General features: G+C 46.8%; 1 protein-coding gene across 3 annotated transcripts; it reads left to right on the forward strand.

Moving 5' to 3' along the window:
- The first annotated feature begins 8,473 nt into the window (after positions 1 to 8,473).
- Psen2 (presenilin 2) lies at positions 8,474 to 41,567 on the forward strand. Of its 3 annotated transcripts, none has more exons than XM_048436488.3 (11): positions 8,474 to 8,569; positions 18,924 to 19,083; positions 20,938 to 21,152; positions 22,259 to 22,400; positions 32,963 to 33,030; positions 33,660 to 33,880; positions 35,106 to 35,204; positions 38,616 to 38,699; positions 39,027 to 39,125; positions 39,618 to 39,736; positions 40,833 to 41,567. In XM_048436488.3, exons 2-11 carry the CDS (start codon positions 18,943 to 18,945, stop codon positions 40,986 to 40,988), a joined length of 1,344 nt encoding a protein of 447 aa, XP_048292445.3. In that variant the 5' UTR covers positions 8,474 to 8,569; positions 18,924 to 18,942; the 3' UTR covers positions 40,989 to 41,567. The 3 variants fall into 3 exon arrangements, with proteins under 3 accessions (XP_048292445.3, XP_048292449.3, XP_087762213.1); XM_048436492.3 differs by lacking the exon at positions 40,833 to 41,567 and adding an exon at positions 40,106 to 40,818; XM_087906087.1 differs by lacking the exon at positions 8,474 to 8,569 and adding an exon at positions 15,424 to 15,510.
- The last annotated feature ends 30,066 nt before the right edge of the window (positions 41,568 to 71,633 follow it).

Consider the following 71,633-nt stretch of genomic DNA (forward strand, 5'->3'; position numbering starts at 1 on the left):
GTTAGGAGTTGGGACTTTCATCCCTGGCCCATCCAGAGAGAGGGAGGAACTGGAGACAGAGTTAATCAATGAGGCCTATGGGATGAAGCGTTCATGAAAACCTAGTCTGCCTTCAGAAGCCCTGACTAGTGGCTGGGTAGGACACATCTTAGTGTGTGAGAGGCCATTGAATCCTTGGCACTAGGAGAAAAAAAATTCTTAACCTGTATAATCCAGAGAGTTTCCAGACTGGTAAAAGCATTCATGTGTCAGAAACAGGGTACAGTGGCAGAGACCCTTGGGCCCAGGACCATGGCAGGCCTCGCCCTCTGCCTACCCTCACCTGGATGCTACTCTCTACCCCTTGTTGTCCTCTTTGTATTAAGCCAAGAAGCAATGTAGAGTTCCCTCTGCATCCCACAAACTGTTTCTCACCAGTTTCCAAACCCTAAGAGACCAGGAGAAACCCTCCCCCCCGCAATTTGTACTCAAGAGGTGAAAATATTAGAGATTTGAAATTGTCTCTGAAGGAGGGGGTAGGTCTCAGGGGACCAAGCCCTAAATTTGTGGAATCTGTACTAACTCTGGGGAGTAGAGTCAGAATTGAATCTGAGTGTAGAACATCACAGTTGTTGGTGTCTAGATGGTCAGATAATTGGTTGTTGGTGCCAAAGGGTTCTGAGTAGAAGTGAGGCCTCAGGAGAGGAAGTTTGGTCACTGAGGACACCCTTGAGGGAGACGCTGGAATACCCACCCCTTCCTCTCTTTGCTGCCAGGCCACTATGAGTGAGTAGCACAGGCTTCCTCTGTCACATGTTTTGGCCACCATGTTCTGTCTCACCACAGGCTCAAGGACAAGTTACTATGGGTTCAAATTTCGGAAACCATGAACCTAAATAAAACTGTCCTCTTTTTGTGGCTAATCATCACAGGCCTTTCTCACAGCCCCTGAAAGCTGGTTAGCACACGTGGAAAGTATGGAGAGCCGTAAACCACACAAGCAAAAAGTGTCCATGCTATTCTCAGTTTGTTTTAAGAAAGCAAGCCATTTGTCAGTCCAGATAATTTGAGAACTCCTGGTTTAAATGATTAAAATGACAAGAGCAGACTCCTTAAAAGAACACAGCCATCTTCCCCAAGGAGATAAGAACATCCAGTTGTGTGGAGAAAATGATGGGAATGCAGCTGGGGGGTGGTGGTGCACGCCTTTAATCCCAGCACTTGGGAGGCAGAGGCAGGTGGATCTCTGTGAGTTCGAGGCCAGCCTGGTCTATAAGAGCTAGTTCCAGGACAGGCTCCAAAAGCTACAGAGAAACCCTGTCTCGAAAAACCAAAAAAAAAAAAAAAAAAAGAAACAAAAACAAACAAACAAAAAAAACCATGGGGATGCTGTAGTAACTGTCACCATGTGAACTGACTATACTCTTTCAGGCAATGGTGCCAAAGCCAAGAGTTACTGGCAAAGCCCTATCTAAGACTTAGACAAGTTTCTCTAAAATAGAATTGATTTTATCTGTCTACCATCTATTTATATGTATATTTAATATACAAATATGCATACACATACATACATGTGTATATACACATGTGCACATGCATGCACACACACACAATTACAGGCAGTACTAAGTAGACTGACCTATAGAATCAGAGGCTGAGTAATACAATAGTTGTCTGCAGGCTGGAAAGCCAAGGAAACCAGCAGTTGTTAGACTGGAAGGCTTAGAACAGTGGTTCTCAACTTGTGGATCTTGACCCCTTCGGGGTCACATATCAGATACCCCACATAAGAGATATTTACATTACAATTCATAACAGTAGCAAAATTACAGTTTTGAAGTAGCAACGAAAATAATTTTATAGCTGGGGGTCACCACAACGTGAGGAAAGGGTCACAGCATGAAGGCTGAAAACCACTGCCTTAGAACAAGGGAGGACCAATGATGCAGTCCGTCCCAGGACCGGAAAGTCCGTGATGAGAAGCTGGTGCAAGTCCGCCTTCAAAGACTGAAGAGCTGCATTTCCGCAGGCGCTGCAACGGAAGCCATAGCTGTTCCAAGAGCAGGGAGGACGCATACGGATGAGTCTGCCCCCTTCTTCGCCTTTCCGCTCCTTTCAGGGCCCTGTCTTATTGCACAGTGATGCCCTCCTTCAGGGCAGTTCTCTTCCATTCAGTTGTCTGGTCCACATGTCAATCATCTCCCAGAATACCGTAGAAGACACATTTCAGAAGGAGACTTTGCAGATTTCCTACATATCATCACTCAAAGAAGTGATGTGGACAAAGCCAAGATTAGCTACCATACCCTAGCAAGGAAAGACTCGCTTTGGACTGATGCTACCTAGGGATACGGGGCTAATGTCTGTCTCAAGGCCACCCTGGCAGCGTGGCTCTCTTCTCTGGAGCCCGCCTATTCAGTCTATTCTGACAGAATTTGGTTCTGTGTAAATAAAAAGGAAGGACTTTAGGTAATGCAACATCCACTATTCCTAGGGTCCATTTACTTGCCTCTTCTTTGATGTCTCATGAATGTCTTCAGACATTCCTTCCAAATCCCTATTTAATAAAATTCTCAAGGAGAGGCTGAGGCTAGAGGGTCAAGAGTTCAAGACCAGCCTTGGCAACATAATGAGACCCCTACAGAAGTCTCAAAAGAAAAAGAAAATTACCCAAAAGGGGTACTAGAAAAAAACTTACAACAAAAAGATGAACGCATGCCTTTTCTTCTACTTTTTTTGTATTTTATATTTTTCTACAAAGTCTAAACATTTTAAAAAGAAAACAAGTACATAATTTTTAAAGTACCTGCCACCAAAAATATAAATATGTAATTAAACTGTAGCGCAATTTCTAATTGATCTTAATAATAAAAACCCAAAGTCAGATATTAGGGAATGAAAGCTGAAAGATCAGAGAACCACTAGCTCTTACCTCTACGAAATCTTCAGACTGAATGGGGTGTCCTGTCTCTACAAGTCCTCAGACTGAATGCCTTGAGCTCCTGTCTCCTCCCACCTTATATTCTTCTCTGCCCAGCCATGTCCTTTCCTGTTTCCACCTGCCTAGTGCTGGGATTAAAGATGTGGCCCACCACCACCTGGCTCTGTTTCTCTTTGAGACTGGATCAATATTATGTAATCCAGGGTGGCCTTGAACTCACAGAAATCCATCTACCTCTGCCTCCTGCATACCAGGATTAAAGATGTGTGCCACCATTGCCTGGCCCCTATGGCTAACTAGTGGCTTAGCTCTGCACTCTGATCTCCAGGTAAGCTTTATTCGTTATAAACAAAATATCACCACATTAAATGTTTTATAAAAGTCCAACAAAAAAAGCACTGACCAGAACCACAGGATGATAAATGTTAACTCTTTAGCCCAGATACCACTAGACAAAGCCACACTGCAAGAGCAGGTAACTGCCAAGGCTTATGGGCCTTGTTGTTGTTTGTTGCTTACATTCATTCTGCATCTGCTATAGTCTGAGTGTTTTTGTTCCTTCAAAGTTGTGCTGAAATCAGAACCCCCAAATTTACGGATGAAGAGGTGGAGACTTTGGGTGGTGATCAGGTCACAGGAACACAAGTTGTCGAAGGCTGCTTGTTCATTCCCTGCTGCCCAGACCCAAAATAATCACACAGAAACTATATTGATTACAATACTGCTTAGGCTTCTTATTAACTAATGCTTACATTTTAAATGAACCCATTCCTATTATTTTGTGTTTTACCACAAGGCTCATGGTTTACTGGTAAGGTTCTGGGTTTATCTGTCTCCTTTGGCTGCTACATGGCATCTCCCTGACTCTGCCTTCTTTTCTTGTCTATCTCTGCTTGGAATTCCCACCTTGCTCTATTCTGCCTGCCATAGGCCCAAAGAAGATTCTTTATTCATTAACCAATAAAAAAAGCAACACATATACAGAACTTCCCACACCATTTCCCCTTTTCTATATGAATAAAAAGGAAGGCTTTAACTTTAACATAGTAAAATTACATATACAAAACATTTATCAAGTAGGAATTATAGTTATAATATTTAGTCCATTTACATTTGTAAAATTAAGGAAAATACTCTATCATCTATCCTATCTTTATGAGTCTAAATTTTTATAGTTAATTTATCTTTTATCATAACTAAGGAAAACTATAACTATCTATCTTCAACTCTTCAAAGACTTCAGAAGAGTATAATATTACCTAAGTAAATAGGAAGTGCATTGTAAGCAACTCCCAAAGTTCTAGAAATGACAGAAACATCTTGCTGCTTGGACAGACATCCAAAGTTCTTCTGTAATGTTGAGGTATCCATCTTCAGCCTACAGGCCCATAGTATCCATGAAGTAAGAAATTTGAGGATCTGTTCTGCCTTGTAATGGCAAAGTTTATCAGTTGCTTTCTCTGTGTCCTGCAGAATGTCTGGCAGTTTCTTCTATAAAGTAGAAACCCTGAAGGACCATTCCATCTTCTGGAAAGTTCAGCAGTCATTTTACTGCATGTCCAGTTCATACAGCAAACCATAAAGCAGTCTACACAAGAGCAGTTTCTTGCCCAAAACTAGGAAACTCCACAAGGAGCTTCTTTGATGCCTGTCATACTCTTGAAGTAGATTGGTGTTGCCAGAAGCAGACATGTCTCATTGTCAAGAAAAGTCTAAGTTCTTAAAACATTTTAACTGCTATATTCTGCAGGTCTTTGGAGTGTTGAAGATTATCTGTCTAACTGAAATATATCTCTATATATCTATTTAACATGACTACAACTTGACTATTATTAGTGACTATTCAGATTAATATTATTAATGACTATCTATTAATCTGTAACTTTAATTATCCATTACATTTTAAATGAGCTGCACAAACATAATACTTTAATCAAGAGCAGAAAGACATACAGTATAACAAAATCAAGCTTAATTTTTTATCAATAGACTAAGATCCATACCAATGCAAAGTAATAATTTCTATATCATATCCCCCTCTTCTTTTTTTAAAAAGAAAGAAATTGGCTTTGACCATTAATTACTTATAATCAACCCCCTTTAAATGAAAACAAACATTTTTAAATAATCATTTTGGGAATTTGGGCATAGTTTTCTCCAAACTACTTCCTGTTGATTGGGGGTGCTGTTAACCAGGCCTTTCATGGGGTATCCTGTGTGGTAGGTCCATCTCAGCCAGCAGTCCTGAAGCTGACATGGATGTTGAACCATCTGGGCCATTGCTTCATTGGGTCTTATTTGATCAAACCATATTTGCTCACAAGGAATCCACAGCTTTCTATCCTCTGTAGAAACAAAAGCAGAATCTCTTTTTCAAAACATATCCCTAAGACTCAAATTTTGAGGTCAAGATACCTTTAAGATATATATTTTGGTTTAGTTTAGCAGCCCATACAATGAAATGTCTCTCTGTAATTAGCTCATTCACAGTCAAAAAATGCAAAGAAAACACAACAATATACATAATCCAGACTCTCTGTGTATTTTTCATCTTTATGTGGCTTATTTTTCTTTACTCCTTCAATCTATGACTGTCTATACTCTGTCTCTTTAAAGACTTTGTTTTATTTTTAAATCCATCTACTTGTTTTTATAACTGTCTATATTCCTTTTCCTCTCTTTCCCAAGCCTACCTACATTTATCCAACACTGTGACCCATTCAGAGGTCTTTTTCATCTGAATCTATCTTTCTTGTGTATCTATAATCATTTTCTGACCAGGAGTGCCTTTTCTTTTTCCTAAATGCTAAGCAGGCGTGACTAGAACTAAGGCTGCTTTGCCTTTTGGCCCTGCCCAGTCCAACATGGCAGAGCCAGCTCTGTGAGCCATGCTCTCTACCCCAGCTCCAGGAACACAGCGGGTCTATGTTGCCATTAAGCAACTTGGAGCCCTCTGCTCACAAACCCCATTTAAATGCAGGACCTCCTGAAAGAGCCAGAGTTCACACTACCAGCACAAACCAGGAAGCTACAGTTTTTAAAAGCAGCTGCACAGTTGTTTTTTTTTTTTTCTGCTAATGCTGAGTCAGGAAGCCTTCTCTTAGAGGAGCTGTACCTCTGCTTGCTGCCAGCAAACAGAACCTATCTGGGGGGAAAAAATGTGGCCACCTAGAAGCTGCATTGGGCTCCCATTTTTGGAGGTCCAGAGGCCCTCTTTTTTTTTCTTAAGCATTTTTTAGATTTTATGTGGATCCATGCCCCAGATAGTGGGCACTATTTTGTAGGCAGAGAGACTGCTTGTTTGTTTCCCAGCCACCCAGACCCAAAATAATCACACAGAAACTACTTTAATTAAAACTAAATTTAATTAAAACACTGCTTTGCTTGTTAGCTTAGACTTCTTATTAACTAACTCTTACATATTAAATTAACTCATTTCCTATTATTTCGTATTTTACCACAAAGCTCATGGCTTACTGATAAGGTTCCAGGGCCTCTGTCCCCTTCAGCAGCTGTATGATGTCTCCCTGACTCTGCCTTCTTTTCTCCTCTATCTCTGCTTGGAATTCCTGCCTTGCTCCATTCTGCCCTGCCATAGGCCTAAGTAGCTTCTTTATTCATTAACCAATAAAAGCAACACATGTACAGGACTTCCCACATCATTACAGAAGAGATTAATGTCCCTGTAAAATAAGAGGTAGATTTCAGACCTAGGTTCCCCGATTCTATGCTGTTTGCCAGATAGACATCATGGGGGGGGCACCATATAAGGTGCTACTTATAAACTAGAACACAAGCCCTCGCCAGACAGTAAGACTTCTAAGGTCTTAATCTTGGGCTTCCCAGCCTCCAGAACAGGGAAGAAACTAATTTCTATTGTTATAAGTTAACCTGTCTCTGGTGGTTCATTATAACAGCCTGAACAGTCTGAGACGGTGGCTGTTATGTGTCAATTGTGAGTGTTCAATGGAGCAGCCACTATCAAAGCATCGCTGGGCCCTTTCAAGTATGGCGCGCGTGCTGGAGGTCCAGAAATTCTGGTCACAGCTTCAAAATGACACTGTTGCTGTCATTGATAAGGGCCACCTGTGCTGGGTAGAGCAGAAGGATGATGGGAAGGGTGGGAGGGGCGGGAGAGCGGAGAGTGCTACAGTCTATCATTTCAATGCCAAACAGAGCACAATGAAACACTAACCTCGAGTGGAGAAGGAAGGCCCAGGGAGGAAAACAGTTACTGTTTGTTTAGTGCCTGCACCATCCCTGACCCTTATTCCTCCGTAATCTGTTCACTGTTCCTCCAAAGGCTACCACACTGTTCTTACACAGATGAGGAGACAGGCCCATTTCTGGGTTAGGAACGGCAGCAGACAGGTAGAAGACAGAGATTTCCGATCTAGGATCCACGATTCTATGCTGTCTGCCAGGTAGAACTGGCTTTCTCAATCGTGTTAAAAAAAAATTTAATATCGAGTTATGGCCATGGAGACAGAAATAGGTTGGTGGCTGACAAGTTAGGGGGAGGGGTTGGAAAGAAGCTTCTCAATGTATACAACTGCCTTTTATTTTTTGAGTGATGGACTGCTTTTGCAATCATGCAAGCCAGCTCTGCACAAACCGAATTTACTAAATACCTTGGGTTAAAATGACTATTTTTTCTGTTTTTGAGACAGGGTTTCTCTGTGTAGCTCTGGCTGTCCTGAAACTTGCTCTGTAGACCAGACTGGCCTTGCATGCAGAGATCTGCCTCTGCCTCCCAGGTGATGGGATTAAAGTTGTGTGCCCCCCACTGCCTGGCCATTTTTTTTTTAAGGCAAGATCTAATGTAGCCCAGGCTGGCCTCAAACTTGCTACATAGCTAAGGATGACCTTGAATTCCTAGCGACGGGATTACACACAGAGGCAAGTGTGATACTGAGGATTGAACTCAGGGCTTCCTGCAAGCACTCTGTTGAGCTATATTCCCCAGCATTACAATAACAATTTAATGGTATGTGAATTTCACAGTAATTAAAGGAGAAATAAAGCTACTGAAACACTGACAAGAATGACAAATTGCTAACAATTTCAAATCACTCCATAGTCCCCAGATCCTGTGATCACAACCCCCCACCCACAGATTCTCGGATCTCAATGCAATTTTATCCCCGTTCCCATTTACCCAGAGCTCCCCAAGTCTCTGAAGCACTCTAGAAAATCAATCAGGAGAATGCTCACGATGTCATATTACTCTAGACTTTATTTAGACTTCATTTTAAAGTGCATGCAGCCCGGGGGAGGGGCGGGCGAGGACCTTGAAATTACAAAGCAAATACCCACCCCCTGTTCCCCTGCCACTGCCAGGAACCAAAGGAAGGGAAAGGCACTACCCAACTTCAAATGTCAATGTCGGGATGATGTCGCGGTCTCCTGAAGCACCGCACAGGCCTGGACCTTCTGCACACAGAGTATCTCTTTAAATCCGGGGAGGTGCCAAGTGCACGAGGTGGAGGGGGACGGCCCGCCCAGGGGCGGAGATAGACTAATGGGTGTGGTCCTACTGGGGGCGTGTCCAGGGCGTGAGCAGACCGGGACAGTGGGCGGGGCCGGCGCCAGCCCCGGAGAGGCTCTCCGCCCGCGGCGTATACTCTACCCTGCGCCGCGGCGGAGCAGGTGAGCCGAGGGCTGGGGCTGGGTGCGTGCGGCCCAGTACCTGTCACTAATCGCGGGTAGCCAGCAGCATGCAGATCCCGAATGCAGCGAGGCCCTTCTTGTGCATGCCCCTGACCGCTGCCGTCGCGGCCCCCTCGGGGTACTCGGGTCCGGGCTCCAGGCTGCGGCCCCGGCGGCGATCGGGGCCTCTTTGGCTGGCGCGGGGGCGAGGAGAAGGCGCCGGGGAGGCGGCAGTGCGGCCGGCCCAGAACCTGGGCTAGGAAGGAGCGCAGGAAGCGGCCCTGGGCCTCTGGCCGCATCCGGGTGTCCTCAGCGTCCCTTCCTGCCTCGGAAGCCCGCAGGCAGGGTAGGCGCGGAGCGAGGTGTTAAAGGGCCAGTGCACGTGGGTCTCACAGCTATATTGACCATGCATTTTGGTCCCTGTAACCTAGGACCTGACCTGGCCCACCTTGTCTCTGCTACAGATGTCGAGGGAGTGGGGACTTCTTGTGTGAGGAGCGGGGCACAGGATAGGGCCTGAGGCTTTCTCTGAGGTTGACATTCTGTTACTAGCGGTGTTTGGATGGTTTGTAAGTCTCTTACAGCAGTGGGGGAGACGCCCAGAATCAAGCCTTTGAAGCGGAAGGGGCTCAAAAAGCAAGATCCAGCTGCCACAGAATTTTATTGATGAAGAAACTGCGCCTAGGGCTGAGGATGCAGTTCTATGGTAGAGTGCTTGCCAAGCATGCGTGAGGCGGGGGGGGGGGGGGGGGGGGGGAGGGGGAGGGTGGGGAAGAACAAACTCTCAGAACTAAAAAGTGCAGTTGCCCAAGGTCTCCTGGATAAGATACAGTAGAGCCAGGCTTACAGCCTACTGCTTGGGCCTCTACTCCTGCTGTCCAGACCCAAGTCCTTTACTAGTTAGATGAAATGTCCTAGGATCTCTGCTTAGGTCTTCGTCTTTAAAGGGACGAGCTGTCGGTGAAATAACCATCTGTTTACAGATGGAGGATCCAAATCAGAGCAGATGCAGACCCACTTAACTCAGAATGGACAGCCGTCCCCAGAACCGTCTGCTGGGAACAGAGACTCCGGCATCCAGAATGGCTGTACCTGATGTGTATATATAGCCCTTCTGTGGACACCTGGGCCTCTCAGGCCTTCAGCCAAGAATTCTGGCAGTAATTAAAGGTTCTGCATAAGCTGCCCCAGGTGTGTGAGGCTCAGGTTCCCCTTTGGGAGTAGGTGGCTTTGTGGGAGCAAGGAACAGTATCAGGTCCTGTGTTTTTATTTGGTGAAGGGGCCAGCGTCTTGGCTTCAGGTTCATTCCCTGACTCCCAGGACGGTGGCTAGAATCAGGCTGGCAGGGATAGAGAGGTGGGGTGGCAGAGGTGCAGGATGGCATGGGAGCTGTGCCAGATTTGGAGAACTATATCCTAATATCCAAATATAGACTGTATGCGTTTGTATGTGGAAGTGAATGTTCCTACCTGAGGTGAGACAGACCAGGATGAGGGATGCTGCCAAAGGCTGCTGCTTGCTCTGTCTGATGGCCTGGAGCGAGGGTCTGACTGTATCCTGGCCAGTGGCCTTCTGTGGTTGCCCGCAGGCCTGTAGCACAGTTTGTCATGTGAGTTTCTTGCCAGACTTGGCCTATCTGGATTGTTGGTGTAATAATCATGTGACATGCCCATGTGTTAGGAGGCATTCGTGATAAAAAAAAAACATTTTGTCCAGTGGTTATCACAGTTATTATATAAAAAACTTAATAACGAGTCAAAAAGATGGCTCAGCAGTTATCGCACTGACTATACTCCCAGAGGACCTGTGTTCAATATGGAGGCTCACAGCCATCTCTAACTCCAATTCCAGGCCAGTTTTGGCCTCTTTGGACACCAGGCGTCTGTGTGCTGTGCAAACATACACATGCAGGCAAATACCTACACACATAAAATAGAATTGATTTTTTAAAAGAACTTAAGTAATGTGATAACTCATGCCTGTCATTCCAGTGCACAATCACTGAGGCCAGAAGATTGCTGTGAGTTCAAGGCCAGCCTGAGCTGTGTAGTGAGTGTCAGGCCAGTCTGAGCTACATAGTGAGACACTGTCTCAGAAAGCAAACCAACGAAACACATAGCAACAATGTAAGCCACCAAACAAAGCTAAAGGGACACTGGAACAGTTATCATGACTCTTTAAAAGTCAGGGAGCCTGAGATCTGGGAAATGGCGGGAGGGGGCCCCAGCTGCCCAGCTGTGTGGCTCTGCTGCCTGTCCGGCAGGATCTGGACATTGCTTGCCCGTATTGTGTACCTTTGGAGTTGTACACGGGCTTGCCATGGTTACCTCTGTCTGTGTCTACACTGTTACCTAGAACATTTCTGTGAGGTCTTCATTAACAACTGCCTGAGAACCTGGGAGGAAACAAATTTGTTTTGTATTCTAAGACAGGGTCTCGTGGGGCAGCACTGGTTGGTGCACATTCTGTAGGAAGGCTGTGCTTAAACTGGTGGCAATGGCAATCCCCCTGCCTCAGCTTCTTTCTCCCAGGGCTTTTGATTCTAGATAAGTACCATCACTTCAGTTACCCCACCAAAGAAACCAAAATGCCTGTGATCTCAGCACTTTAAGGTAGAGAGGCAGGAGGATCCAGAGTTTAATGTTATCCTGGCTGTAATAGTGTGATCGCCCATTAGAAAACCAAAGCTGAAACAAAAGGAACAGAGAGATAGAAGAAACCACCAAAACTCTGTGCGTGCGTGCGTGCGTGCGTGTGTAGGTCACATGGGTCATGCTAACAAAAACCTTTGTGGCTGATTTTCAGCTGTTGCTTTGAGGTTAGGCCACTGCTCAGCTGGGACCCCGCAGACAGCAAATGATTGTCATTGTTCCCACCTGTTGTGGGGCTATGGCCAGTGGGGAGTGGTGCTCAGTTCACATGCAGTCTCTCCTCCCCAGGCTTAGGGATGACATCACTGCCACCCAAACACTTGGGGCAAAGAATGATTCCAAGTGAATTCCTCCGGAAAGATGAGGCGCGATGCAGGGAGTGCCTGCTCTGTCCACCGGCTGAGAGAGCAGGTGGCTTGTTTTGTTTGTCCTTCCCTCTTGTGTGAGGAGCAGGACATCCTTTCCTCTTTTGTTTTGTTTTTGGAGACAGGGTATCTCTGTGGAACAGCCCTGGCTGTCCTGGATGTCCTGGAATTTGCTTTTGTAGACCAGACTGGCCTGGAACTCATAGAGATCTGCCTGCCTCTGCCTCTCGAGTGCTGGGGTTAAAGGGCATGCACCACCACCCCCCTGCTTTGTTTGGTTCATCTTTGCAGATGAAGGGAATCTAAAGGCTTCCCACTTTCCTGTGACACCTTAGCCAGAAACGTCCTCATATTTTTAAAAATAAAAGTAAGACATACTTAGTCTAAAAACTTAAGTCATTAAAAAGATACCCCTTTGCCCTCAGCTCAGGAATAAGTACACGGAGCTCTGGAGGCATTTCACAGGTGGGGCCTGGTGGGAAGTCTTCTGATCGTTGGGGGTGTGAGAGTGTGTCACTTTTTACATTCTGGACCTGAGTTGAGTAGTTTTCTGTACCAAAAGCCCAAGGCCACAGGCCCAACTGACCCTGGGTTTTGTTGTCGCGCTGAAGCGAAGTAAACCATTTCTTTTTAAATGTAAATTATATCTCAGGATTGTGTTGGTAACAGAATACTACTAGATTAGATGAGTGTGGCAAGTCCATAGAAATGTCTTGATTTCTTTTGCTAGTCCCATTTGTCTTTTGAACTGACCCAGAAAAGCAGAAACTTATTTCCTTCCCTCACTGCCACGGGTTGGCAGGGCCATCTCTAAGCTCCACAGACCTGCAGGAGTGGGATTTGGGAGCATGCAAGAGACACTTTATTGAGGGCTGTAAGTTGGTACGATCTGAGAGTGGCCCGAGGGGCATTTCTAGATATCTCCTTGTCCATGGCAGACCCATGCCATCTTAATCCACAAGTGAGCTCCCAACGAGCCTGAGGATGTGGGTTGGCTGCCTGGCCTCTGTGTACAGAAACCTGATAGGGTTAGTTGGACAGGGAATGACGTTCTGCAGGCAGTTTGGAGACCTGTAAACAGTTGGTCCTCATCTGACTCCTTTACTCCCTCTTCGCCCCCAGCTACCCTGGCCTTTGGTTCCCTGAACTATGAAAGGGCACCCACTGATGGAGCTTCAGGTACTCAACCCAACTGTAATGTCATCCTATGAACAAGCCCTTCCTTTTGACAAAATGTTCCCATTGTCCAGCTGAGTCTGGATGGAAACAGGGTCTCCCTGGGGCCTGGCCTTATGCATGTTTTTGGTAGTTTCACAGTTTCCTAGCTTCCTAATACAGTACCAGTTGGCTTCCATAATCCCTTCTTAGTGGTCCCTTCTGTCTCCTTGATGGCTGCTTTATTGAACACCCGCTGTGGCAGACTTACAAAGCCTCCTGTTTGCTGTTCACAGAGGAGAAAATACCTCCTGTCACCTTACCTGGTCAGAAGCTGTCCAGAATGTTTGATTCATGGCACATAAGTCTCTAACCACTGGCTGCTGTGTCTTATTTAAAACTAATCTAGTTTTTACTTGAAGCTGATGTGCTAGAGGCTCTCTCCCTGTCCCCCCCCAGCTGCCCCTCTCACAGGCTATTGCCCCCCAACTACCCCTCCCACAGGCTACTGCCCCCCAGCTGCTCCACCCCCAGGCTACTACCCCCTCCCCAGCTACTCCTCCCCCAGGCTACTGCCCCCCCCCCCCAGCTGTCCTCCCCCAGGCTACTTCAGGGAATGAGGAAAATTACCCAGGTACTCAAGAGACAAATAGGTAACGGAATTAAATCCAGAGGTTAAGACAAGGTCACAGGGCCTCACTTGAGGGTCTGGGGTCTGGCATTCAGTCCAGTCCTGCCTGAGATCTCCCAAAGTCTAGGAGAACCAACCATTCAGAAAGTGCCAGGTGGACCAGCCAAATACAGGGTCACATGTGAAGGGATAGAGGTAGGTCTGGGATCTGTAAAATGTCTCAGCGTGTTGCCAGATTGGGGGAAACCCTTCCCTAGTGTAGAGGAAGACGGGGGACTTTTCAGGGGTCATGGGAATTCTGGGAAGTAGCCATGTGACCAAAAAGAAGGTGACCATTTGAAAGCCAGGACTTTGTTCTGCAGGCCCTTTGGGAAGGTGGGAAATCCTAGCCTCTCTGTGGCCCTCCATGGAGTCTCAAGTTCACTTTTGGAGCATGAGTTTCCATTAGGTGCTGGAATTTTCTGTGGTATTTTAGAAGCTCGTTCTCACCAGGGCCACTGAGTTTAAACATTAGGGCAAACCTTTGCTTTTCTCCCGTGAAGCAGGTTGAAAAACTGGGTCACCCGGTTTCCGTGATATTTGCAGGAACCCAGCGGGTTGGGGAACCTCTGTGGGTCAGGATCCCTGAGTTCCGCTAATCAACATTTTGATTCCAGTCAGTGAGTTAGTAAAAGTCTGCAGAGAGTGCCTAATCCCTCCGCCACAGGGCAGGCAGGGCTTCCAGAACAATCTGTCCCCTGCACTCACCCCTCTGTTTTCCTGTGGACACCCCACCCCCAGGGAGGTGGAGCAGGTTTAGTGTGTGCGGGAGCCACGCCCATCTCCACCTGTGCTGAGTCAGGTCCCCTAGGAGCTCTTTGCATCATTCTGATGTGGTTGCAGACCTGGCGGGGTTGTTTATCTGCGCAGTTGAGTGGTGATTTTTTTTTCCCCTCTGAGGATTTCAATCCCATTAGACTTCAGAACTGAGAGGCAGGCCTCGCTGACCCAGCCCTTGGGGATCCTAAAGGGGAGCCAGAGAAACATCTGTTGTCATTCAGGGCTTTGGGGAAAATGTCAGTGGCTTCCTGGATTCTCATCTGTTTCCCCAGGCCAAGCCAGTGATTCAGAAGGAAGAGGAAGCCCTATATGTTAATGCCTCCTATTCCAGTTTACAAATCAGTAGCTTGTTAGTACGGTGGGTGGCACAGGCCTTTACCCCCAGCACTCCAGAACTTCCAGGCTAGCTTGGTTTAGGCTTCTAGTTCCGGCCAACCAAAGCTATATAGTGAGACCTTATCTCGAAAGAAGAAAAGGAGTAGGTTGAAGATGCGACCCATCTTGATTATTAAAAAAAAAAAAAAAAAATGAGAGGAGCTTGAGATGTAACTCCAGTGCTTGCCGAGCATGCAAGTCCTGGGCTCTATCCACAGCAGCACACACTGGACACTGGGTGTAGTGGTGCAGGCCTGCGATCCAAGCCTGGGAGGTGGAGGCAGGAGGATCAGAAGTTCAGGGTCATATATAAGTAAGTGTAAATTCAGATGACCATGAGAACATTTATATCCTGTTAAATTTAACTCCATTCTAGTTGTTGCTAAGTATCATATGAAGTAAATCGTTAGTGGTCCCATAACAGTCCCCACCAGATGGACATGCAGTGGACCCTCTCACAAGCCCAGGAGGCTCTGTCCTTAGTTGCATGGATCCCTGAAGTGGTGATGAATACCAAGTCCTGTGGAAACCGTGTTTTGTTTTCTGAACATACATACTTGTGAGAGTTTAATTAATAAACTGAGCACAGCAAAAGATTAGTAAGAGCAAACCAGCAATGAGAACAATATACTGTAGTGAAAGCTACTTAAAACATATAAATGGATTACTCTGGAATTTTCCTCCTCATGGTTTTGGGCCACAGTTGACCACTGATAACTAACCACAGGAAGGGGAATTGCAGATAAGGGGGTGGGGGAGGGGTGTTCCTATGGCAGAGGAAAAAATGAGAAATTTCAGTCATTTTTACTTTTATGATAGCAAATAACTACAGCACATATTTTTGTATGAATTTATTTTTCTTAGATAAAATACCAAGGAGTAGCATTTCCGGATCAAAAGGTCGGAGTCTTTGCGTAGCTTTGAGGTTTTCCTGTTTTCAGTGCTGTAAGTGTAGTTCACACACACACACACACACACACACACACACCAGCATTGGACACCCGGGTCTTCCAGCCCTCCTTCGGTGTTGTTTGGAGACTGCTAGTCTGAGAGGCGTTTACTCCTTTCATCCTAATTCTGTCTGACCAGCTCCTGTGTTCAGGACAAAGAGTTGTGCAGTTTCAGTCCTCCTTCCTGGAGTCAAGTAGTGCTGGACCTGGGAGTGGGAGGGTACTGGGTGAAAAGGCTCCTTTCCCTCCTGAGCCAGACCCACCCCAGAAAACATGAGTGTACAGAGTCCCCATCACAAAACACGCTGCCCAGACAGGGTTAGAGAGCAGTTTAGGGTTCTGGGATTTTGATTTACAGCTGTGATGGTTAATTGTGAATGGCAGAATCTACAGTCACCTGAGAGACCCGCCTCTGAGCATGCCTGTGGGGAGTTATCTTGATTTTGTCAAATTGGGGTGTGAAGACAAGGCTATTATGGGTGGCACTGTTTCTGAACTGTGTAAGTAGAGAAAAGACCTGGGCAGTAGCATTCCTGCTCTTTGCTCCCAGGCTGCTCAGCGGCTTCAAGCTCCTCCCACCGTAATTTCACCATACTGAGCTGTGAGCCAGGATAGACTGTCTCTTGAGTGATTTTGTCACAGTACCTATCACTACAGCAGAGATAATAGCCTAGCATAGAGACCAGAAACAGAACACCCAGACTTAAGGGGCACTGTGAGTTTCATCACTTTTTTCTGCACCCTCTTCGTGCACATGGAACCCAAGGCCTCAAGCCCACTAAACTCTACCACCGAGGCATACCCCTGATCTAGATGTCTGTGAGCAAGAGAATTCACAGTCCCTGGAAGGGATAGTGAGAAGAAATCCTGGGTCCAGTGGGTATGTCTTTAAGATAGGACAGATAGCCAGCCCTCAAAGAGGACAAAAAGGACAGGGACCTTACAGTATTATAGACCCTACCTGGCTAAGACTTTGCCCTAGATCTCATGGCAAGCTGACCTGTGAAGCTGTGTCCCCTTAAACTGAGTTAGTTCTCTTGACTGTTGGTTCTAAGGCCTGGCCTCTAGGAAGCAGAACTGCACCCCTGAAGCCCTGGGCTCAGCTGAGCTTCCAGAATTCCAGGTATTAGGGCAGTAGACCACATCCACCTAGGATATGCTCTGCTGTATAGCCTAGGTAAAAGGACACTTCCCTTCTAGTATAGGAGATGCCTGGGCTGAATTAAGCTCCCTTCCCACTGGTCCCTTCCCTGGAATGGTCTACCCTGATTCCACCACAAGTCCCTTGGCAGTATTGAGGCAAGATCATGTTATGTTCATATTCTTGAATACTTACCTCTTTCCAGAATGTTCTGCCTCCTTCAGTCTCAGCTCATGCGCCTTTCTGCCCCACATCATGTCCCTCTCAGTCCTCAGGACTCAAGATCGTCCAGTTCTCAGAGTGACACATTGTTTCCTCTGAACCTGGATAGTGTAGGACTCTCAACACCTCCTTCTTTAGCCTGTGGGATTCTGCAACTCTGTTTCCATCCCCAGTGTCTGGGAGAACCAGGGAGGCCGCTTCTGGGAGCTCTGGGCTTCTTCACTTTGCAAATTCTGTGAAGCCAGAGGGCGCCTTTGGAATAGGCCCAATCAGAGAGGTAAACAAAAGCATGCCCTGTATCATCTCTGTAATGGCAGGTTGAGGGGAAGTCCTTTAGAGAATTATCCAGGCCACCCTCAGCCAGGATGGCTGTCTTCAGAATAGCAGCCGCAGACCTCGCCTTCGTGGAAGGACCCCGTCTGTTCATTTGAAGACCACATGAATTCCAAGAGTGACTTCTCTGGAAATAAGTTTTCAGCCGAGATCAGGTCTGTTCCTAGCTTCGTGGCACAGATGTCAACTCCGAGGCGACATTGCTGGTAGTGGCAGTGCCCATTCAGACATGGGCACAGTCACATCCTCCCAGAGGTTGTGCCCGGACCCAAAATGTGGGGACCTGGAGTTACTGGGTCCCATAGGGTGCTGCTATATTAGAATCCATTGAGAACCATGCAGAAGTCGGGGGGGGGGGGGAAGGGTGCTCCCTCTCCCCCAATCGCTCAGTGTGGGTACTTCCAGAGGTCATGTCCCCTTACTGGCTGAGCAGCTCCTGGGACTTGGCTGTCATTTTTGAACTTAAGACTCTAATCTACATATACCCCACACTTGTAAACCTCTAGATGGTGTTCCATTTTCAACCCACAGACACTATGGATTTCTGGATTACATGTAGTCTTCCTTGGTAGCAGCCCATTTCCTCATCTTAGTCCAGCCTGGCCAATATCTTAGGTTCTATCCGCTATACTGTCCCCCATTATAAACGTCTCCTATCAGGCATGTGTATCCAGAGGTTTCTCTCCTGCCTGCCAGTTCCTAAAAAACCACTCAGAGGTTTAATATTACTTATAAATGCTTGGTCAATAGCTCAAGCTTGTTACTAGCTGACTCTTACATTTAAATTAATCCATATTTCTTATCTCTGCTTTGCCACGTGACTCATGGCTTGTTACTTCTTTTTTTGCATGCCCTGCTTCCTTGGCTACTGGCTGGCGACTCCCTCACTCCACCCCTCTTCATCCCAGCATCCTCAGTCTGACTATCCCACCTAACTTTATCCTGCCTTGCTATAGGCCAGTCGGCTTCTTTATTAACCAATGAGAGTAATACATATTCACAGTGTACAGAAGGATTATTCCACAACATGCATGTCTTCCCTTCAGGCTGCCTTCCCCATCAGGCCCTTTCCCCTCATCAGAACATCTTCCCCCATCAGGATACTCCCTCCTGGCCTCTATTCTTCCCCTCACACTTACCAGCTAGATGGATACTTGTCAATACCCAACTTTCCTTGAGATGACATGGACCTCCTTGGTGTGGCCATAGCCTAATCTGCCCATTGTCCCACTAGCAAGAGCTTACCTCCAACATGAGTCTTCTCTAGGAAGCCTGAAAAACTGCCATTGAGGTACAGTCTCTTCATCATCTTGATGATATGTCATTTGTCATATTGGATGATTTCCTTTGTTTGTTTTTATGGGACATGAGTGTTTCCTATTCAAGGCTAAAGCCCCAGAGCCAAGCACAGTAGATTTTCCACAGACGTTTACTGATTGAATAAATGTTGACAGCTCAGAATGACTTGGACTTTTCTGATTGGAGATTTTGCTCCATGTGATAGGAGCCTATTCAAGCCAGACTCAAACAAGGCTGCTGTGACCTGTTGCTGGCTTTTGGAGCTCTTATTCTCAGCTTTTGTTTGACATGTCTGTCTAGGAGCTTGTTAGAGGCAAGACCTGTGCCCGGTGTTCAAGCAACCCAGCCTCCCCCTCCCCCACTGCCTTTGCCTGTCAGGGAACTGGAACAAGGTCCCTGTGCTTGTTTTCCAGGTGTTTCTGAGGCAGGACCATGCTCACATTCATGGCTTCTGACAGTGAGGAAGAGGTGTGCGATGAACGGACATCCTTGATGTCAGCCGAGAGCCCCACGTCACGCTCCTGCCAGGAGGGCAGGCCGGGCCCAGAGGATGGAGAAAACACTGCCCAGTGGGTAGGTCCCACCAGCAATTGTCGGCCTTAAAGCAGAGCCATTGTGGGCAAAGAAAACAAACAAAAAACTGAAACAAAACAGAGCCTATGTCGTTTTAAAAAAATTATTTTATTTTAATTATGCGTATTAATGTATATCTGTGTGGACGTATATGCATGTGAGCTCAGGTATCCATGGAGGCCAGCAGGAAATATATCCTCTGGAGCTGGAGAAATAGTTGTGAGCTTCCTGACCTGGGGCTAGCCACTGAACTCAGGTCTTCTACAAGAGCAATAGGTACTCTTAACAGCTGAGGCATCTTTCCAGCCCCCTCCTGTGGGGGCTCCTTCTATGGGTTACTGCAGTTGGATCTGAGATGTCTCCCTGAGACTTTTGTGCCAAAAACTTGGTCCCCAGTGTGCTGTGCTTGGGAAGCATTAGAACCTTTAAGGAATGGAACCTTGTGGTGAGCTTCGGGTCATCGGAGGGGGGCAAGAGCTTACTTGTGGGGCCCCAGCCGCCTCCTCTCTTTCTGTGTCCTGACTATGAGGTGAACAGCCTGCACCTCTCCATGGCTTCTGCCACAGAATTCTTACCACAAGCCCACAGCAACGGGGCTAATCCACCACAGACTGAGACTTCTAGACCATTTTTTTTAATAAGTTAAATTATCCTAGGTGTTTCTTAGAGAGAGAAAGCTGACTAACCCATGGATGAAACCAGACATTCTTCCATTCAGGAAGAACAAATAAACAAACATAAAAATTGGCCAAAGTGTAAGTTGACTACACAATTACAGTGTATATATATATATATATATACACTGTGCATATAATACACACACACACACACACACACACACACAGTGGGCCAGCGACACGTCCCTCTTCACCTCCCACCCCTCACCTGCCTTTCAAATGCAGGCTGCTGTCTCTAGGTACTATGAATTTCGGTGCTTGGGACAGGCCAATGATACAGAGACATTAAGATGATCGAACAAAAGCTAGTAGAAGGGACAAATTTGAGTAGGTAGCCAGACAGGGTAGCCATGAGCTAAGCTGGCATGAGTTAAGCTTGGCTTTTGTGCTGGGAGAGGCAGCTGCATTGTGAACCTTACTGCTACAACCTTAGGCCTGGACAATGGTAGAATCAGTTAGTCAGCTTGGCCATCTCCCTCCTGGTCTGCAAACTGCTTCCGAGGTTGCCTGGATCGCATTCCATTTTATTCCTTGTAGTCCTTAAAAACCTTTCCATGCCCAGAGGCCTTCTTTTTCCTCCAGCTACCCTTAATCCTTAACCTTGAAATCTGAGCCCATTTCTCCTTGCTCTCAGCAAGCACAGCCTCTGAGCCTCTGTAGATTCTCACCACTCAAGGTCACTACCAACTGGTGCTCCAGTTTTTTCTCTTATCTCCTGGATGCTTGTGCCTTTTAGTTGTTTCCTGTCTGCTAGATTGTTTTCTTCTTGGTCCCAAGTGAACAGCTTGGTTCGAGCGCTCCCTCAGAGAACTGGTACTTAAACCATGTGTTTTGAAGCTCAAAGAAAGTCCTCTCCATGGTGGTTCTTATGGTTAGTCAAGCGAAATATTTGGTCTCAGTTTTCCTTCTACCCATCCTGTCCAGTGTGGCTGTGTTGGTTCTCATTCTTGGGAAGAGCAAGGGATCTTTGGTGTACCCTTCTGTGGCTCTGCAGACTGGCTCTACACCTTCTCCCCCACTGTCCTAAGCTTTTTATATATCCTGAGATCCAAATCGGAGCTCACACTTCTCACGTCCAGAAAGCAACGTTTAGCCTTCTCAGTTCTGCTTCCAGAAGCTCCTGCAGGAACACTCACCACGGGGGCCTCTGTGGCCCTCACTGTGTGGTTTTCTGTAGAGGAGCCAGGACAGCGAGGAGGACTGTGAGGAGGACCCAGACCGCTATGCCTGCAGCGGGGTTCCTGGGAGGCCGTCGGGCCTGGAGGAAGAGCTGACCCTCAAGTATGGAGCGAAGCATGTCATCATGCTGTTTGTGCCTGTCACGCTGTGCATGATCGTCGTGGTGGCCACCATCAAGTCCGTGCGCTTCTACACAGAGAAGAATGGGCAGCTGTGAGTTGGGGGCCGGGTTGGCATTTGGGGGGCTGGGGTGGTGATTGATTTTAGGGGATCATAGGCTCCCTCAGCTCTTTGCTACATGGAGAGCAGTGATGAAGGCTCTGGGCTCACACCCTGATCACTGCCTCCTGTCATGTGACTGCCTGCACACATCTGACCTATGGGCCTCCATTTCCTTGTTTGTTTCGTGGGTTTAATTATGGGGCTACCTGGAGGATTGGAGAATTAAGTGGGCTAATCCATGTGAAAGGTCTCGCAGTGTTCATAGAAGGCTGAGTGGAATCTGGGCAGACAGTGTGGGAGTCCTAAGCTGCAGAATGTTGTTGGGGTTCTCTAGGGGATCAGAACCAATGAATGTGTATTATGGAAAAGGATATATTAGATTGACTTGTACAATAAAATAGTGTAAAGGGATATATTAGATTGGCTTATTCAATAATAGGTAGTCCAGCAATGGCTGTTTGCACATTAAAGAGGCTGAGAACCCCATAGCTGCTTAGACCATAAGGCCATTGAATACTTCAGCATCCCAATCTGTTGCTGAACACCCGGAAGATGCTCAGAGAGCCGCTGGTCTTTAGTCCACACTAGAAGGCTAAGGTTCTGCTGTCTGTGAAGGGTAGCAACAGCAGCAACAGCAGAGTGGATGCACACACTGGCAAGGAGCAGGGAAGGCAGCAGGCAAAGCAGCATGGCTTCCCTCCAACCTCCTTCCACCTGGGCTGCTAATGGAAGGAGCAGCCCAGTGTGGAGGGTTCATATTGGCCAGGAACGCTCTCACAGACCTGCCCAGAGGCATGCTACTTAGTTGATTCTAGATCCACACACATCGACAATCAAACTTCGTCATCCCATGAGGAAGCAGGCAGCGAATCATGTTGGTAGGGACGAGAGCTGAGGGCCTGGAAGTGGAGAGTCAAGCGGAAGAGCCAGGTCTCAATGGGGTACAGTTTGTCCTTTCTGTCATGATGGACCAGTTATCAGAGTGCTACAAGTCACTGACCCTAGAGGCAGAGGCCACCCATACAGAAAACCATGGCCCCACCAGGGCCCAGCCAGTGTTGGGGTTCTAACTGAGGCTCTTCCGGTGACCTCTTCAGCATTTACACACCCTTCACTGAGGACACGCCCTCGGTGGGCCAGCGTCTCCTCAACTCTGTGCTGAACACCCTCATCATGATCAGCGTCATTGTGGTCATGACCATCTTCCTGGTGGTCCTCTACAAGTATCGATGCTACAAGGTGAGGCCTGCACCCTCTACCCTCCCCCTCTGCCCTGCCCTCGCCTACCCCACCCCTGCTGTGATGTGGAAGGAGTTACTACCTTTCTAAAACCCTGCCCAGGTTCCTTCTTTCTGCAGCGCAGGCTGCTCTTCTGTGCTCTCTGATGCTGTGGGAAGATGACCTAGTACGGACTTGGAAACTGGGTGCCCCCACCCCACCCACTGTCTTCTGAGCTCTTCATTGCAGTCTTCCTGACACACTCCCCTGCTCAGAAGTTAATTTGATTTCTTCTGAGGTTCTCCTTTAGTTCCTGCACTCCAAGACTTTCGGTTTACTTTCATCTTTCCATCTCCCTTGAGGTAGGGGTGCTCACGTGTTCTGTGAAGGTCTCCTGGCCCCGGCAGCCTTTGGGTTGCATTCTTCTGTAGATCTTGAGCCTCCTCCACACGGAGTACTGGAAGAGTCACACCCCATGTGACCCCAGTTATAGACAGCATCATTCCCAATGATGTCATGCTCGCTGCTCCAAGACCCACAATGGGGATTAAATTTTGGGCCTTGCATGCACTACTCAAATGTTATACCGCGAGATGTGCTCTCAGTGCTTTTGTGTTGGAAGTGGGGAGGGAGCCTGCTGCGGTCAGGAGTGAGCTTTTTCCTTTTATCAGGTGGGTTCCAGGGATTAAACTGAGGCCCGCAGTCTTGACAGCAAGCACCTTTGCCCTCTGACCTGTCTCTCCCACCTACTTTCTATGATTTTTGTAGACAAGGTCTTGCTGAGTTGACCAAGCAATCCTCTTCCCTCAGCTTCACCAGCTACACTGGTGTTACAGACCCGTGCTACTGGGCCTAACTGTGCCATCAACTTCTAGACCCTGGATTTAGGCTGCAGGCTTTGAAACCAGAAGGATTAACAGGAAGCTGAGCCAGGCATTACCTATTCAAAACTGTCACAGGCCTAGCATGGTCCTTTGTGCTCTGGCAGCTGTGTTTATGGAGCAGGAAGAGAAGGAAGCTTTGGTGCAGAGAGGGAGTCAGCCCTTGGCTCAGAGCGATGATATGCAGTTGGACCATGGGAGGGGCTATCAGGAAATGATTTCTGAACCAAAGCTTAGATTGGCGGTAACAATTGCCCATGTAAATGAGGCAGGGCTTCCATAAGTGCTAATGAGGAAGGAGGGGTGAAGGTGGTAGGAATGTGGGGGAGGGCTGATTAGACATAGAAAACATGACAACAAGCTAGAAAAGAAATAACATGGGCAGTGACCCTACTGTGGTCAGTATGTGTCATGTGGCCAGTCCCATAGAAGTGACTTGACCATCCATTCAGTCAGGGTCTTTGGTAAGTTCCAAGATGACATAGCCCAGCACACCATAGTTGGGGGAAAGACTGTAAGTAGGTTCCAGAGGCCACACCCTCCCTTTCTGTAAGGCTGGGTGTACAGTCCAACCGTGGCCCTTCCTCCAGATAGACTGGGTCTCTAGAGACCCAGTGGGCTGAGTTGGTGACCAAGGGTAGTTTTTTAGATGTGAAAAGAGGCTGGGAGGAAGTGGTGCCATCTTTCCCTTGATGGCTGAGTATTGTCTTTGACCCCTCCATGCTCAGCTAGGAAAGGAGAGACAGCTCTCCTGAGGACCTGTCTGGAACTCCTTAGTGGGAAGGGACTTCCCCTCCATCAAGAGGCTTGCCCTGGTCACTTAGTCTAAACAACAAGCAGTTCGTCCCCTGACTTTGTCTGGATTGGCCCTCATCCTACCTGCTGACTGTTGTCTGTTTTTGTGATGCTTTTTGGTGGGAACTTTGCAGGCTGCCTTCAGGGAGTTAGGGTGCTATCTGGGGGTAAAGACTACGAGCATGTTCTTTGCACGTGATGAGTGTGCAGAGGTGGACCCAGCACAACCGGGGGTGAAGGTGTAAGTCACAAACAGTCCCACACCAGTTTGAAATTATGATTAATAGAATGGTTATTTATCCAAAGGGGAGAAAACTTACAGATTACCGTCCCAGACAACAGCCCCTCCGCACGAACAGGAAAGGAGTCTAGGAGCCGGAAGCGGAGCCGGAAGCCAGAGAGAGAGTGGAGGACAGCTGCTGCTTTTTTAAAGAGAGAGAGACCACGCCCCAATGGGCTGGTCTCTCAGCGGCTATTCACTGAAGGAGCGGAAGGAGCTCCCACAGCATCTCCCCCTTTTGTTTAAGTAAGAGAGTTCTAAGCCTACTACGAAATTATATACAATAAGTACAAACCTACGAAATTATATACAATAAATAAAAATATCCTATTCTAACTAGCTTAAGTCTTGTACAACAAATAACTTGGCCAAATCATGAGAGGAAAGTAACTACATTTATATAATCTTCACTCCCATTAAAGATCTGAGAAGGGAAATAATGTTACCTGAGTAATTAGGAAGTACAATCAAACAACTTCCAGAACATGTAACAAATCACAGAGACAACTGGCTACCTGGGCAAACACCCAAAGTCACGTTTGCAGTGTTGAAGCAACCGACTTTAGCTAAGGCCTGACGTAACTGACATACCATTTTCAAAGGCAAGAAACTTCAAAACCATCTTACCCTGTCTTGGTAGGATATGACAGTCCTGTTTTATCCATTTACGGATATTCTGTAACTCTGTCAGTAGTTGAGGTATGGACATTTCTTTATGAACCAAAGGCCAGTTCTGGCAAGAAGAAAGGCTCCAGGTGGAGTGGCTTTGGTGCTCAAGATTCTCTTGGGAATAGAACGGTGTTGCCAGGAGCGATTGTGTCTCACTACCACAGAACTCTGAATTAGATTAAAGTCCATTTTCTACAGCTCTTTGAAGATGTTGAAGATTATCTATCTATACTGAATATAATCTCTATGTATCTAAAGAACCTGATTAGTCTAATTATAAATGACAAACTTAGATGACTGTTGATCTATATAATTCTCAATACCTATCTAACTTAAAGACTGAGACAATAAACAACTGTGCAATAAATGAGGACAATATGACCTCCAAATATAAACAATGTGCAAGTATACATTGCAATATGGTAAATATATACATCAATACATAAACAATATATAAGTATCTTAATCAGAGGTAGAAGTGTACAATGCAATATGGTAAATATACATATATCAATACAATATATATATATATCAATACACAAAAATGTTTTAAACAGAGGTAGAAGCATGCATGCATACAATAGTCAACATAATTTAACTTTGTATCAATATATAAGAATCGATACCAATATATTTGTCTAAAAACAATAACTCACAAGTACAAATCTATTATTCCATAATCCAATTATTCCTCTTTTTTTTTTTTAAAGATTCCTGCACTTATAAAATTCCTCCCCCAACCCTCAACCGTATACTAATTATAACCAACCCCTAAATGATGTCCCTAAACCCAAGGACAAACTTTGCTGGGAGAGGGGATGTCGTTCTCTAGAATTACTTCCAGCTGTCATGGGGGCAACGTTCTTTCTGGGGGATCCTGTGAAAGTAAAATGATGGTTAAATTTCAAGATCAATGTCTTTTAAAATTGCAAATAGTCTCTGAGTATTTTGTGGAGGTCTGGCCAGAATGTTGTACAAGATGTGCACCATTTCAGCTAACCACATTGGAACCGTCTTGTGCAGCTGGTACTTAAAACAGGTCTTGTAGTAGCGCTATCAGTATCATGACGTCATATCAACCGGGTGGAGTTGTTGTTATGGGGCCCCATCTTCTTCCTGGAAACTTCAAATGTCACTGCAGGAAAAACTCATTGTTCATTGGGGAAAACTTAAACAGTAATCATATAGACATATACAGACATACATATATTCAATGAAAGGCACGATAGATATATTTAATGAAAGGTGTGATAGATATGAAGAAAAGTAAAGATGTTTTCTAAACTCATATTTCTTTCTGTCCCATATCATGACTCTTGACATGAGACAGAAACTCCAGAAACTCTGGGTTTTTCTTTTAACAACAGGCTTGGAATTAGAGAGGAACTGAGCCAGAGTCCAACTCCAAAACCAACTCTATAAATTTAAAAATATGATTTAGTATATTTTACTTACAGAACCTATTCAGTTTTCTTGATAGTCCCTATTGGGCCATTATTTTCCATCTGTCAGTATTCAAATATCCAGGGTCCCTTGAATTTTTCAAAGATGAGTGTTTTCCTGTGGAGATAAGAGCAGAGCCCTGCCCCCATTCAATATGTTTTTCTTACCACCTGTATGAATATCATCATTGTAGATGAGCTGTCATTTCCCCTTTCCAAGAGGTTTCTCCTCTTCAAATCGAACCTTTATTAATTTTGATGGTATCCACAATTTTTCTTCTCCTGTGGAAACAAGAGCAAAACCCCTTCCCCAACGTAACACATCTCCTGGCTTCCATTGAGAGGTCAGCACGTCTTTGAAATAAACAGGTTGGTTTAGTTCAGAAGTTTTTTCCATTATCCAATGCCTCTCTGCTGCTGTTGTTCCTTTCTCATTAGCATTAAGAAAATTTAAGGTTAATAAAGCATTATGCAATCTATTTCTGGGGGTATCTTTCGTCCCTTTCTGTTTGTTTAGCATATCCTTTATAGTATGATTTGATCTTTCTATAACTGCCTGACCTGTAGGATTATTTGGCATACCTGTAATGTGTTTTATATTATAATAAGCATAAAAGCGTTTCATTTTCTTAGATACATATGCTGGACCATTGTCTGTCTTTATTTGTGCAGGTATACCCATGATGACCATAACTTCCAATAAATGTGTGATTACCAAATCAGCCTTTTCTGAGCTCAGGGCAGTTGCCCATTGAAAACCTGAATATGTGTCTATGATGTGGTGTACATATTTTAATTTACCAAATTCCATAAAGTGGAACACATCCATCTGCCAGATTTCATTCCTTTGAGTACCCTTTGGGTTACTCCCTGCAGGCAACGGTGTTTGATTATAGAAAGAACAAGTAGGACATCTCTTTATAATGTCCTTAGCTTGTTGCCATGTAATGGAAAACTCTTTCTTTAAGCCTTTACTATTGACATGATGTTTTTTATGAAATTCTGAGGCCTGCAGAATGCTTCCAATCAATAATTGGTCAATTTCAGCGTTACCTTGTGCTAGAGGGCCAGGCAGACCGGTATGGGACCGGATGTGTGTTATGTACATTGGATAAAGCCTATTCCTAATTATGTCCTGTACCTGGATAAACAAGTCAACTCTGTGTCATCTGGTATGAATTCAGCGGTTTCAATATGCAAGATAACTCTTTCTGCATATTGTGAATCTGTAACTATATTAAGAGGTTCTTTAAAATCCCTTAGCACCATAAGAATGGCATATAATTCTGCCTTCTGGACAGAATTATAAGGGCTTTGTTCCACCTTACTCAATTCTTCCAATTTATAACCTGCTTTCCCTGATTTATTTGCATCGGTATAAAATGTCCGGGCTCCAGTTATTGGAGCATCACGTGCAATTCTAGGAGGAATCTAAGAAGTTCTCTTTATGAGGTTAAGTCTATCACTTTTGGAATAGTTGCTGTTAATTTCTCCCAAAAAATTAGCACATGCCCTTTGCCATGGTTCATTATCTTCCCATAACTTTCTTATTTCCTCAGTAGTAAAATGCACTATAATTTCTGCTGGGTCTATACCTGCTAGTTGACAAAGTCTCAGTTTACCTTTTATAATTAATTCAGAGACCTTTTCTACATAAGTTTTTAATTTTTTACTTGGTTTATGAGGTATAAATATCCACTCTAAAATAATATCTTCCCTCTGCATTAAAATCCCTGTAGGAGAAATTCTGGAAGGCAGTATGACTAGGATGGAACTAAGATTCAGGTTCACCCTATCCACATGTGCCTCCTGTAATTTTTCCTCAATCATTGTCAGTTCCTTTTCTGCTTTAACTGTCAATTTTCTGGGACTATTCAAATCTTTATCACCATCTAAGGTTTTGTTTAAATGAACTATTAAATCAGGTGTTATCCCAACAGCTGGTCGTAGACTGGAAATGTCTCCTAACAATCTTTGGAAATCATTAAGAGTCCATAACCGGTCTCTCCTAATTTGTGCCTTTTGTGTTCAAATTTTCTCTAACCCTATTCTGTAACCTAGGTAATTAATAGAATCTCCTCTTTGAATCTTTTCAGGGGCAATTTGTAATCCCCACCTAGGCAAGACTTTCTTTACTTCTTCAAACATACTTTCCAAAGTATCTTTATTTGAATCAGATAATAAAATGTCATCCATGTAATGATAAATTATGGACTTGGGAAATTGCTTACGAATTATTTCCAATGGCTTATTAACAAAATATTGACACAATGTGGGACTATTGAGCATCCCCTGTGAGAGGACAGTTCATTGATATCTCCTAGTAGGCTGAGAATTATTATAAGTAGGCACCGTGAAGGCAAATTTTTCTCTATCCTTTTCTTGCAAAGGTATAGTGAAAAAACAATCTTTCAAATCAATAACTATAAGAGGCCATCCTCTTGGTAATAGAGAAGGCAAAGGAATTCCAGATTGTAGCAGACCCATAGGCTGAATTACCTTGTTGACAGCTCTTATATCTGGCACCATTCTCCATTTACCAGATTTCTTTTTTCAACAAACACAGGAGAATTCCAAGGGCTGGTTGATTCTTCAATATGGTTAGCATCTAGTTGCTCTTATACCAGCTGTTCCAAAGCCTGTAATTTATCAGCTAGAGGCCACTGCTTGATCCATATTGGCTTCTCAGTTAGCCATTTTAAAGGTAGGGCTGTTGGTACCTCTAAAGGTTTGCTATTGGCTGTATGTTCTTGTACAGCCTGAATGGCTGGTGACCTTTCCCCACAATACCTCATTATATCCTTCCCAGAATTGTGAGTTCCTGGAACTACAGGAATGTTAATCTGGGTATTCCATTGCTGTAGCAGGTCACGGCCCCATAAATTTATTGCAATATTGGCTATATATGGCCTTAGTCTTCCTATTTGCCCTTCAGGCCCTATGCATTCTACCCATCTTGTGCTTTGTTTTACACGAGATAGGGTTCCAATTCCCAGGAACTGTACATCTACCTCTTGAAGAGGCCAATTCGGATGCCAAGATTCTGGAGTAATGATACTTACATCCGCACCTGTGTCTAATAAGCCTTCAATAAAAATGCCATTTATACAGACTCTTAGCTTTGGTCTTTGATCGTTAATAGAAGTCTGCCAAAATATACGTTTACTCTGTCCTACTGAATTTTTTGACTCATTCTCCACATGTAATTCATCATTTAAACCAGTATTACTTTTTACAGCAGACACTGGAGTTTTCAATTTTCTTGGTGAGACACATTTTCCACTGTAACTGGGAATGACTGGGCCACTTTTGGCTTGGGGACCTGCAAGAGGCCCCTCAAGGAGTTTCCCGATAGTATCGGGCTGCCTTGTCTGTCTGTTGTTGACCTGCATTCATTGGACCAATGTCAGCCTTTACCGCATCTCCTACATATACCTGAAGGCTGAGGTCTCCTACTTTTGTCATTCCCAGAGGAGATATTATTCCTAGAATTTCTTTGCCTGCAATCCCTTTTCAGATGTCCTAATTTACCACAATTAAAACACCTGGTAGTTTGATGTCTCCTCATAGCCTTGGAAATCGCTTCTCCTACCCAGGATTCATCATTATAGCTAAACGTCTCAACATTCATTGTATGCTGTATCCATTCTTCCATAGGTGCTGATCTAGATCTTAAAGGCCCAATTATCTTTTTACATTCTGTATTTGCATTTTCAAAAGCTAGAGATTCAAGAAGTATTCATCTAGCTTCTGGGTCTGTTACCCCTATGTCCAGAGCCTTAATTAATCTTTGCACAAAGTCAGTAAAGGGTTCTCTCTGTCCCTGCCTAACCATGGTATATGATTCGACCCTTTTTGCTGGATCTTGTATTCTATTCAAAGCATTCAAGGCTGCTTTGTGACATAAGGGCAGCACTTCTTCGTCATAAAGAGCTTGGACCTGTGGATCAGCATATGCTCCTACACCAAGAATTTGATCTTGGGAAACCTCCACACCTTTTGCTCTTCCTTGCTGTTCCATATGCTTGGATTCTTCTCTGAAATAAATTCCAAACATCAAGGAAGGTCCATCATCTAAAACTACAGACACTAGCTGAGAGAAATCATGGGGGGTAGCTCTGACATTAGAAGCCCAAGTCCTTATCATTTCCTTAACAAATGCAGAGTGCAAGCCATAATTAACGACAGCTTGCTTAATTTCTTTTAAATCATTCATTGCTATTGGCGTCCATCTAGCTTCTTTAACTCCCTTTGAGCCTTTAGAAGTTGACCCTTTGTCAGAATAAATTACAGGGTATGTTGTTAGAACCCTGGGTAAGCCAGTTCTCACAGCTGGTGGTGGCATTGTATCCTGTCCTTGTGCCTTCTTACTCTGTTCACCAGCTCCAATAATTTCTTCAATCATTTCTAATCTTTTTATCATTGTCTCCCTTAAATCCTGAATCTCCTGACCTACCCGTGTTTCTAGGAATTTCACTAAGGTATCAGTTTTTTTGGTTCCCATTCTGGAGGTACATTCTATCTGTTACCTTATCAAAACTTTGTGGTAACGTCTGAATGTCAAATTCAACAGCCTGAACCCTTTCAGGTAGCTTCCTAGTACCCTTGGATATGGAGTCAATTTTGTCTATCATAGTATCCACTTGTTCAGATAACCCCTGATTTTCAATAATTTTAATCCTTTCAACTAGTTGTTCATTATTAGTCCGTAAAAATCGTATCTTTCTTAATGATAAAATATTAAAAAGAAAACTGAAACCTAGTAACAAGTAAATTAATGTATCCCCATAGTCATATAAACCTTGCATGACATAATCCATTGTATTAATAAAGAAAACAGTAAAACTGGCGTTGGAAACAAAAACTGCCATATTACCTCTTTGTTTAGTAGGCGGCGCTGTTGCCAAGTTGCGACTAGAACCACTGCAAAGGTGACGGAAACGGGGTCCTGTTTCAGTGTCCGCCTTAGTATTTGTTAAAAACTAGGAAATATAAGTTGCTCAACAAAGAAAATGTAATTAAATCAATTCCATACACGGAACCAGAAACCCAGAATCCAGGGGTAGAAAAGAGCAACCCGGAAGCTGCGTATGCCTCCACATGACCGAGTCGCCCCGAGGGGTTGCAGCTTTTGGCAACTGCTAGGTTCTGATTCACACCACTCAAGTGCTGCACTTACAAGGGAAATTTAAAAACAACTCAGAAAAGAGCAAACCAGGCAGGCAGAGACTGTCCCGAGCCTGTGGAGCTTGGGAGGCGTGGGGCTTAATTGAACTGCTGGCTCCAAACACAGGGCACAGGCCGCAGCTGAGGGAGGGCTCGTGACTAGCCGAGCTGGCGGCAAGCAGTTGAGTGGGGGGGGGGGGGTTCTACAACCAAACGTGGGGCGCCAGATGAAGGCATAAGTCACAAACAGTCCCACACCAGTTTGGAATTATGATTAATAGAATGGTTATTTATTCAAAGGGGAGAAAACTTACAGATTACCGTCCCAGACAACAGCCCCTCTGTGTGAACAGGAAAGGAGTCTAGGAGCCGGAAGCCAGAGAGAGAGTGGAGGACAGCTGCTGCTTTTTTAAAGAGAGAGACCACGCCCCAATGGACTGGTCTCTCAGTGGCTATTGGCTGAAGGAACGGAAGGAGTTCCCGCAGCACGGGGTACCGCAGACTCTTAGGACTCTCCTCTAGACCCTTGTAGGTGACTAGGTAACTCACTATGGGGTCTGGCCCTCCTTTCCTGTAATAGGCACAGTAGTCTAACCGAGAAGCTTGTCCAGGCTCCAGTTCAGGGTTTTGGAGATACTCTACAAATGTGTTACCAGAGTTAGCATTGGAACCTGTGCCTCTGGCAACCCTAACAAGCCAGGCTTGGCTGCTTGTCATCCATAACTCAGTCTTAAAAAGTCAAATCAATAGTAAAACAGTAGAAAATTCAATGTGGCCCACATTCGGGAAGTGAGAGAAAGAGATCCAGTGTTCCCTGCCCCCCAAATCCAGTGACTCCCCATCAGGTCTATCTTCCAGTCCTAACACAAGGGTCGGGTTTAAATAGAAGGTAAGAGATCTACATAGCTAAACTGTCGAGGCCTGGGCCTGCCGGTTATTGTCGGGCTTCACTTTGTTCTGATGCACCGTCAGAGTGTGTAGATTCACTCCCGGAGGCCAGGTCCTCCGACTAGTACCAAGCTTCATTGTTTTCCTTTTGAAAGCATGAAATTCCAGGGAAATTTTAATTCCTTGGGGTCCATTTTTTGGGGGGGACTCTTGTTTGTTTGTTTATTTTCTGAAACAGGGTTTCTCTGTGTAGCCCGGGCTGTCCTGGAACTTGCTATGTAGACCAGGCTGGCCTCGAATTTGGAGATCCACCTATCTCTGCCTCTCAAGTGCTGGGTTTAAAGGCGTGAGTCACCACTACCCAGTGCCACCTCTGGTAGTCAAACAGAAGGACGGGTGAAAGCATCTCTCTCTCGGGAGTATCTTCATCCCGCTAATGGCCCTCTTGTTTCTGCTCTCCAGTTCATCCATGGCTGGCTGATCATGTCCTCTCTGATGCTCCTGTTTTTGTTCACCTACATCTACCTCGGGTGAGTGCCGGCTGGTGGGCAGCCACTCCCTGTGGCACAGCTGGATAAGGGGGACCTGGGCAGGGAAGGTGGTCACCTTCAGTGTCAGCTGCTCCGGGAGCCAGGCCTCCGGGCTCTGGCACAGGAGTGGGGTCCGTGGTAGGTCACAGGTTTCTTTCTGACTCCTGATTTAAAACGAGCAAAACAAGCATGGTGAAGCCTTCTTGGAACATTTAGCAGGTGGGAACCTCTCAAAGTTATCTGCTACTTGGGGATAGGGTCTAGCTGCATCTGGGTACTTCCTAGTTCATCTGCCCTCTTGCTCTTTGACTTTGGATATCAGCCTAACCCAGAGGCTCAAAGAAAAACACTTTTTCAAGGATCCCATCTTTGCACAGGGATTTCCAGATGGGTCCATCACTTGGCTGTGTGACCCACATCCCAGCCTTTGATCCACTCCCCACCGCATTTCAGAAAGTGCTGAGTGGTTAGAAGTGGGGCCTCTGGGAATAAAGGATGGGCAGATTGTAAATAAATCCAGATTGGGACTTAATGGCTAAGGAGCAGAGGGTGTCAAGCAACGTAGTGGGTGGCACCCTCCCCACCCCCACCCCAAGTGTCCCACACCCTGCTCCACCTTGGGCCTACAGAGAAGTGCTCAAGACCTACAACGTGGCCATGGACTACCCCACCCTCTTCCTGGCCGTCTGGAACTTCGGGGCAGTGGGCATGGTGTGCATCCACTGGAAGGGCCCGCTGGTGCTGCAGCAGGCCTACCTCATCGTGATCAGTGCGCTCATGGCCCTGGTGTTCATCAAGTACCTGCCAGAGTGGTCTGCCTGGGTCATCTTGGGTGCCATCTCCGTGTACGGTAGGTAGCTCGGGCCTGGTGGGAACCGGGTGAATCTGCCTCACTGATGCAGTAGTGTCTTAGTTACCCTTTCGTCGCTGTGACCAAGATAATTGATGGAATCAGCATAAGGGAGGAAAGATTTATTTTGGTTCACAATGTCAGAGGGTGTCATTCCATCATAGGAGGGGAGGCAGGGGGCGTGGCTCAGTGTTGGAGGAGTCTGTCTATCACAGGAGGGAAGGCAAGGGGGGCGTGGCTCACAGTGTCGGAGGGTGGGGGGTGTCTGTCCATCATAGCAGGGGAGGCAAGGGGGCGTGGCTCACTAGGAGCATGTGACAGAGGCTTCTTGCAGTAGACCAGGAAGGGGGAGCTTGGGGGAGCCAGGGCCTGGGTCTAACCTTCAAAAGGCCACCTCTAGTGATCTGCATCTCTTAGCTAGCTCCTACCTCCTGAAGAGTCCAAAGCCTCTTAAAATAGTGTCACCAGGTAGTGATGAAGCCCTCAAAACGTGAGTCTCTAGCGGACATTTCCCATTTCAAAGATAACAGGTGAGAAGGCACACAGCGCACCCACCTCCTGACCTGAGAAGGCTTTCCCACAGACGTTTTGTTTGTTTGTTTTTCGAGACAGGTTTCTCTGTGTAGCCTTGGAGCCTGGGACTCACTTTGTAACCCAGGCTGGCCTCGAACTCACAGAAATCCACCTGCCTCTGCCGCCTGAGTACTGGGATTAAAGGCGTGTGCCGCCACCACCACCGCCCGGCGCAGACTCTTCCTTTGTGACGCTTGGGGCACACACCTCAAAGTGACCACTCTTACCGCCTGCATCTGCCAATGTGCCCATCAAGCGTGGATGTGCAGGAGCCACTGATGCCTCGGGATGAGTCTGAGCGCACGGTGCCTGCTGCTTATTGCGACCTTCGCTGCTGGCTGTTGGTTAAGTAGCATTAGGGCCAGGTCAGCATTACAACTTGCATTTTAAGGATAAAAATTTTGAGACCCAGGGAAGTAGGACTTCCAAGGTCGTTCTGTCGGTCTCAGCACCTAGCTCTCCTTACTTTGTAGTTACCTGCCTTGGCTCCAGCCAGTGTAAACTCTAGATTGGTAGGCTTGGGACACCAGTCCAGCAGCGTGGTGTGCCCTGGAGCTCCCTTAGGCTCCTGATGATGGAGGGGTGGCTCCTTTTCCACTGCTTGGGAATAAAGGTCCCCTTTGATATGACAAGGATATCTCTGTCTTCCCAGATCTCGTGGCTGTGCTATGCCCCAAGGGGCCGCTGAGGATGCTAGTGGAAACGGCCCAGGAGAGAAATGAGCCCATATTTCCTGCCCTGATATACTCATGTGAGTGGCCCCATGCTTCTGTTAGACGGTGGGGGTCAGCAGGTAGCCTTTTGTGGAGACATGATAGTTGGCCATGGTTTTGATAGTTGACAGGATGTGTACTCCCTCTCAAAAGTCGAGGATCAAATCATGATAACACTGTGAGGGTCACCACCTGCAGGAACGTTCTACTGCTTAGAGACCCTGGTGGGCTGGATCTTGCCCAGGAAGAAGGTATGGAAATCTGGGTTGGAAGGCGGTTACTAGAGGGATGTGGACAGTTCTGTGGCCCCATTCTGTCCTTCATCTGACAGCCTGCACTGGGTTAAGCCCACACCGGGTTAAGCCCACACCCCCATGAACCTGCTGCTTTGAGAGCCTTGTAAGCACCACTGAGCTCTGCAGACTTTGGAGGGCAGGGGCCACTGGTTTTCTCTAGGCTTCATAGGCAGCAGCTTGGCAGTGGAAGTTGGTCACATCTGAAGGGAAGACCCAGGGGTTACCTCTGGCCTTGGAGTCACGTCAGAGAGATGTGGGTTTATATATCTATTCAACAGAGGTCACCACTTTATATTAAGTCCCTACCTACTGGTAGGCCTTACGTGTGACGTGAGATCTTGCAGGAAGCAAGATTATGTAAACTGGGACTCACGGAACTCTCGCCCTGTGGTGGCAGCAGCCGCTCTTTGTTGACAGTGGGTCTATCTAAGTATAGAGCCTGGGATTCTGGGTTCTGATGCCTCAGGTACCCAGGAAACCATCTGCAGATCTGGGTCATCATACTGAACGAGAAATCAAGCTTAGAATGAAGAATTGCCAGCAGCATGGGTCTTAGCTAGAAAGCACATCCCAGGATGCTCTGAGGGTGAGAACGGATGGTTCTGGTTGGTCTGAGTGCCTGAGGCTGGGCATTCTCCTGTGTGCAAAGGAGATTCCTTGTCCACAGAAAATTCATTCATGGGTGGACGCAAACTAAGGAGGTAGACACATGTAAGCCAGGAGGTAGCAAATGCTCTGTTGAAGAAGACTAGAAGAGGGTCAGGGACCAAGGACTTCAGGGTCATAGGGTAGGCCATTTTGCAAAAGATGGCCAGGGAACCCGCATTCATAGGTCACGCTTGGCCAGAGCCCTGACTTAGGTAGGGGTTAGCACTAGGTGGAAGTCTGGAGGTCAGCATTTGGGGTAAGGGGGACAGCCACAGATACAAAGACCCTGAGGTAGGCCTGGAATGGGTGTGCTCAGGGAGCACCCAGCGTCCAGCGTGGCTAGAGCAGGTGGGAGGAGAGAATGGTAGAGGGGGGAGTGTCCTGACAGTGTGAGCCCTGTAGAGCGCACTGTGACACACTGGCCCTTCTTCCTGGAAGGTTTGGGCCAACCCTTTGACACGATCACACTGCCTACTAAGTGGAGAGCAGGATGCGCTTGGCAGTAGTGTGGTCCAGCATCAGATGAAGGACAAGCAGGGCTTATCGAGGGGACCAGTAGAGACTGTGGGGTGAATGAAGCACATTCTGGGACATTTCGCAAGCCCGACTCGCCAGGGTTGCAAGGCAGAGTCAAGGTTAATGCCAGTGCTTTGTGTCCCAGCAACAAGGAAGACCCACAGCCTTTTGCAGGAAGGTAGGACAGGTGGTGGGGGTGTTGAGTCTGGGCTTTGGGCTGCACCGAGTGTGAAAATCTCACTGGGGAAGTAGAAACATGAAGTAATAAACTCTGAGGGGAGTCACAGTTCAGCCAGTACCATGTGACGCAGCTGTTCCCATGGCGCCCATGTACCCAAGGGGATCAAGAGCAGGCACTCAATCAGGTGTATGTACATTGTGTCCCAATCAGTGTCACTCACGGTAGTTCAGGGCTAGAAGTATCCAAGTGCCCATCAGAGGATGAATGGACGGCCAAAGTATGGTGTCCCCGTACGGTGGAGTATTACCTTTCCTTTACAAAACAAGATTCCGGCCGAGATGGTGATGCGGATGGACGTGGGGGCACTGGGATAAGGGAACCACACCAGTGACAGGACAGGCACTGTATGATTCCATGTCCTATCAGAGTGGGTGGTGAACAGGGGCCTGAGGAAAGGGGGTCCGTCTAGTGGGCACAGAGTTTTGGCCCTGTAAGATGAAAAGAGCAGGGTTAGTTTTATAGATCTGAATATAGAGCCACTGAGCCTCAGACATTGTATTTTAAAATATTTATTTTGTGTGTGTCTGTGTGTCTGTGTGGGCATATGACTATGTATACACCCCGTGTACATGGAGGCCAGAAGGGAAACATAGCTTCCTTGGAGCTGGAATCAGGGGTGTTTACAAGACCACGAGCTTGTTAAAGGAACTGGAGCGTGAGCTCTGTTTCTCACAATAGGTTCTCTTAACCATGGAGCCAGCTCTTCAGCCTCAGGACTAAAGTTTTAAACATTGTTTTGTTGTTGTTGTTGTTGTTTTAGAAGATTTGTCTTATTTTATTTATGTGTATATGAGTGGCCTGCATGGGTATCTGCACATCACATGCATGCAGTACCAATAACAGTCAGAAGAGGGCGTCGGATCCCCTGGCACTGAAGTTACAGACGCTTGTGAACTGCCATGTGGGTGCTGGGAAAGGAAGCCAGGATCTCTGCAGTAGCAATATGTGTTTTTAACCACTGAGCCATCTCTCCAGCCCCTCGTGGTTGTGTGTGTGGTGTGTGTTTTAAAAAGACAATTTAGGTTCTAGCTGTGGTAGCAAGAATCCCGACAGACAGGCTTTCCCAAGGTTTCTTTTGTTGTTTGACAAAGGATTGGCTGAAGGAGGACAGCTGAAACTGCAGCCAAAGGCGGCATTGTGCATTCAGAAAAATCTCCAGGAAGAGTTTTGTAAGCCGCAGTAGTATCGATCTCTAAAGGGAAGGGTGGTGGGATTGAGCCATTTCATGTGAATGCTGGAGACGACGTCGTCTCCTAGAACATGGAGGCCACAGCAGCTGTGGATCGCAAGGATTATTTCTCACTTAGAGATGGTGACATTCTTGGAAAGTCTGTGGACTGAAATCACTGTTGAAATGGCGCCCTCAAGAAACTGCCTGTTCCACTGACGTTCTGAGATGTTTGTGTAAATAATTGTCATGTCTCCCTTTTTGTGATAAACTGAAACCTAAAAATAAGATAAAAGGCAGTTTTTAAAAAGACACAGTCCAGCAGGCTGCCCATTGGTCATTGTTATTGTTGCCATTGTTATCTGAGAGGCGGGCAAGAAAGACAAAGGTGACCTGTCCATCATCCCCTCCCAGCTGGTGACCCTGGGCTCCTGCCCCCCCCCCCCAGCCTCTATCAGCCAAGCCTGAACACCGCTGCAGGATGAAGGGGCTGTGCAGGCTTTCTGGGGACTTGGGCTGGCTCCGCTTTCCCCAGGTCAGGGAGTACTACCTGACGCATGTCCCTTTGCTCTTTCTGTAGCTGCCATGGTGTGGACCGTGGGCATGGCAAAGCTGGATCCCTCCTCTCAGGGAGCATTGCAGCTCCCCTATGACCCAGAGATGGGTGAGTACGGGGCTCACAGTCTTGTCTCAGGGGTGATCCTCATCCGCACCCCGCTTGGCCTGGCCCCTCTGTGGGTTAAGGTTCAGAAAGGCAGTCACACTGTCTGATAGCCAGACTTTGACACCTGACTTAGAGAGTGAGTGACAGCTGGACTGCCTATCCTTTGCCCAGCTTTGCTGGATGTTGTTGGGGGTGATGGTGGGGAGCCTCGAGGTGGGAGTGTCCTGGGGAATCTTCTGGATTTTTGTACCTTCTGACCAGCCTTCGTTTCTCCCTGCCATGCCCACGGTGTGTGATGACGGTGGTCCTTTCTTCTCGGATGCTCAGAAGACTCCTATGACAGTTTTGGGGAGCCCTCATACCCTGAAGCCTTTGAAGCCCCCCTTCCTGGTTATCCAGGGGAAGAGCTGGAAGAAGAAGAGGAAAGTAAGGTGCCCAAGTTCAGATGGCCTGCTTCACAGGGCAGCAGGGTTGAGGCCTCCTCAAGTCTCCTGTCACCATGTTGTCCATGTTCTAGAGGGTGGTGGCATTAAACTTATTTAAAAATACCTGTAGTCAGTCTCCATGCTAAACAACACAGCAGCCTGCAGCCCCGTCAGTCAGCAACCGTCCCGTTCTCCTTCCTCTTCTAACCAAGTGACTCGCCTAAATTCCAGGCTTCTTCCTAGACTGCCAGGCACTCAGTCCTAGCCCCTGCCCCCATCTTTTCCTAGGTAATCCATCTTGCACCTAGTCTTCAGTAGTGCTACTGAGGGATACATTCATCTTGCCCCTTGACCCTCTTGCTGGGTCCCTTGACTGGTGACATGGCCCTACACTTGTTTTGTTTTGTTTTGTTTTTGTTTTTGTTTTTCCTGCTTCCTGCTAAAGTCTCTCATCAGAAGCATTGGACAGGGCCTCTTTCTTTTCTCCACATAGGGGGTGTGAAGCTTGGCCTGGGAGACTTCATCTTCTACAGCGTCCTGGTGGGCAAGGCGGCAGCCACCGGCAACGGAGACTGGAACACCACACTGGCCTGCTTCATCGCCATCCTCATTGTGAGTGCTGCGTGGTGGTTGGGGGGGCAATCACCTGGGGTCCTCAGAGGGCAGTTACAGCTGCTGTCTTCCCTCTGAGGGGCAAAGGCAGTGAGGGGAGAGCTGCCAAACCCAGACTGTGGTCACCAAGACGTGCTCCCACCTGAAGCGAGCTCCTGGAGAGGCACGAGAGGCATCGACTGCAGTGACCACATGTACCTCACTGCTAGGGTTTGGGTGAAAGCCTCAGGGCCCGGTCCCGTAGTCCCTGGATTGTCTGAGATGTATGGGAGATGACATAGTTGAAGGCCTTTACCTGTGGGGACAGTTACGGAGGGGTGTGAAAGGACGCCCCTCCCGTCCACAGCTCTCTGTTCTCTGTGCCGCCAGGACCCCACAGACTGCTGTCTCCTGGGTTCTCCAGCCCCAGCAGTGGTGCAGTCCGGAGGCTCTGATGGCTGCTACTCAAGCCAGGGGACATATCCTGCAGTGTCATCTTAGAGCATGCTTCCTTGTGCTGCCCTGGGGTGGAAACCCTGGGTATGGTGACAGAGGGCACGGTTAAAGCTGGTGCTCTTTCCAGTGCCCTGAAGAGCTTGTTTGTGTCCACACAGAATAACAGACTCCAGGCTCCTCCGCTACCATACTGTCTGACTTGGGACCTGTTGTCCCATGGACAGGACAGATATTTTGGTGTCTTGTCCTCACCCTGGAGACCAAGGGTGGAGGTAGAAAGGGTCACCCCCGTGCTTGCTTCGAAGGGCTGGATTACATGGTATCTATGGTTTCCTTGGTATCTGCTGCTGAGCACCTTTGTAGGATTTTATTTGCGCTCATCTGGGTCTCTTGTGAATGCATGTCCCTTAGAGAAACACTCTTGCCGTCCTATGTGACTGCTGTCCCCAGATGGAGAAGCCACATGGCCTGACCTTAGCCAGCACATAGGTTTCCTGACTAAGGGGTGTGTGTGAGAGAGGACCCTGCCCTACACACCTTGAGAGGCTATTGTGTATCTGGAAAGGACAGTTGCATGCCCGTCACCATTCAGGCTAGCCTTAGGGATGGCACCACCCACCATGGTAGAGTCACTGCCTTCTCTCCCCTTGATGCCCTGCAGGGTTTGTGTCTGACTCTCCTGCTGCTTGCCGTGTTCAAGAAGGCCCTGCCCGCCCTCCCCATCTCCATCACCTTTGGGCTCATCTTCTACTTCTCCACAGACAACCTGGTGCGTCCTTTCATGGACACTTTGGCTTCCCACCAGCTCTACATCTGACGGGAGACGGGCATGGCCCTGAGGACTGTAAGAGGCGTCTCTGGATGCAGGTGTATAGTTTTACACTCTAGTGCCATATATTTTTTAAAAAAGCAACTCTTTCCTTTCCTTACAAAAAAAGAAAAAAGAATTAAAAAAAAAGTGTCGTGTTTACTTCGTGACGAGGAAACAGAAGCTGCTCTTTGGTGCTAGCTGTCCTGTCACCAGACTGTGGCTTTTCTGCTGGAACATCCGTGGCCCCAGTGGGATGCTCAGCGAGTTTATCTTCAGGGATGAGGTCACATGTGCGGAGCAGGTTGGGGAGGATGCAGGCCCCATGCAGGTCTGTTATCCTCTGGGGTTGAACAGAAGGACCACGTGCAAATCAGTGGGGACCAAGAGGCATGGCCAGGAAGGACACTAAATGCCATCACCCTGACTAGAGGAGAAAAAGCCAGTTTGCAGTCCTGGATGTCCCCAGTGCTTTGTGATATCTCTGTTACTTTAGTCCCTTTAGAAGCTGAGTCCTGTTCTTATGACAGCAGTGACTGCTGGAGGTGGCTTAGTGTCAATACCAATAAATAGATCCTCCTGTTGGAATGTCAGTGTTTGGTCCCTTTGTTAACATTGCCCCTTCCCTGTATCCTGGGGCTCTCCAGAGGGGAGGTGATGTGCACTGTGTACTGGGGAGGGAGGGGCTTAACCCATTATCGGGGAGAGAGGTTTAATTGCCTTGCCCCTCTGCACTCAGTTCCTTAGAAAGTTCCACAGCAGGGCGTTGGGAGGCACTGGGACAGAAGCCCTCTGGGACCCCACAGAGCCCTGACCTTGGCAGGTTGTATGTGGCCTCAGAAATGTGGTAAGTGAACTGCTAAGATGCTGAGTGGTTCCTTTGACAGCTGTCTGATCTCGGGAGCCCTGAACCAGGGGGCCACCTGAGCTCCCAGTCCCTGCCCATGATGAAGCCAGCTTTGCCCTTCCTTGGCCTGGCACAGGTGCAGAGTCTCAGAAGTGCCTCTGGGTGGAGACATGAGGCTACAAAAGAAGCTGCTGGGTCTGCTGCCCTGCTGGGGCTGCGGAGAAAACCCAGGTGTTGCTAACTCTGTCCTTTGCTCCGGAGGGAACCCTGCGGTCTGCTGATTAGTAGAAAAGGGATGAGCTGTGCCTGTGTGTGTTGGTGTTTGATGGGAGATCTCTTCCCCCTGAGCTACTTGCTGAGACAGCCGAGATCCAAGACCAGCAGAGGCCGCATGCTGCCGCGATGGGAGGTGGTTGGACGCTGGGGCATGGCTGGGACCGATGCAGAGCGGAACCTGAGAGACCAGGGAGCAGTCGTGGATGCTGAGCTCATCCTTGGTGGAAAAAGCTCCCAGGGGCTGGAGAAAAAAAGCCAAAAAGATCATTACATTTGTCAGTTAAAGAAATGTTTATCTTCCACAGAGTGGCTCTGGGGTGGACCATCTAAGGAGAAAATTAGCAGCTTGAAGAGATAGCAGGAGGCGGGGAGTGAGGTGGGGGGTACTGGGAACAAGGCCACCTGCAGAGGTAAAAGTGGACGTAGGGGTGTGTCCCCACCACCATGTAAACACACCAACACAAAGGGCGTGAGACTGTCTCTGTTCCTAAAGGGCCCAGTGCTTCCTGTGAGGAAAGTGAAGAATGACAGGAGAGAAAGGAAAGCTCCTCGAATAGATTCAACCTGATGTCCTCCCAGCAGCAGGGCCCAGCATCCTGACGGAAAAGAAAACAGGATAGATTCCAACATTCCAAAAGGGATGGTCTACAAACCCTATACCTGCACCCACGGAGCCAGTCAGCTAACAGCTTCCTTCTTTGTCTCAGAAATAAAACTGCAGGGTTCTGAAGTGATTTTTAAAAATGATACATGGGGCTGGAGAGACGGCACATGGTTAAGAGCGCCGACTGCTCTTCCAGAGGACTCAGGTTCAAGTCTCAGCACCCATATGACAGTTAACTGTAGGTCCCAGTTATGACAAGCTCAATAGAGGCCTGAGTCTCAGTAGCTTACCCTGGTTCTAAGAAAGACCACAAACTGAGACCACCCAGGCACTACCCAGACCATTCAAAGGAAATTCCTAATGTCCCTACCATTGTAGACAGGATCACATACCAAGTCACAAACATCGCTTCTCACCAGGACACCCCTAGACAAATGTCAGCCAACCAGGGGTCCTGAACCTTAGAAATCCCTCACCCCCACCTTTGCTACTACAAAAACCCAACCCCAGCTAATCTGGGGGCTCTCGTTGGACACACAGGAAGTCCGAGTTTGCAAACTTGTGTAGAATAAAGGCTCTTTACTTTTACATGCAGGACTTGGTCTCCTTGGTTTTTGGGGGGATTCTGTGATCTTGGCATAACACTAACAACTGTCTGTAAGTCCAAGATATGACACCTTCACACACACACACACACACACACACATACACACACACACACACACACACCAGGCAAAACACCAATGCACATAGAATAAAAGTAATTAAGTTATTTTAAAAATGATATATCAATCCTATTGCTTGTCCCTACCCTTGGGTAAATTTTTTCATTTTTTAAAAATTCTTTGACAATTTCATACATAATATACTTTAATCATCTCCTCTTCCATTATTCTCTTGTTCCTTTCCCTCCCACAAGAACCCTTCTTTCCACAAAGTCCCTCTCTTAAATTCATGCCTGGTACTATTCTCCGCTTGAGGTTCACTGTGTTTAATTAGGGCTGAGGCATGAGCATGGGTGAGGGGTGGTTCACCTGAGTAAAGGCAAATTACTGGTGGCTACAGGGCTGTGACTCCTCCCCAGCAACTATGAGGTGCTGTTACCCTCAGGGAGGGGTGATGATATGGGATTCCCCTCTGTATGCTGTGAATACCATTGGTTAATAAAGAAACTGGCTTGGCCTGATAGGGTAGAGTAGAGCTAGGCAGGGAAAACTAAACTGAATGCTGGGAGAAAGGAGGCAGAGTCAGAGAGAAGCCATGGAACTACCACCAGAGATAGACATGCTGAAACTTTACTGGTAGGCCATGACCTCGTGGTGATGCACAGATTAATGGAGATGGATTAAGTTAAGATGTAAGAGTTAGCAAATAAGAAGCTACAGCTAATGGGCCAAGCAGTGATTTAAATAATATGGTTTCTGTGTGATTATTTCGGGAGTCTGGGTGGCCAGAAAACAAGTAAGTGGCCTCCTTACAACAGAGTGGGGCCTTGCACAGCCCTCACCCATCCATGAAGGACTATTGACAGGCCAGAAGTCAGTCTGTATTCCAGGCTTGTTTTATTACAAATGTTGGCATTTTTTTAAAGAAAACTTTATATAAATGGTATGTTCTGGTGTGTGTGCGCATGTACATGTATGCAAGGGCACGTGCATGTCAATGGTATGGATGAATGTGTAGTCTCATGCTAAGCAAGCACTATGCCACAGAGTTGCACTCCTAGCCTGGTGACTTCAGTATTGTTATGTTTCTTGCATGAGTTGGAACCTTGTCTGGTCCCACAGTGGGAGAAAGACAAATACCATACAGACAGAGCTTGAGTGTGTTGAGTTTATCAAGATAAAAAGAATGGGGAAGGAAAGAGAGAATGGGGGAGAGAGACAGAGACAGAGAGACAGAGAGAAAAAGAGGCAGATGCAGAGAGAGAGAAAGAGGGAAACAGAAAGGAGAGACAGAAAGCTGCCTCCTTGCAGGTGTGCACGGGTGCAGGGTGTGACACACTGTGTCAGGTTCCCAAGGGGCAGAGCCAAGGTGTGCCTCGATGCCAACAAATATTATATTCCAGAGACATGATTGTGAACTCCGGCTCTGGTGTTTGAATTATGTATAGATTCCACTGTCTGTCCTTTGTTGGTGAGTATTTGGGGCTTTTGCAGCGTTTGCAATGAGCAGCACATCACGTTTTGTGAATTTAGAGATGTTCCTAAGACCCCTGCTGCTCCCTTAGTGCCTGTGTCTGTTGCTATTCCCAGGAGTAATCTCGGAATCTCCTCCTCCCCAGCTCTGCCAGCGCTTGGCAGTGGTATGTGTTTTCATTGTGGTCTAGAGGATGGGCGTCACGTCTTTTAGTCTGGTGACTGCGGTGAGGTGAAGCGTCCTCGCACGTGTGGCTGCACAGTTTCCGTCCTCTACCAGCTCTGTGCTCACATCCTTTGCCTATTTTGCGTTGGCCTTTTTCTTGCCAGCATCCATGTTTCTCAAAACTGGAAACGCCCTGGAAAGGCGTTAGCCAGCCTCTTGTCACCCATAGTCACCACAGCACGCTGACATTTCAGGCAGTAACAAACCAACTGTAGAGCTGGAAAGATGGCTCAGAGGTTAAGAATGCTGACTGCTCTTCCAGAGATCCTGAGTTCAAGTCCCAGTAACCACATGCCATCTACAATGAAATCTGGCTCCCTCTTCTGGCATGCAGGTATACATGGAGGCAGAACACTGTGTACCATAATAAAAACAAAATTAAAAACAAACAAACAAACCAACTGTATTATTTCATCGCCATCACCGTTTGACCAAGTATGTTCAATGATGTTTGACCGGTGAACAAAATCATGTCAGCATGCTCTTTTATTTATTTAATTTTTATACATCTCCTCTCTCTCTCTCTCTCTCTCTCTCTCTCTCTCTCTCTCTCTCTCTCTGTGTGTGTGTGTGTGTGTGTGTGTGTGTGTACACACCATGGCACACATCTGAAAGTTGGAGGACAATATGTAGGAATTCCACTGTATCAGTCCCAGAGTTTTGAACTCATACCATCGGACTTGGTGGCTCGTCTTTATGGACTGAGCCATCTCACTTGTCCCTACCTGTACTTTGTTGTCCATCCCGAAGCCTGGCTATGAACGTATTACAAACTGCCCTATGTGACTGTGGCTGACCCTGCTGTCCTCCCTGAGGGGGCTTTTGTTATTCCAAACTAGTTTTAAAATGTGCATTGCTTAATGTATCTTTTGCTTTGGGTTTTTGTGCCTTTGAATCTTATGAAATCTTCCTGCAGCCTCAAGGGTTTTCTAAAGTGTAGCATTTTTTCTTTTAATGATATGATTTTGAATTGCTCTGAGATTTTTATGGTTGTGTTTAGGAGGGAGCTAACAGGTTTTCTGGCTCTGTAACCAGGCATCCAGAGTATTGCAGAACTCTCCTAACATAGGCCAAGTTTTCAAAAGCAGGCAATGGACTCCTGGACTCTGCTCTGTCCCCTGGCACTGGGTCTCCCAGACCAGGGTCTGCCAGGTGAGTGAAGCCACAGAACTCTGGTGAAGAGAGAAGATGGTACTCCTGAGAGCACCCAGCACCAGGACCTGGAGGCAGAGGAAGGTCAACCCAGAACAGTACCCAGTCTCCCTACTTGCCATCCTGAACTTTCTAATCATCTTTAGCCCCCTACAAAAGAAAAGGCCTGTTCCAGACTGGTATTTACTCCTGGGCACCCATCTGTGGCATCCTTTCCTGCCTTGAAGCTTTCTTTTGGAATAGACTTAAAACCCTGCTAAACCCATTTCTGTTTTATTTAGAAATCAGCCCCCTCCCTATTCTTTCTTTGACCATTTTCTAGTTCTATTTTAAATGTGAGTTTTTTCGGGGGGGGGGGTGCGAGTCTGCTCTTTCCCCCCATCTCTGTTGACTCTGTCATCCAGTGTGATTGATCCACGCACATGACTTCTGCCTGTTTCTCGCCTCCCCCAGTTTCTGTTGTTACTGCCTCAACCCCCAGCACTGTGGAAATCTGACTCAAGTCCGGCCACTGAGGGCTAAGCAGATGTCCGGGGGGTGAGTCCTGAGAAGCTGTTGTCTTAATGTAAAAGGGGGTAGGTAAGAGCACCCTGGATGGCGATCTGCCTTATTATTCTCTTCTTGGTGGGACATGATGCTTGTAGCTGTCAGGGCCTCTTTGTGACTGGGAAGACAAAAGCCACCAGCTAAGTGTGCCTGCGGAGAAAGGAGTTACAAGGGGGCGGGGGACTTAGTGACTTCCTTGAGCCGCTGCCCTAGCTTCCTACAGCCTTGTTACATTATTAAAGAAAAAAAAAAGTCATTCTCTGACTAAAGCATTATCGTGTTTCTAGGACATAAAGTCAAAAGCAATCCTGATCTAATTTCCCAGTGTGTTTCTATGTCAGGTGTTCCTGCTCACACCTGCTCTTCTTCCTCCGTATCCCCAGCTCCCTTCTCCTCCTTCCACCTAACACCCCGACATGCTCCACAAGTGTTCACCACCCCAAAGTGTTGGTCTCAGCAGATTGCCCACACGCTTATCAAACAGATTTACTTATTTACTTATTTAGAAAAAGCCGTGCTAAGAAGCATCAGCTCCCGTACACAGGAGAGAAACACAGGAAAGGCCCACGACTATGTGCTGGGCAGGCTTTTGATGCGTCCTCATGAACGTGAACTTCGTCTCCTAAATGAGGAACTTCTCAGGCATCCCAGCAGACAGGGCATCACAGACACTCATTACCTCTGGGGGTTGTCTCCAGCATCCCCACTCCTAGTAGCAAATCCTTCCTTCGTTTGGTTAGAAGGAATGGAGCCATTTAGATGACCTTGTGACGTCCACTAAACATAAACTGTTTATAACCCCAACTGTCTTTTAAGGAAAATGAGCCCCGCTTGGCTTCTATTGACACAGGGTCTGGCCAGGCAGTGGGAGCTGGATGGCTCTGAGGAATAATTCTTAGAGAAGAATCTGCTCTGACCTCAGGAGAGGAGAAGGACAACGCTCTTTGTGGTCTTGTTTTCCTCAACTTACCACACGCTAGAGTTATCTGAAAGAAGGGAACCTCAGTTGAGAAAATGCCTCTCTGAGATCTGGCTGTAAGACATTTTTCTTGATTAGTGGCTGATGGGGGAGCCCATTCTGGGTGGTGTTGTCCCTGGGTTGGTAGTCCTGAGTTCTGTAAGAAAGCCAACGGAGCAAGTTATGTGAAGCAAACCAGTAGACAGCAAACCTCCATGGCCTCTGCCTCCGTTCCTGCCTCCAGGGTCCTGCCGTGTTTGAGTCCCTGCCCTGGCTTCCTTCAGTGATACACTGCAGTGTGGAGTGTAAGCCAAATAAACCCTTCCTTTCCAGGTCACTTCAGCCATGATGTGTCATCATGGCATAGTAACCCCGGCTAGGACACGTCCCTCACCTTGGGTCAGATCATCCAACCTGCCCTGATGAGAATGAACAGGGGGCTTAAAGGAGTCTTGGTCAGGATGTGGTTCTGCCCAAGCATGGTGCTTGGCACACCTCTGTCTGCTTGGTCTGGATGTCTGTATCTTTGCGATTCAGAGGATTCTCCTATTTATGCCCTGCTTTCTCTCCTGACATTGTTAGTCTCTCCACCTCTGGAACTGGAGTTACAGACAGGAGTGAGCTGCTTTGTGGGTGCTGGGAACTGAGCCCAAGTCCTCTGCAAGAGCAACCTGTGCTCTTAACCACAGAGGCATCTCTCCAGCCTGCTTCTGAGTGTGTTTCATGGTGAGCAGGAACTTGGTATACCCAGTCTTGGTTCAAGTTTGCTGCTGGAAACACCTGTCCAGCTTAACTAAAGGCCCCTCTGCTGCTTCACAGCTCATAAACCTAAGAAGATGTATCTTCCCAAAGAAAAGAAAGGGTACCCGGGGCATTGCCTCCAGTCACCAGTCCCTACAACAATAAGAAATCATGAAACTGTGGCTCCCACAAAATTCATCTCCGCTCTACCAGTAGCTATGGGCAGATGTCCGCTGCATCTCTCTGGACCTTGGTTTCTTATATTTACAAAGTGAAGCGTTTAATACGGATTGCATATCCCCAATCTACAGGTTTTAAGAGCCCATGCCCAGCTACTGAGGAGGCTGAGGTAGGAGGATCATAAGTTCAAGGCCAGTATGGGCAACTTAGAGGCCCCGGCTTCAGTCTCCAGGGCTACTTTTGAAAAGGTGAGGGAAAGAGGGGTACAGATATAAGCCAAATAGTATTTCAGTGAGTCTAAAAGCTAGGATACAACTACTCAAGCTATTTCCTAACGGCAGCAGCAGAGTCTACTCTCTAGAGCAAGACATGGAGCAGATATACTGCACACAGCTAGGGAATGAGGAAGGCTCCAGACACTGGCATTGCAGGCCTCATGGGTTAAGGGCAGTGCCCAGGCTAGTGCAGCTGACGGACTCCATGACCAGAGGCCACAGACAGGACCTGGCCTGATCAGTTCTGAATTGAGGTCAAATTCCTTCCTCCACACAGGAGCTTGTTGCCATCTACCTGGTGTGTTCCAGGCAGCATGGAAACAGAGCCTGGGTCTCACAGCCTTGGGCTCTGATTTTCTGAAAGATGCTTCCGTTTCCAGAAGCACAAGACAGACAAGGAGAGCTGCTTGGACACAAGTGTGCTGTGCTCAGGTTGGAGGATGTGAGGGAACCCCAGGCAGCTACACAGCAGGATGGTTTGTTACCCGGTGTCCATGAGTGGACACAAGGAACAATGGGAGGCGGCAACCTCCCTAGGAAGGAAGAAGACCGGCTGATAGATACTGTGTCTTCTACAGGGGACGTGGCGCACCATGCCTGTCTGCGCTCCCATGAGCTACCATACAGTTCGTGAGCCGGGCAAGGGACTGGAGATAAAATACACAAAGACTCACAGACAGAGACACGGATCATCCTTGATGCCAGAATGCCCCAAGAATGCCCCCTTTATTGTGCCCAGGGGCAGCTTATATAGGGATAGCCACTCCCTAGCCAAACGCACCAGAAACCATCCCCCCCCCCCCCCCGCCATCAGGAACTCCTGAGGGTCTTGTGCTCAGAGCAGCTGTAGACACTCAGATCAGGCGAAAACAAGTTGTTTATAAGAAATTCAGGATCTGGGGGTTCACAGCTCCCAAAAGAGGAAGCTTCCCACTTTGTTATGAAGCAGCAAGAGAGCCCTTACCAGATGCTAAAAAATGTAGGCACCATTCTCTTGGACCTCCTGGCCTCAAGAACCATGGGCCAGACAGACTTCTGTACTTCATAAATTGCCAGGTCTCAGGTATTTTGCTATAGCAATGGAAAATGAGTGAAGCCACTATTTAAGGTCAATAAAAACTATTCTTAGAAACTCCCAGGCAGTTCCCCCAGCCTCTTGAACCTCATTGATCATAACTGTATCACATCCCATCCCTAAACCAACCACCACTAATGGACATGAATGGTCATGGCTCGCCTAGACCAACTAATGGGGGAGGGGTGGATACCAATATACAAAACAGAGTTCAGTTAGTGAGGAAGAAATGGTAGGGAAGAGGATAGCTAACTGTTTGCTCCAATAACTAGAATCTCAATTAATTCTTAGTAAACTCAGTTTTGTGAGTTATCCTTTTCTTTGTCGCTATGGCCTATGTGACAGCAACACTGGGGGATGGAATCTAGTGGGTACACGTAGGATTCAGTTGACACCTTTCTAGTGTGTGTGTGTGTGTGTGTGTGTGTGCGCACACGTGCGAAAAGACACAAACCACAAATCATAACCATCTTCACCAGTTTTAAGTGTACATTTCAGCAGTGCTGGTTACATTTGTGTTGTTGCGAAACAGAACTCTGAAACTTTCCCATCTTGCAAAACTGAAACTCTGTACTCATTAAACAACCCCCACCCCCTGCCCCAGCTCCCAGGCTTCTGCATCCACTAACCTGTTAGCGGTCTCTACAGTTTTGACGACTCTAGCGCTGTCCTATGAGCCGGTTCATGCAGTGTTTGTCACTTTGTCTCTGGCTTATTTAAGTTAGCACAGTGTCCCCAAGGTCCTGTCTGTGTTGCAGAATGTAAAGAGCTTTTCACCCCTTGTAAACGACTGAGCAATATTTCACTGTGTGCACCCACTTGTTCCTTATCTAGTCCTCTACTGGCGGGCATTTAGGTTGCATCTACCTCTTGAATGTTGTGACTTGTGTTTTGTTTCACATTTTTTTCGTTACTTGTCATATGGGGGAGGCTGCACATGCCATGATGCATGCATGGCCATTACAGGACAACCCAGGGAAGTCAGTTCTCTTCTATCTGTGTGTTGCAACCAGCTCTTTTACCTGCCGAGCCATGTGGCAAGCCTTGTCTCGAGTGGTTCTGTAATAAACACAGGCGCCCATATATCTGTTTGAAGGCCTTTGGGACACGCCCCCACCCCCAGCAATGGGATGGCTGCTCCCACAATATTCCAACTCTTGACTCTCCGAGGAGCTGTTTCTCACAGGGACTGCACCACTTTTCATTTCCACCTGCACTCCTGGGGTGTCTGAGTTCTCCACATCCTGGCCAACTCTTGTTACCCTGCTTGGTTGACGGTGGCTATTCCGATATGTATGAGTCATGTTGACTGCTTTGTGTTTGAGCATCTTTTCGTATGCTGTCAGGCTGTTTGCGCTTCTTTAGAGTCCTTTGTCCTTTTCTCCCTAGCGCACAGCCAGCGAGTTGGCAGCCAAGGTGGTGCCATTGGCCTTTGGATCAGTCAGAGGGTTCAGATTAAAGTTCTGTGTCACGGTGATCAGGGATAAAGGCAGCTCAGCCTGGCCCAGGGCCTTTCCCCCTCACACAGCCTTCCTGTCGAGAAAGGCACGAGACGGTCACCTTTCAAGTAGCCACTCTGCTGCAGAAGGTGCCAGGTCACACATCTCTCGACTGTGAGATTCTTCACTGTCATGCAGCACCACAGTCAGAAATGTTCCTATCGCTGTGTCCTTGGGGACAAGGTCATCGCTAAATTCACGTCACTGGTCACCATGTGCAGTAGGGTGGTAAGGCTTTGGTCAATATGTCTTTGGATACCATGTCCTGTGGTATCTGTGTGACGCTCCTCTCCCACGTGTCCTTCAGGATCTTCCATGTTGACTGTACCCTCTTGGTGTCTGCTGGGGGCAGGACTCCGTATGTCAGCATGTCCACCTCTCCCCCACCCACATCACTCATGGCGGGTGACGCTTTCAACATGGTGTCAGGCTGTTCATTGTGTTCCTCTTATTGCAGTGTAAAGATTTCTTCTTACACTTAGCATATGTGGGGGGTGGGCACAGGGACATGCATGCCCCAGTGCATGTGTGGCACTCAGAGGAAGACCTGCTTGGGGGAATTGCTTCTCTCCTCCCACTGTGGGTCCTGGGGATTGAACTCAGGTCATCGGCTCTGGTGGCAAGCCCTTACCCACTGAGCCACCATCCTGGCCCTCCTGTTTCCCTTTGGAACACAGTTGGTACAGTCCTAAGTGTTGTTAATGTCCAGGAATTCTTGGTGTTCATTTACTTTTTCCGAAACAGCTCTGTTGTGAATCCCTGGGAGATAATCGGGGAAAGCAGCGAAGGTGCTGGAGACCTGGCTATGTGGGCAATTCGTAACTCTGACGTTGTCATTGCAGCTTTCCTTCTATGTGGGGGCCCACGGGTGTGAGTCCTTGTCCACCTTGACTACAGGTCAGAGAGCGTGAGCTTATTTTTACTCTTTCAAAGTTGTTGACAGCAGGTGTGGCTACAAACAAGATATCCTGACAGGGTGTGATTACTTGGTATTTTGGACATTACAATGGCCCATAGAGTTGGGTCCGGTTCACCTTGGCCAAAGGTCCAAAAATTCAAGCCTATTCCTGCTCCTTTTCTTAAAAAAAAAATGTTTGACATAGTACATATCTGCCTACAGGATACTTGTTCTAGAGTGTATTCGCTGCATATCCTGACCAAAACATCAGAATGCTTAACTCAGGAGATAGTGGCTTGATGTCTCAAGTATTGAAGCAAGTAACTGTTCTGGTTGTTCTTTGTGTCATGTTAAAGCAGACTTTTGCTTTCTTCCCCCACTTTGGATTGGGGTGTATAAATGTATGGCAAATAAATGCGGGCAGATTCAGTACTCAGTATTCACTGAGTTGCTCTCCCAGTACTATCCTATGTCTCCGTATTTCTTTTGTATCTCTATCTGGAACATACAAACTCATTGAGGCTGGACCATGACAGCTGTCACCCCACCGTGTGACTTATGACACTTCTAGTCAAGAAAATTCTCGCGTGTGTCAGTAAAAACTTTCTGGGAAAATAAAATGGAACAGATCACACTGTGTGGATCACACCATGTGGATCTCACTGCACAGATTTTACTTCATGGATCTCACTGCACGGATCACACCATGTGGGTCTCACTGCATTGATCATACTGTCTGGATCACACTGCATGGATCACACTGCACGGATTGCACTGCACGGATTGCACTGCACAGATTGCACTGCACGGATTGCACTGCACAGACTGCACTGCACAGATTGCACTGCACAGACTGCATTGCACAGATCGTACTACAAAGATCACAGCTCGGAATGAAAGAGGCTGTGAGGCTGTGACAAGAGGCCATTGTGCTTCTAAACTCCTCTGTAGGCAGCAGGCTTTCTCTTGAATGTACTTCTCCACACTCCCATTTCTCATTATTGCAGGACCACAGGGGAGCCAAGAATCTTTTATCTTGTCCTGATGATGACAAGAACTGAAAATGTTGGTCCAGCAGTTAAGGACACTTTCATAGGACTATGACTTGGTTCCCAGCACCAGTCAACTGCCTGCAACTCCAGTTCCAGGGACCTGGCACCCTCTTTTGACCTCTGTGGGCACCTGAAGTATGCGCTGTAATGGCCTGTCCTGTGCCTTTAAGAGGCAAGCCCCATCCACTCCCTCCCTTCTATGCCTCAGCAGAGGTGGCTGCTGCCATGGCTTCTCTCCTCTCCTCCTTCCCCTCTCTCTGTCTCTCTGTCTCTCTGTCTCTCACCCTCTGTGGCTCCTCATGGGACTGGCTGCCCTGCTGCCAACCCGCCAAGGTCTCTCATCCGCCTATGAACGCTCTGCTGGTGCACACATAGACACACATACATAGACACACAAAATAAATCTTTAAAAGAAAAGAATTACAAGTTCCAGGTCAACTTTTTGGCTCACTAGGACAGTGTGTTTTCCAGAGTATGCTTCTCTAAGGTCAAGCAGGGTGTCTTTCTCCAATTATATCTCCACAAACAGTTATGGCAGGCTTCAGACCAAAATGCAGCATGAACTCATGGCCACTGGCCTTTTGTAGCTGGTTTTCTTAGCATTGGAAAGTTATTTTTGTGTGTGGATAGTTGATGAAGAGGCAGGCCACTGGAGATCCTGATAACACCATTTTTTCCTGCGCTTCATTTTTTAACCAGACTATAGAAGTATATTGTTTGTGTTTTAAGAAATAGACCTTGCCTGAAGATTAGAGAGCAAAGCAGCCATACTAGTCAGCTGTACAGGCCAGAGAGTGGTGGCACACACTTTTAATCCTAGGATTTGGGAGACAGAGGCAGACAGATCTCTGTGAGTTCAAGGCCACCCTGGGCTACACAAGATTGAATCTGTCTAAAAGAGAAACAGGGCTCACACAAAGGTGATCCCAGCACTAGGGAGGTGGAGACAGGAGCGATATGGCTGGGTGGAGAGAGGAATATAAAAGGGAAGAGACAGGAACTGAGTGGGGTGTGGAGTCTGTGGTGTGGACTCTTCAGGATTCTTGGAGACAGGATCTCGCACATTTTCGCTCTGACATAGCAGTAAGAGCTAATGGCTGGCTGCTTTGCTTTTCTGACCTTCAGGTTGAACCCCAATATCTCTGGGTTTTTATTGTTCATGCTACACCAGACTAGTTTGTTGTTGGGTTGTGGATGTTCTTGATGTGTGTGAGGTATACACACATGATTTGCAAGTATTTTCTCCCTTTCCACAGACTACAATTTTGCTGTCAGTTTTGTTACCACTATTCATTGAAGAAGCCGTCCTTCTTCGTAGAGTGGATGAGGTCCTCTTGTGGGAGATTATTTGATTATTGTACTGGCTAGTCTTATGTCAACTTGGCACAAGCTGGAGTCTTCTGAAAGGAGGGAACCTCAACTGAGAAAATGCCTCCATAAGATCCATCTGTAAGGTATCTTCTTAATTAGTGATTAATGGGAAGGGCCCAGTCGATTGTGGATGGACCCCCACTGGGCAGGTGGTCCTGAGTTCTGTAAGGAGGCAAGCTGAGCAAGCCAGTAAGCAGCATTCCTTCATGACCTCTGTATCAGCTCCGGCCTCTGATGACAGTGATGTGAAGTGTAGGCCAATTAAATCCTTTCCTGAACTGAAATTCTGTGTAGGCCAATTTGGCTGGCGTCGTCATGTAACACTATGAAGTCTTCTAATCCATGACCTCGGGAAGCCGTCTTATTCATGCCATCTTTTATTCCTCCTCGCAGTCTCCTGTGGTTTTTAGGATGCAAGTAGTTCCATTTTTTTGGTTAAGTTTTCACTTAAACATTTTCTTTTTCTTTTTTTTTTTTTGTTTTGTTTTTCAAGGCAGGGTTCCTCTGTGTAACAGCCCTAGCTATCCTGGAACTCACTCTGCAGACCAAGCTGGCCTCGAACTCACAAAGATCCGCCTGCCTCTGCCTCCCGAGTGCTGGGATTAAAGGTGTGCGCTACCACCCAGCACATTTTATTTTTTCAATGTGACTGGCAACAGTATTTTTTTTTTTTGAGATCCTTTCCAAATTGTTCATTGTCTGTCTACTTTAGTGGTGGCCAAGATAATCCCTGGTCTCAAGATCTAGACCATGTCCCTCTTACCTGTAGGACTTCTAGCTTACCACCTCCCTCCTTGTCTGTTGACTTCTGGGCCCTTTATATGATTGTAGGGAAGGCTCCACTTGCCAGGCCTATAGGAAACCCACGGGTCTCTGGGGGTCTCCTCCAGCCCCCCTGCGGACATTTCTGTTCTTGAGTCCCAGATGGGGCTGACAAGGTCTTCTGTAGCCTGTAACCCCCAGGGTCCCAGGCAGGACAGACAGGTTCCCTCTATTGCCTGAGGTTCTACTGGCCCGTTAGATAGAAGTCTGTGAGAGAGAAAAGCATCATGGGCCTACAGTCCTAGAGACCTGGAACTGTACCTCATTCTGCCACGTCTTACTCCCCCTCCCCCAGCACCAGCCTGCAGAGTTCAAACCCACGGCCCTGTGGGGGAAATACCACGTCAGCCCGTTCCTCTCTAGTCTTTCTCACCTAGTTCTTCTTTTGGGGGAGGGATGGTGTGAGGCGGAGTTAGCTAGGGGGAGAGTCAGGGCAGGGTGTCACACAGTCCAGGCTGATGTCTGATTTTACTGCCGAGGATGACATTAATCTCCAGCTCTTCCTACCTCTGCCCCCGAAATGCTGGGATTCTATGCTTATGCCACCATGCTGGCTCTTACCCAGTTCTTCCTGTCCCACATCTAAAGTCCACGAGAGAAAACCAATTGGCAGACTCCACTCTTCATGCTGAAGCTTCCCCTTGGAGGCAGGCCACCTGGGGTACTGCCCAGCCTCGGCATGGGTGAGTTGGATGAAAGGGGGGTTGGGACACGGCAGTTCTCTCCTCAGCTGCAGGTGAGCCTCACTCCTCAGTGGTCTGGGTAGTCTCCCTGCTCCAGGCTCATTGCTACCTGAGGGATGGATGACCTGATAGGAGAAACCTTAGGCTGCTCAAAACCTAGCTTAAACTCTATGGCAATGACTTTCAAAGTGTGGTCCAAGGGGTCTGGGAGGCGAAAGGATGCCAGTAATGTCAGGAGGTATTGGAGTCCCCTTCTCCTTCTCCTCCAGTGTACACAGGTTTCCCAGAAGCTGTAGGATACAGGATATCATAAGGGATCGAGTGCTGAAAGGAACACAGTTGTCTTCTGGAGGTCTATTCTGCCCTATTAAAAACAATCACATCAACATGGTTCACTGGGGATAGGTACTTGCTGCCAAGCCTGGTGACCTGAGATTGATTCCTGGGTTCCTCATAATGGACACAGAGAACTGACTCATATAAGTTGTTCTATGACCATTATACATGTGCCATGGCATGTACCTGCATGTGCACACATGTTTGTGTGCATACATACACAATAAATACCTGTTAAAAAGAACTTTAGAAAAATTGCAAGAGTGGGGTTGGAGAGATGGCTTATGGCTTAAGAGCACTAACTGCTCTTCCAGAGGACTCAGTTTGATTTTGAGCACACACACACAGACACACACACACACACACACACACACACACACGGCAGCTTATGACTAACTGTCACTCCATTTCTAGGGACCTAATGCCTTCCTCTTTGGACACAAGGTATTCACATAGTGCACAGATATACATTCAGGCAAATGACCCATATACAAAAAATTAAGAAGAAGAAAAAAGAGTGATGTCTTCCAGAGGACCTAGGACCTGGGTTTGGGTCCCAGCACCCACCTGACTGCTTATAACTACTTGTTTGAGGACTGCTGTCCCTAAGAAGGCTGCTGGGCTCATGGTGGCTTTGAAGCTGTCCTTCACTCTTTGTGTCCTTTCTGCTGGCTTCACAGTAGCATGCCACAGGAGGGCAGCAGATTCCGCCAGGAGCTCCGCACGCCTTTACCCCAAGGGTTCACTAAGTCCTGCTGCCTCCAGCCTGTTCCAGTATCTGGCCCAGGTGCTGGACAAAGCCATAACCCGGGTCCTTGCACATGGGAGACTTAGACCTGGTTTCCCACCGGAGAAGCATCAAAGTATTGGTCCAGGGGTTTAGGCAAGAGCCTCGCTACTTTGCTGGGAATATTTGGGGAAGCCGCCTTAACTCATTGTGACAGAGCGGGTCCTAGAGCCCCTTTCTAGCCTTAACTTTGACCTGGAAGTGTTGGTTCTTGTGGGAATTGTCTTCTGGAAGAGCACCCTGGACCACACAGTGTTCAATAGCACACAGTTATCGCTCTGGCCTAGCGAGTTTCCCATCACAGTGACAGTAACTGAGACCAGCAACTTCAGAGGAGAAAGCCTTATTCTGAATTGTGATTTCAGGGGCTTTGGTCCATGGCTGCTTGCTTTGTTGCTCTGGGGCTTGTGACAGCACAGTACGTCATGGCAGAAACGTGGGTACTAATGGAAGAACCCTATTCATGTCATGGCTGCCAGTAACATGCTTCACCTTCCAGTATTAGAATAGACAGGCCACTACCATGCCGTGAGTAGAGCCATTCAAGCAGAAGAATCTATGGTCTGAGATTTGGCAGCAAACATATTTAGAGAGAAAGAATCTTGACCAGTGGTTCTCAGTCTGTGGGTTGTGAGCGCTTTAGGAGTTGAATGACCCTTTCACAGGGGCAGCATATCAGACATCCTTATATTACCATCCATAACAGTAGCAAAATTACAGTTAGGAAGTAGCAATGAAAATCGTTTTATTGTTGGGGGTCACCACAACATGAAGAATTGGCTTCAAGTGTCACAGCCTTAGGAGGGTGGAGAGCCACTACTTTAACATATAGGGCAGTAGATGTGGGGAGGGGAGAGGAGTTGCAGGCATGCTACCTGCCTTTTTTTTTTTTTTAACCCAGATTTGGGTGAAGGTAGAAGGAGAGGGAACAGGTGAAATTTTACCTATAACCAGGGCCTCATGTTGACTCCAGAGCAAGTCATGGGACTCTCTAGGAATGGGAAACAGGGCTTGTCGGCTACTTAAGGCGATCTTTTAGCTTCCCCTTAGAGACTTCTTCAAACAGCCTTAAAGTAACCCAGTGTGAGTAAGCTTGCTCAAATGCGGGCCAGGAGAAGCAAAGCCACAAGATAAGGGTCCAAGTCCCACATTGCTCAGTTTGTGGTCCATGCTCTTTCTCCATCACTGTGGTCCAGCCTCCATATGATTTCCCTCCCCTCTAGGTATTCACTGTCGGGGTTGGTCACCCCAATGATACATAGAAATCACTAGTCCTTGCTAATGCAGGCCTGGTGACTAAGATAATCTAGACTTTGAAGGTCATGGCAAGGTTGTGGTCCTGCTTCTACCATATGTAAGCTGTGCGGGCTAGGACAAGGGGCCTAACTTCTTTGAGTTTCTGTTTCCTCCATTGCCAGAGGCAATAGTAATATAGAGCTGTGAGAATCATATACCAGAAAGCATCTACAGAGATTAAGTCAGCACTTGGATAGTAGCAAGGGCGCAACAGGCTATGCCTAGCTCTGCGTTTGAAATGTACTTCTAGTTTGAGTTGGGGTTTCATGTAGTCTTGACTGGCCTTGAATATGCCTTGTTGCTGAGGATGACCTCGAATTTTTTAGCCTTCTAAGTGCTGGGATTACAGGTGTGTTCCATCACACCTATTTTATGCAGTGCGGAGGGACTGAATCCAGAACTGTTGGGCATGTCAGGCAAGCATTTTACCAATATTTATCTCCAGATCTAGCTGGAGCTCTCTCTCCAGCCCCACGCTTAGCCATCTTAAAGAATGTACTGTTTTTAAGTATTATCACTGTGTTGTACAATAGCTGTCTTGTACAAGTTCATTCTGTGGAGTTTTGTATCCTTTGCCGCCCCCCCCCCCCAATCTCAGTCCCTGCTAACTACCTCTCTGCTTTCTGCCTCTCTAAATCCAACCTGTTTAGATTCCACACATAAGCAAGATCATCTGGTATTTGTCTTTCTGTGCCTGGCTCACTTAACTCAATGTTTCCTAGGTTTAGCTATGTTACAAAAAAAATTACAAGATTTCCTTCTTACTAAGGTTGCTTTTATTTTAGGGCATTACATTGAATGTATCTCCCATATTTCCCTCAGCCGTTCATTCACGAATGGGCGCTTAGGTCGTATCCATTTCTTGGCTGCGATGAACATGAGAGAGAGCTTTAGGCAGCCAATTCATTTTCTTCGGATATATTCTCTGTCGGGGGAATTTGGACTTCTCTTTAGTGTTTTCCTTTTCATTGATGATATTTCATAAACATCTTTTGCATATGTCTGTATATGATCCTTATGTGTGAGTATGGGCACTTATCATGGTATGTATATGGAGGTCAGAGAACAATCTTGGCAGTAAGACCTTGCCTTCCACCTCGGGTGAGACACAGCCTCACTGTGTGTATGTTAGCTGGCCCATGAGATTCCAGGGATTCTCCTGTCCCCACCTTCTGCTACACCGTAGGAATATTACCGTTATAGACATGCACTGTGCTCAGCTTCATGTGGGCTCTGGGATTTGAACTCAGGTCTTCACACTTGTATGGCAAATGCTTTTATTTACCCGCTGAGCCCTCTCCCCAACCCATTGTAAATAATCCCTTGTGTCATTAAGCATCTACAGAAGTAACTTTGAAGGCCGTATTATAGTTTACTACATCAATGATTAATAATTTTCATAACCATTAGTTTACTACTAAGCTTTTAGGTTAACATTTTTTCTGTTATGAATAAACACACAATCAATTTTTTATGCAAAATAACTTGTTTCCTATTTTGTGGGGGTCGCTGCAAACGGTACAGTGGGCAGGAGAAACTATCCATGAGAGGCAGAGAGGAAATCTAGTTCAGCATGTCTTAGTTAACAGGTTGGTTCCGACTTCCGGGGTCTGACACCAGGCAGTTTATGTTAGCCATACTTAAATACAGCACAATTTTGGAAAAATGTTTCCTGATGATAGTTAACTCAGTCCTGTGTGCACAACAAAGCTGAAGACATGTTAGCACTGAAACTCTTTGCAAAGTACATGTGGCTTCTTTCATCAAGATGGGTTCTGTTGACTCGGGAACAATGCTCAAGAGAAGGGTCTAGGGAGAATGACCGAGGCAAACACAGTGCATGCGGGAGTCGGGATTGGCCTGGCCCTAAGATAACACAGAAGTCACTTAGGCTGTTGGAAAGTCCAAGCGATATCCTTCATAAGAATGAGCTTTATGAACTGAGAAGAAACACTCAAGATCTAGGAGGGGATAGTTTAGGATAAACAAACATAATAGTCTGGGGGATTCGGGTGAAGCCTGGCCCTATAGATAGCAAAATATCACCAGGTTGTAAACTACATCTGTTGCCAGCATTCCTGGAAGAAGACATGTAGACCTACCTTTCCTTTAAAGAGACAGGCATGAGTGTTTAACTCTCCTGGTTTCCCTAGTGCTTCTCCGTGTGTGTAAGGACCTGTATCCTCTACAAAGCTTTAAATTATCTGCATGGGATAAACTTAGAAAGAGTATGGATAGTGTTAAAGCTAACTATTTTAAAAAGGAGGGAACAAAGCTCACCTGGATGACATACTGACTCCTGGTGGTCAGTTTTCACCCCTCTGAACATTCAGATCCATTCATTCAATCATCTCTTTAGGGCACTTCCATGCTAATGTCTAGTTCACCAGTGGATACTTTTAAGATTCAGATTTTGTCGTCTTTTCAATAATCAAGTTGACAATGCAGGCCTCTTCAGTCTTTTGACGACATTTCTGTCCACCACGATTTCTTCAAGGTAACTTACTATGACCCCACTCAGTACCCTTGGATACACAAGTCAACAGACTGAGGTCTTCTGGACCAGGAAAGTGCTTTCTTACGATCTCTTCAGAACCAAAACTGTTCTTTAACTTTCCTCCCTGGTTATCGTTTCCTTCTCCTTACTAAGGGAAACTGAAGTGGCCTGCAGGAGGCTGCTAGTTACGGCACAAACTCGTGTATTCTCCTGCTATATGGATACACATATTTGGCATCACCCAGCCTGGATGTGGCTGTGTAATTGCCTTTCAGCCGGTGGAACAATAGTAAATGAGGTAGGCACTGCTCCCAGGTTTGGTCACTGAATCTCAAGTGGAATAATGTAGAACAGAGGTGACGCCCGTGATAGCCTTGGAAGTTGACAAGTGAAGTCCCAATGCCAGAGCCTTTCTCAGGGTGGACGAAGAGCACCCTGGTGATCATTCAATTCATGGCTGTGGATTTGATGTGATTTTCCCCAGAGGGTTTTATACTAGAAACTCATCCCTCGTATGGTCATATGGAAAGACTATGAGTTATTTAAGAGAGAGAGAGCCTAGGAGCAGGTTATTAGGTCATCGAGGGCCCTGTCTACAGAAAGGATTAATACACATCTTAAGGAACACATTAGTTCTTCCAAGAATGAGTTGTTACGGAAGAACCCCTGCCTGCTCCCGCATCCGTTGGCTTCCTGCTTAGCATAGCATGTGGCCACTTTTGCAGGGTGTCACTGTGATGCCGTTCACCAGGAGGCCATCACTAGAGACTGAATTAATAGCCGTTCAGTCTTGGACTCTTAGACTCAAGAACTGTGAGTTAAATAAACATCTCTTCTTTGAGGAAAGTGTCTTTGGGGCTTTTTGTTATAGGAGCAAAGAGCGACTATGACACCGTTTGCTTCTGTATTCGATTGTGGAACTATTTTTTTCTCTGATTACAAAGAAGGATCATTTGTAATCTACAACCTCGCTTGGTTTTGCGCCAGCCACATTTCCTTTTATCTTGACTCACAGGATTAGCTGTGCATCCCACAACCAGGCTTCCAGAGATCCCCCTTCCTTCCTAGTTCTTGGTGCAGAATTGGAGCATTCCAGACTCCCACGTGATGGTGGCCTCTCACTTTCACCTTCCCAATGGATTGTCCTGGCTGTAAGAACTGAACCCAGGGAAACGTGTCTCTCCACTCTCGCCTCTGTTCTCTGAGACGTGAAATTGTCATTTGGTAAGAATGTAGTAGAAAACACCCGTAGAGAAGATGGTTGCCTCTGAATAGGGGAGTTTGGCAGAAGAATGGTAGAAGAATAATTGGCTCTCCAGAACAGAAATGTGGAGTTCTGGAGGCATGTAAGGGATTGAAGGAAAGAGGAGAGACGGGAAGATGGGAGCCAGCAAGGCTGCTTCTTGATGGGAATCTGCCTACAAAACATCTTCGCAGGGCGGGATAAAGAATGTGGAGGCATCTAATATCCAACCTGGAGCTGTTGTCTAGACCCCTCTGAAGGGGCCAGCACAGTGCCGGGTAAGGACAGCACGCTGTTAGTAAGACAGTAAGATTCAGGCGCAGAGCCAGGGCAGCGATGATGGAAGGCTGTTCCCGCCTTTTGCCTTGGCCTGCCTCCAGGAACTGGCTGGCCTTTGGAGGACTTTAGACACCTGCTGGGAGTTTGAACCAATTTTATTTAGAAGGCTCCAGTTGGCATAGGACGTAACACACATACACACACACACACACACACACACACACATCCGTTGGTAAAAGAATACTGCAGACCTCACCAAATTAAGTTAGCAGTGGAGTAAACAGGCTTCTTAAAAGCCTCTGAGGTCAAGAGAGTCACACAGTGTACCTCAGGACGCAGTATGAATACCGGACTGTGCCCTGTTCTCAGCCCAGGATGAGGGAACAGCTGCCCTGGTGGAGGCTGGGTGGCTCCTCACCCACTGTCCTCTAGCACCAGGCAATGAGCGCAGCCCCTCCCTGCAGCTTCCACAGTGCCCTGTGGGCACAGCCATGACTGATTCTGTCAGTGCTCCGAGCGCAGAGGAATGCACGTGGGAGACAGATTCGCACAGTAAGGGGAAACGTAGGAGACGCGAGTTCGTTAAGAAGTTCTTCTGTTGTCATAAAGATTCATTAGCAGATACTCTGTTAACACACACAGATGCTGTTTATCTAGTGTCAGAAGGTTTTCTTCATCCCCAACCAAGATTTAAACTCCAAACCAGAATGAATGGCCAAAAAGAGGGTGACTGTGTGTCAGGTGCGCAGCTGTGGTGGGGCACAGGTGGGCTTGCCGGGACCTCTAGCTCCTTTCTTCCAGATACAGATTCCTGTTGCTCCGCTGACTAGGGCAGATGGTTTCCTGGGTTCAGAGCCCAACACAGGCCAACTCTGAGATAAAACGTTGTAAATAGACCTGGAGCCTGACCCAGAGCCAGGCTCAGTGTCCTTGGGCTGGTTGTACCCAGGAGCCCGGTCCCAGCTGGGGGGTGGGGCGAACAACTGGTGTGGAAATTTCCATGAGCTGTCACCCAGCTCTGGAGAAGCTCTGGGGTTCCACATGGCATGGGAAGGGCATGGGTTATGAAAGAGGCACAAGACATGGTCCCAGCTCAGAAGGAGCAAGGCCCCTGGAGGGAGGACTTGTGAATGCCTGCCAAGAAAGCAAGGGACAAGCAGGTTGCAAAACCTTAGGCCACAATTGTCAATAAGGTCAAGGCATGGAGCCATCATGAAAGAGTCACCCTCACCTTCCCTGGATCAGAACTCCATTTCACGGCCTACAGAAAGCGCTGGAAATACAAACTGAATACTAAGATAAAAGCTGATCTTATTTCTCTAAATACTAATAAAGGTGTCACAAATAGTATAGCAGTGTTTTTCAGAGGAAGAAATTCTTTATATTGTCACTTATTAGAGTCTTAAATACTTTTAAAGAACTCATTTTAATGGGATGGAGAGATGGCTCAGCGGTTAAGAGCTCCTGATGTTCTCCTAGAGGTCCCCTCGACCGAAGAATGGATAAGGAGAATGTGGTGCATTTACACAATGGAGAACTAAACAGCAGAAAAAAATAATGACTTCTTGAAATTTGCAGGCAAATGGAAGGAGCTGGAAAACATCATATTGAGTCAGGTAACCCAGACACAGAAAGACAATTATCACATGTATTCACTCATAAGTGGTTTTCAAACATAAAGCAAAGAAAACCAACTTACAAATCACAATCCCAGAGAACCTAGACAACAATGAGGACACTAAGAGAGACATACATGGATCTAATCTACATGGAAAGTAGAAAAAGATAAGATCTCCTGAATAAATTGGGAGCATGGGGACCATGGGACGGGGTTGAATGGGAGGGGAGAGGCGGGGGGGGCAGAGAAAAATGTAGAGTTCAATAAAAATTAATAAAAAAAAGAGAGACACTTGGAAGAATTTTCCCCACTCAGTGTGCACTGCTCCTAGATCTCAAGGCCAGACAAGACAACTGGAATCCCAGAGGGATACTGAGGGCTGAGAGGAGGTGGCAGATCCTAGAAAGCACCCATAGGTCTTTGGGGTAAACCCAAAGAAGCAGGACTGAAAAGGAGAGCAGAGGTACACTCTGTGTGATCTCTTTGATATATGCTGATATTCAGTTTGCAGTATTTTATTGAAAACTTTTGCACCTTTGTTTATTAATGAAAAAAAAAACAAAAAAAATACCCACACTGTGACTATGATGTCAGGGACAATGTGAGAAGGAGGCCAGCAGACGCTGCAACAGAGCAACATGGCAGCAGACAGCCAGCCTCACTGCTTAGGGGTTCTAAGCAAATAGCACTGGGAATAGGACCGCGGGAAGGAGCGGGTCTAGGGTTGTAGGTGAGCAGGAAGGACGGGGTTGGATTGAGGCGCAAAGTGGCGTCCCCGGTTAGTGGGAGCACAGGTTTAGAAAACTGCTAAGGAAAGAGATGTTACCCAAGTGACTAGGATGACCAAATCAAGAGGAAGGTGACATTTTCTTTGTCTGACCAATAGGAATCACAGTACCTCTACTCATGTCCTACCGAGTCCAGGGAGGAATGGGGCCAGGTTGTCCCTTGCAGGTGGAGGCCACTGGTCCCACCAGTCTGGCAGTTGGTATGAGTCCGCAGAGGATTCTGCGGCTCTTCAGGGAAGACTGTGCTACTCTGGTTACTGAGAACCTGGTCAAGAGTGTTGTTTACTGCCGGTCTAGGGGGTCCCATCTCAGCTTTGCCTTCTAGGTAGACTCTCAACTGCTCGGGGGTGGCAGACACAGGGACTGTGGAAAGATGGGGTACCCTTATGGAAGCAGCATCCTGCCCCTCTCTCTGGGTTCCACAGCATGAGAAGGCAAAAATGTTCCTCACACTCAGCAACGAAGACTGTTCCCCCTTTCGTAGACATCCTTCATGCATCTTGCTTGGCCCCCAGCACTCCTCGGGGCACTGAAGTGGGGGCAACTATACTATCTGAGGTGCTTTGTCACAAACAGAGCCCCAGTTTGACACCCCTATCATTGATACAAAGAAAGAAAAGGTCTAGAGTCTGAGGAACACTCTGCTCTGCCCAGGTTTGTGAGCTCACGCCTTCAGTCAGGATCACCGATTTACCTGAGGAAGCTGGGCAACCTTGTGTTCCTCTAACCAACAGTCATATTCAATTTTAGCCTCTTTGTCCTTAGCAAAAACAGTGTCCTTGGTCAGTGCCCAGCTGGAAGTTGAGATCCTCTCTGTAGCCAGTGGGCCCCATCTTGGATTTATTTCCAGCCCACGGAAGCCTCTGACTGTGTGATGCTTTCAGCTCGACTTCTGATGCTCACTTTGCCCTCTGCTGCTCAGCCTCTCTCTGTAACCAACGGCTGTGCTGCTCCCAAAGGTGCGGGCAGACGCTGTACGGAATTTGGTTCTGTCCCTGGTGTCAGGTCTCAAGCATGTTTGCTGATCATCTAGTTTGCAACTTGGGGTTCAAATCTGGAAATGGTTTCAAAACTTGTATTAATTTTTATTAATATAAAACAAACAAAACACTTTTACATACACTTAAAGGAGAACAAAGCAAGTATGTATTCAGTGTTTGGAGTGTCTCCCTCCAAATAATAGGGCTCAAAGGCATGATGCTGCATCGTGAGTTCCTTTCGAGTCAATCACTACTTGCTAATTCATATCAAAATCAGTTATTTTCCCCTAAATGACATTAACATAGAATAGCTCCTGAGGCAAGGTAGAGGGGAGGGCTGGAGAGGGGGACAGAAGGGACTGTTTGGGAAAAACTATTACTTCTCCTCCTCCTCTTCTTTTCTCTATTATTATTATTATTTTGCCTAGGGCGGTAACTCAGTGGTGGAGTGTCATCTAGCATACACAAGGCCTTGAGTTCCATCACCAACGCCACAAAAGTAAGCACGGAACAAACCTCAGATGAGAGGATGTGCTCAGACCCCTCCACCGGGTAGGTCCTTTTCCTTAGATTTAAGGCTAGCAGTTTTTAATCTGTGAGTTGTGATCCCTTTGGGATCGAACCACCCTTTCACAGGGATCACTTATTAAAGATCCTGCAAACAGATATTTACATTATGATTTATAACAGTACCAAAATTACAGTTATGAAGTAGTAACAAAAATAATTGTATGTTTTGGGGGGGTGGTTTCACCACAACACGAGGAACTGTATTAAAGGGCTGAAGCCTTAGGGAGGCTGAGAACCACTGCTGAAGATCCTGCCTGCCTACCTCGCCACGCCACCCCTCCCAGGAGGGATTTCTGCTAGAGAGATGAGATCTGCCCACACTCCCTGGCCTTCCCAAGACCCAACCCACCTTCACCATAACTTTTTGCAGACTGTGCTGCTGCCCAGTCCAGGGACCATCCCTGACAAATGCTGCTCTCAACCTTATTCAGAGAAATTTCTCCTTTCCTTGACCATCGGTGAATGCTGATGCTTGTGACTACATGAGATGCTGAGAATAAATGGTGGTGAGTGCTCAGTCCTAAAGCAGACAAGTATGCCTTCTGTCTGGAGGCTCAGGGAACAGTGTGGAAAGGGGATTGGATAGAATCTCAGAGCTGGAAGATAGGGAGCAGGCCTGAGAAATGCCATCCCTCTGGGTAAGACATAGCTGTTGCAATCATGAACTCACAGCATCTATGCATGTCTGAACTGCAATCATGAACTCACAGCACCTATGCATGCCTGCACTGTGATCATGAACTCACAGCATCTATGCATGCCTACACTGCATTATGAACTCATAGCATCTATGCATGAATGCACTGCAATCATGAACTCATAGCATCTATGCATTCCTGAACTGTAATCATGAACTCACAGCAACTATGCATGCCTGCACTGGGTCTGCACAGTACTAGCTGGTCAGCAGTCAGGCATGGTGGGAGAGAGGCTCAGGGGACCCTGCCCCTCACTGCTGAACTAGATGCCACAGACAGCAGAGAGACAGGGAGTCATTGCCTTTAGTTGTGTGCTTACTGGTGATGTCACCAAGTGTCATTGGATAGTTTCATTCATCACACAGGAGACTTTGGTTAAAATAAATCTGTCACAAAATAAAGCTAAAAGTCATGAATCTGGGAGAGGGACAGGTAGGGAAAAGGAGGGATTGATAGAGATGGGAGGGAGGTAAGATGGTGGTGGTGGGGACAGTCAGACTGCACCTTATACAATCAGCCTGTACCTTATACAACCAGACTGCACTTTATACAACCAGACTGCACCTTATACAATCAGACTGCACCTTATACAATCAGACGGCACCTTATACAATCAGACTGTACCTTATAAAATCAGCCTGCATCTTATACAATCAGAAAACATCTTACACGTGTATGAAATTGTCAAAGAGCAAATGTAGAAAAAAAGACCTTCAAATTCATGGTCAAGAAACAAGGACTGACAATTTATGGGACTATTGTTTTAAAAATAATTAAAGTTTGTGGAAGGTGGTGGTGCATGCCTTTAGTCCCAGCACTCAGGAGGCAGAGGCAGGTGGATCTCTGAGTTCGAGGCCTGTCTAGTCTACAGAGTAAATTTCAGGAAAGCCAAGGTTATACAGAGAAACCCTGCCTCGAAAAACCAAAAATAATAATAAAATAATTTAAGTTTGTGGTCATGATTCTATTGAAAAATTACTATATTAATACTAGGAAGCTAAGCATGGCAGTATTTCACTTTATCTCCTTCCACTCGTGAATGAACAAAACTCAAAATTACTAAGAAGGCAAAGGAAATAATCAAAATTCAACTTATTCTGACTTAGGTGTTGGTGGTTACATATTTCACTTTTTTTAAAGAATTTATGAGCTGACTGATATGGTGGCTCATGCCTTTAATTATGGGCTCCTTTACCAGCAGAGGCAGGTTGATCTCTGTTTGTCTGAGGCCAGTCATGGCTACAGAGGAAGACCTGGTCAAAAAAAAAAAAAAAAAGATGTAGACTTGATATCTGTGCATTTTTCTTAATATATATTATATCTCAGTTTCAATGTGGACTAACTAAGTCAAAGTTGGCAACATCCATGGCTAATGTTTGTGCAATGCAGTATGCTGAAAAGAAATGAACCTGACAGAAAACAGCAGTGGCCTCCCGAGGAGGCAGACACTTGCTCCAAGCACAGGCAAAGCTGATGCAGAGAAAAACAGCAGTTTGTTATAAGCGGGTTGAGCTGGGGCGTTTCCAGCTGTGGGGAGCGAAGTGGGAGCCTCTCCTGCAGTGTGCTTAATGATTCCTAATTGTGCAGTCAGCTAATTACAGTAATTAACCTTGCCTCAGTTCAACAGGGTTGGGATTTCCTCAGTTGCTCTCTTAGGCCTGGAGTTTGGAAAGTCTGCTGACTTTAGACTATATAGCCTGCAAAGGTTTGTCTAGCAGACCCAAGGCTCTGAGTGCCAACACAACACACAAAATATATGTATGAAATTGTACTGTATTTTAAAACAACTCCTGGGCCTCAGACAGGATCTGTTTGTCTTGTGGTTTTTCCTCTAAGAGTTGGGGGTTCGACAAATAATCCTGGAGTCAGTGACCCATGGTCTTCAGAGCCCTAGGAGGACAGCAGGAGCATGGGGGGCCCTTCCCTGGCCTGCTCAGTGTACCACTGATCCATCCTGCTTAGATCCCAGTTAGTCACAGTTTGAAAACAAGGGTATGCACTTCAGAGTGCAGCACTGTTTATAAAGCAAAGGATAGAAACCATCTGCAGGACAAGGAGACTGTTAAGAAAATCCTTGTTTGGGGCTGGAGAGATGACTTAGTCATTAAGAGCACTGGTTGCTCTTCTAGAAGAGCCGGGTTACGTTCCCAGCACCTACATGGCAGCTCACAACTGTCTGATTCCAGTTCCAGGGGACCTGACACACTCACACAGACATATATGCAGGCAAAGCACCAATGCACACAAAATAAAAGCAAAGAAATCTTTTAAAAAAGATAAGAAAAAGAAATAAAAATGCAACATTTAAAAAAAAATAAATCATGGTTCATTCGTATAATGTAACCCTGATAAAAAAGAGTAAAGTCACCACATGCGCTGATTGGAAAGGAGTTTAAAGCTATTATTATTATTATTTTAAAATTTATTTTAAAAGTTTTATTTATGTGTACATATGTGTGTCTATGTGTAGTCCCCATGTGTGCAGGTGTCATGGAAGCTAGAAGACGGCATTGGAGTTATATACAACTGCTTATAACTCCCCTGGAGCTGGAGTTATAGGCCGTTGTGAGCCACGCAACATGGATGCTGGGAATCAAACTTAGGTCTTTTGAGAGAGCAAGTGCTTGTAACCATGGCGCCATCTCTCTAGACCCGTATTTTTAAAAAGTGTATGTATGTTTGTGCCCATGTGCACATGAGTATTTATGCTCCTGGAGGCAAAGGTATTGACTCCTCCTAGAGTTGGGGTTTCAGGTCATTATAAGCCACTCACTATGGGTTCTTGAGGTCTCTGTAAGACTGGTGGAATCTTCTTGACCACTGAGCCATTTCTCCAGGGCCTACAGCTATTACTTAAAATAAAAAAAAAGAGATTTATGTCTATTTTTTGTTTACCTGCATGTAAGTGCACCACATGAATGCCTGGTACCTGTGTAAGTCTGAGCACACCAGATCCCCTGAAACTGGAGTTATGGACAATTGTGAACCACAGAGTAGGTGCTGGAAAACCAAACCCAGGTGCCCTGCAAGAGTAACAGGTGCTCTTAGCCACTGAGCCATCTCTCCATCCCCTAAAGTTGTTATTTTTAAATGGGTGGAGGGAAGACTAGGTATAGTAGCACACACCTTTAATCCCAGCTCTTGGTAGGTAGACGCAGTTGGATCTCTAAATGGAGGCCAGCACGGTCTACAGAATAAGTCCTAGACAGTCAGGGATACATAAAGAAATCTTCTCTTTAAAAAATCCAAACCAAACCCAACGAGAACAACAGTTGACTAGAGCACTATGTTGTCTGTGTGTGGGGAGTTTGCTGAGTGCGGGTTTGTATGTACTTATGTAGCTGAAGTCCTTTAGTGAAGGAACAAGAGACTTGAGTGTTTGTGTGAGAGAATTTAGGAAGTCGGCAAGGAGGCAGGGGACACTTTTCACGGCCAGTGACTTTTTTGTTTTATTGGATACATTGCCTATGAGTCTTACGTGTTGTGAATTATAGGTATGTATCACCAAACTTGGCCACAATAAGTATTTTAAAAATAAATTGTTTACAAATTAAGTGACTATGTTACCTAATGGAAGAGTAAAATAAATTTATCAAAAAATTCAAAAACTTTTTAATAGCTAAGGCAAGTTATGGCAGGAGGGAGTCCTGTGATCATTTAATCCAGGATTTCTTAGCAGTTTGTATTGGTCGAGGTACACTGAAAGTTTTAATTTCCTCACTTCTCCAGTAACAGAATCTTGCTCGTCTTTGCATTGCAGAAGCAAGAATTCAGGGCACTGGGCCACAGAGGCAGACCCTAGCCCCAGAATCAGTTTTAATTCCTGTTGGATTAAGTGAGTTAAAGAGTTATTAAATGTCTGTTGTTCCTGTAATACAAACCCGAGAGCTCTGGGTCTGTGGAAAGCAGGTGTCCAGGCTGTGACTCAGGCTGTGACTGAAGCCACACTGGGCTGCTCGTCCCTCAGAGGAGCCCCTCCTGGGCTAGCTCTGGCTTTGAGCACGAGGCAGACTTGTTTATAGTCTTAGCTGCATGTTGACATGGCAAAGGGCCCAGGAATCCCGGGAGTCCTAATCCTGACCACAGCTAGGCAGTGTGGAGCCTGACTTTTCTAATTCGGCAAGTGTGCCTCAAGACAGCCTCCAGGTCTGGAAGTTATCATTGAAAATTATGCTCTTCCAGTTTAAAGAGACGACTGCACCCAATAACAGAAACTGAT

Source organism: Myodes glareolus, chromosome 5 (genome assembly GCF_982192425.1).
Source record: "Myodes glareolus chromosome 5, mMyoGla1.1, whole genome shotgun sequence".
In the NCBI taxonomy this organism is placed as follows: Eukaryota; Metazoa; Chordata; class Mammalia; order Rodentia; family Cricetidae; genus Myodes; species Myodes glareolus.

Coding starts and splice junctions, on each gene's coding strand:
- Psen2 (XM_048436488.3), top strand. CDS start 18,943: ATGCTCACATTCATGGCTTCTGACAGTGAGGAAGAGGTGTGCGATGAA. Junction 22,401..32,962: donor ACAAGTATCGATGCTACAAG/GTGAGGCCTGCA, acceptor TCTGCTCTCCAG/TTCATCCATGGCTGGCTGAT. Junction 33,031..33,659: donor TTCACCTACATCTACCTCGG/GTGAGTGCCGGC, acceptor TTGGGCCTACAG/AGAAGTGCTCAAGACCTACA.